At 32.9% G+C, this 50,722-nt stretch overlaps 5 protein-coding genes across 10 annotated transcripts; 4 read left to right on the forward strand and 1 right to left on the reverse strand.

Moving 5' to 3' along the window:
- The first annotated feature begins 1,163 nt into the window (after nt 1–1,163).
- LOC137836188 (eugenol synthase 1-like) lies at nt 1,164–5,629 on the forward strand. Its single transcript, XM_068645040.1, has 5 exons — nt 1,164–1,367; nt 2,013–2,144; nt 2,687–2,915; nt 3,712–3,915; nt 5,280–5,629. The coding sequence occupies exons 1-5, from the start codon at nt 1,179–1,181 to the stop codon at nt 5,477–5,479; spliced, it is 954 nt and encodes a 317-aa protein (XP_068501141.1). The 5' UTR covers nt 1,164–1,178; the 3' UTR covers nt 5,480–5,629.
- Nucleotides 5,630–7,147: 1,518 nt separating this feature from the next.
- LOC137834656 (E3 ubiquitin protein ligase RIN2) lies at nt 7,148–13,358 on the forward strand. 4 transcript variants are annotated; one of them, XM_068642761.1, is made up of 13 exons: nt 7,148–7,267; nt 7,865–8,310; nt 8,847–8,924; nt 9,470–9,556; nt 9,668–9,789; nt 10,211–10,307; nt 10,402–10,507; nt 10,753–10,910; nt 11,014–11,151; nt 11,242–11,309; nt 11,394–11,624; nt 12,151–12,529; nt 12,898–13,358. In XM_068642761.1, the coding sequence occupies exons 2-13, from the start codon at nt 8,071–8,073 to the stop codon at nt 12,952–12,954; spliced, it is 1,761 nt and encodes a 586-aa protein (XP_068498862.1). In that variant the 5' UTR covers nt 7,148–7,267; nt 7,865–8,070; the 3' UTR covers nt 12,955–13,358. The 4 variants fall into 4 exon arrangements, with proteins under 4 accessions (XP_068498862.1, XP_068498861.1, XP_068498864.1 ...); XM_068642760.1 differs by having other exon boundaries at nt 7,162–7,322; XM_068642763.1 differs by having other exon boundaries at nt 7,168–7,317.
- Nucleotides 13,359–14,193: 835 nt separating this feature from the next.
- LOC137834658 (probable cellulose synthase A catalytic subunit 3 [UDP-forming]) lies at nt 14,194–22,544 on the reverse strand. 2 transcript variants are annotated; one of them, XM_068642767.1, is made up of 13 exons: nt 22,332–22,544; nt 20,956–21,151; nt 20,780–20,892; nt 19,810–20,063; nt 18,784–19,050; nt 18,227–18,572; nt 17,936–18,073; nt 17,600–17,725; nt 17,271–17,474; nt 16,934–17,183; nt 16,468–16,664; nt 15,575–15,925; nt 14,194–15,017 (listed from the first exon to the last, which is right to left on the reverse strand). In XM_068642767.1, exons 1-13 carry the CDS (start codon nt 22,404–22,406, stop codon nt 14,433–14,435), a joined length of 3,102 nt encoding a protein of 1,033 aa, XP_068498868.1. In that variant the 5' UTR covers nt 22,407–22,544; the 3' UTR covers nt 14,194–14,432. The 2 variants fall into 2 exon arrangements, with proteins under 2 accessions (XP_068498868.1, XP_068498867.1); XM_068642766.1 differs by having other exon boundaries at nt 19,810–20,069.
- A 1,386-nt stretch (nt 22,545–23,930) lies between these two features.
- On the forward strand, nt 23,931–29,536 carry LOC137834659 (8-amino-7-oxononanoate synthase). Of its 2 annotated transcripts, none has more exons than XM_068642768.1 (11): nt 23,931–24,336; nt 25,160–25,302; nt 25,439–25,546; nt 25,765–26,003; nt 26,100–26,141; nt 26,943–27,030; nt 27,319–27,452; nt 27,567–27,655; nt 28,396–28,546; nt 28,792–28,860; nt 29,173–29,536. In XM_068642768.1, exons 1-11 carry the CDS (start codon nt 24,093–24,095, stop codon nt 29,297–29,299), a joined length of 1,434 nt encoding a protein of 477 aa, XP_068498869.1. In that variant the 5' UTR covers nt 23,931–24,092; the 3' UTR covers nt 29,300–29,536. The 2 variants fall into 2 exon arrangements, with proteins under 2 accessions (XP_068498869.1, XP_068498870.1); XM_068642769.1 differs by having other exon boundaries at nt 24,045–24,336; nt 25,443–25,546.
- A 2,051-nt stretch (nt 29,537–31,587) lies between these two features.
- LOC137836189 (protein GAMETE EXPRESSED 3) lies at nt 31,588–37,422 on the forward strand. The gene is made up of 9 exons (XM_068645041.1): nt 31,588–31,927; nt 32,558–32,887; nt 33,702–33,948; nt 34,929–35,213; nt 35,313–35,399; nt 35,756–35,791; nt 36,066–36,125; nt 36,206–36,348; nt 36,891–37,422. Exons 1-9 carry the CDS (start codon nt 31,691–31,693, stop codon nt 37,284–37,286), a joined length of 1,821 nt encoding a protein of 606 aa, XP_068501142.1. The 5' UTR covers nt 31,588–31,690; the 3' UTR covers nt 37,287–37,422.
- Nucleotides 37,423–50,722: the final 13,300 nt, after the last annotated feature.

Here is a 50,722-nt window from a genome sequence, read left to right on the forward strand (position 1 = left end):
CTATTTGACATATCATAAGTTAATGTTGACACATATAAACCGACCTATTTCTATAGCTCTACTAATATGTGATAGCAAAGTAAATCACTTCAATGAAGATTATCTATAAAAATTATTAAAAAGGAAAAAAAAAATTTGTAGACACTCTTAACTTGTACAATTTGGCTAAGGCAACTTGAATTCACAAGAGATGAAGATTGACTTGTTGGAAAAAAGATGATTTGACACATTCATTTCACAATCCCTTATACTAATAAAATAATATTTTAAATTAATAAATAAAATAAATATATTTTAAATATTAATTTATTGAATTGTTAAATGAGATATTTATTTTTTGTATAATCAACACTTGTTGAAATTACTATGGTGGTGTTGCTTTCATCATTACTTTTGGTAGCAACCAAAACTTACTAACTATTTATCATAAATGTACAGTACCAATTTTGTCAAAAATCACCGCTACTTTCTTTGAATAAATAAAAAAATTATTAAGTAGAAACTAATTTTAAATAAAAAATAAGTATTTATTATATTAATTAAATTAGATACTATTTTAAAAACTTAAAAAAATTATTAGTTTTTAAATTAGTTTCTATTATTAATAAATATTTTTAAAATTAATATATAATTTATTACCAAATTTAAAATTTAAATAATGGTAGTTAAAACTTTGGTAGTTAATTAGATATCAATTTAAAAATTATTTATTACTAATAAAAACTAATTTAAAAATCAATAATTATTTTAATCTTCAGTTAATATAACAACTAATTATTTTTAGTAGTTAGTAGTGAAACACCAATTAATCTCGTGAATCAAGATTTTAATTAATCTTAACTGATTGATAAATATTTTAATTTATTAAACTAAAAAGTTAAATTCTAATCACATATATACCTTTTAAAAAAATACTTATTAACTATAATTATATATAACTGTTGAGCCCCACACTTACAAATTCAAAGTTTTAAGTCCCATTTTTTTATGTATATATATTATAATTTAATAACTTTTTAAGAAAAGAATTCAAATTTGAATTGTGGTTGCATTAACTGAATATTTTGTTGCAAGTTGTGTGAAAATGATAGTGTGGTTTTGACAGGTTTTGAAGTTGGAAAGAAGCTATAAAAGAGGGTGTGTGATGGTGGATTCTCATAGTAAGCATTTGCTTAAAAATGGAGGGAAGAAAGAGTAAGATTGTTATATTTGGAGGAAGTGGTTACATTGGGAAGTACTTGGTTAAGGCAAGTGTGTCATTAGGTCATCCAACTTTTGTTTATACTCGTTCTCTTAATGCACAAACTTCTTCTTCTAAGGCACAACTTTGCAAGGAGTTCAATCATATGGGAGTCACACTTGTTCAAGTTAGTATATTATTTTTTTTTCTTTTTTGTTTTGTTTTGGCCTTTTAAAAAATAATAAAATAAATTTTTGTTAGTAAATTAGTTCATCTTTAACTCGATCTAATACTTATATGTTAAGGTTTGCATTCTATTTATGTATTATTATTTTTAGTTAGGGATGATAATGTGGGGCGGTCCGTCAACTTGCAATCTCTCATGAAAAACACGAGAGAGACTCGTTATTTTGGTCTGTTGATCTGTTTAGGTCTGTCTCGCATAACCCATAAACCATGTGAATCAAGTACGGGTGGGGTAGGCTGTATAATAATAAAAATGGTGTTTTTTCATGTACTTCCCCAAATTTCTTCCTCCACCTCATTACTTCTAAAAGTCGAATTCCAAAAATCAAAATAATTGTTCTAGATTCTGAAAGGTAAAATAGTTGTTCCGGAAATATTACTTTGAATTTTTTTATTTTATTTTTATGTTATGGAAATTAAATTTCAAAATTGTTGAGATGCAGGAACAACTTTGATGAGGTGTAGGAAAAAATAACCTGATAAAAAAAATACAAATTTGTCTTCTATATGTGTTGTGAAAGTTATCCAAACTTAGATGTGAAAGAACTTAACTTTTATCTGAATATGAGAGTGGTTGCATGAGCAGGGAGAGTTTGAGCATGAACAGATTTTGGCAGTTATTAAAGAAGTAGACATTGTGATATGTGCACTTCCATACCCTCAAGTGATGGAGCAACTCAAAATCATAGATGCTATCAAAGTTGCTGGTAATATAAAGGTATCAATCAAAATAATTTTCATGCTTATTAACAATATTTTGGTTTTGTTCCAGTTAAAAGTTAAGAAAGTATAAACATTACCATGAAATCTGACATTTCAATGAGACATTAGTTAAAAAGGTATAGACATTATTATGAAATCTGACATCATAATCAGACATCAATTAAGAATGTATAGACATTACTATGAAATCTGACATACTAGACATCAGTTAAGAAGATATAGACATTACTATGAAATCTGATATATTAATCGTACATCGATTAAGAAGATATATAGACATTACTATGAAATATGACATCATAACCAAATATCAGTTAAGAATGTATAAACATTACTATGAAATCTGATATATTAATCCGACATCTTAACCAAACATTTTAGTTAGACTGCAAGGAGATTTTTAAATAGTTATAAATAAGAAAAGATATAGGTTTGTTTACTAAATTTAAGTTTTTTCTTATCATTTATAAAAATTTATATTAGAAAATTATTGATAGATTTTTTTTTTTTTTTTTTTTACATTAACTGGTGTTGCAGAGATTTCTTCCATCAGATTTTGGAGTGGAAGAAGATAGAGTAAAGCCTCTTCCTCCATTCCAAGCTTTTCTTGATAAGAAAAGAAAAATTAGAAGAGAAATTGAAGCATCTGAGATTCCTTATACCTTTATCTCTGCCAACTGCTTTGGTGCATACTTTGTTAATTATCTGGTTCGTCCTTATGACAAAAGCAACCATACTATGGTTTATGGCACTGGTGATGCCAAAGGTACACATTTTATTTATTTATTTATTTAACAATTACTACTGAAAAATTATTAAATAAAAATAATTTTAAATAAATAATTAAATTAGATACTATTAGAAAAAATTATTAATATTTAAATTAGTTTCTATTATTGATAAATAGTTTTTAACTTGATAGTTAACACTACAAGAAAATCATTAAATTGCAACTAATCTTAGAGACCAAAATATTTAGTTACTATTGGACTAAATTAGAGATCATTTTAGAAACTATTTTAGTTTCTATTATTAATAAAAAATTATAAAGTAGTTTTTAACTTGGTATCTAACCATTAACTACCAAGGTTTTAACTACTAATATATTAGATACCAATTTAGAAACCATTTTATAAATTTCTATTAATAATAGAAATTACTCTAGATACAAATAATTTTTTAGTCTTTAAAATAGTATCCAATTTAGTTAATATAATGACTAATTATTTTTTGTCTCTGTTTTGGTTACTATTTAATGGATTTCTTGTAGTGTAATTAACTACTAAGATTCTAGTTATCAATTATTTAAATTTTAAACCCTAAACCCTAAAGTTGATAGTTAAAACATTGATAATTAATTATACACCAATTTCATACCATCTATCAGAAACTAATTTAAATATCAATAATGTTTTTAGTCCATAAAATAATATATAATTTAGTTAATATAAAAATTAATTATTATTTTTTAATTTTTCTTTTGAATTTTCAATTCATTTTCTCTACACATTGCCTTGGGACAATGAAGAAAAATCTCATGTAAAAATTGCATTATTCATCAGCTGTGCTAAACTATGAAGAAGACATTGCCATGTACTCCATTAAAGCAGCAAATGATCCAAGAACATGCAATCGTGTTGTTATTTATCGACCCTCAAAGAACATTATATCACAAAATGATTTGATTTCATTGTGGGAACAAAAAAGTGGCAAGAATTTTCTCAAGGATTTTGTTTCAGAGGAAGAGATTATCAAACTATCACAGAGTAAGACATTTTATTAACTTCTTTTCCTTCATATCAACTCTATAATTAGGTTTAATTGCTCATCTTATATTTCAATAATTAGTTATTCTGTAAATTAAATCATTTCACTACATAATTATGTTGTAGTTAAGCATATTACATAATTATGTTGTAATTAAGTCATCTTAGCATAGTAACAAATCAACATGTCATTGTTTAGTTACACTTAAATAAAATTCAATAAATAATTAAAATGAAAAACAAATTTATAATTAAAACATTATTTAAACAACTTTTCTTCATGTTCATAAGAAACTTAAATTGATTAAATATATCTCATTTTTAATCCAAACACGAGAACAAATATGACTATATATACATATTCATCACATTTTTCATCTTCATGATGATCCTATCTAAATTATTAGATTATAATAAAATCATTAAATAAAAATTAATTTTAGAGATAAAAAATAATTAGTTATTATATTGACTAAATTAGATATTATTTTAGAGACTAAAAAAATTATTGGTATATAAAGTGATTTATTTTATTAATAGAAATTATAAACTAGTTTCTAAATTAGTATTTAATTAGTTACAAAAGTTAAGAACCAATGTAATGTTAAAACACTCTTGATTTATTTAATATTTTATTTGAAAATTTATATATAATTATAATTATTTTTCATTATTATTTGAATTTAAGAGGGTTAAATACATGTCATTTTAATATTGAATTTGCCAAAAATCTCACTTAATTAGAAATAAAATAAAATTATATGAGTTAAACTTGAAATACATTTTCTTAATATATTACCTTTATACACTTAACCATGAAAAATCAACATTATGCAATTAAGATACACCTAAAAAGAATTAAAAGTGCAATACAACATTGTGTAAATGCAAAAACTTTGCATTTTCGGTTGGAAATCACATATCAACTACAAATTAAGACATTTCATAGTATATAAGTGGGTACAAATCTCACCTTACCGGTTTTATGAGATTGAATTAAACTTAAAGTTCACTTCTTAATATGGTATTAGAGTCATTTTGAGACTATCATAGAGATTGTTTGTTGGACTTATCAGACCATCCGCTATCGGACTGTTATCAGACCACCCATAATATACTCTCCCACATGAGTTGGTAGCCTCAACGTGAGGAGGTGTGTTGGAAATCACACATCGACTAGAGATTATGACATTTCATAGTATATTAATGAATGCAAACCTTATTTTATAAGTCTATTTTTATGAGATTGAGTTAGGTTTAAAGTCTACTTCTTAATATTTTTATTACAATTAAATTTTATTTTCTTGATGGTTTATGTTAAAATTAAAAATGAATTATGTTAAAGTTGTTTAATGTTGTTGCAGCTTTACCTTCTCCACAGAATATTCCAGTTTCCATTCTCCACAGTGTATTTGTTAGAGGAGACCTAATGAACTTTGAGTTAGGAGAAGATGACCTTGAAGCTTCACAACTATATCCAGATTATGAATATACCTCCATTGATCAACTTCTTAATATCTTTCTTCTTCATCCTTTGCCTCCTGCATCTGCTGCTTTTGAATGAACATCTGCAATGTATTTTTTTATTTTTTATTTTTAATAATATTATTTTTCATCAGTCACCATTCATCTGTCGACAAATGATTGTTGATGACAGATGATTGTTATCATTTGAAGTGTGAATCTATTAAGATATCAAGTTTAATATTGATGACATTTTTCATAATAACTCTTTCAAATTTCAGCATAAAGTGTTAGTGTTTTTTTTACTGTGAAAATTTCACATATAACTCAATTATAATATATACAATAAATTTACAATTGTTTATTTTAATCTATGCTGTGTTTAAACACTTTAGGATTGAATTAATATGGTGAAAATGTTGGTATAAAATAAAAAATGATTAATTTTACCTGTAAATAACACCTTCAAAGTAATTAATAAGCCAAAAAATACTGGTATAAAACAAGAGAATTCTCAATTTCCAAATAAACATTTATACATGAAAAAAATGACAAATGCAAAATTCAAAGAAATGCAACATTAAAAATACACTACCAAATGAAATAATCTATATATACCTCTATACCTATCTTTTTAAGTATATATAATTTTTTTCTTATATTAATATTTCATTTTAATTATTCTATTATTTTATAATTAATTGAGTAGTTATCCGCCTTAACAGTTTTTTTGATTTAAATAAAATAATTAAAAAAAGTAGTTAATACGTAATTATCAAACAGTTTTTTAAAATTTAAATAAAATAATTAATATAGTAGTTATCAGTTTTTTTCATTTAAATAAAATAAGTATAAAAAAAATTAATAGAGTAGTTACTGAACACTTTTTCTGATTTAAATAAAATAATTAAAAAACAGTTAATAAGTAGTTATCAAACAACTTTTTTAAATTTAAATAAAATAATTACAGAGTAGTTGAAAGATAAAACAATTTTTTATATTTTATAACCACTTTTTTTTACACAATTATTTTTTATTTTATCTTTATATTAATAATATTTTATTTTATTATTTTATTAAGAATATTTTCATTACTATTTTAAGTTATTAAATACATGAAAGTGTAGTATGTATTTCTGCTAGTAAATAATAACTTTTAATTACATAAAAATACATTACCAAATGAAATAATAATAGAACGTTTATATGGTTACTATAATTTAATTAACTCTATAAATATTTAAAAAGAAGTTTAAACTATCAACTATTTTTGTATATAAAAACAATCTCTATTCTTCTATTTATTGTTAAAAATAATTACTAAAACGTAAATTATATGTTTATTTCTCTCTTAATATGATTTATCTAATATTTAATTCATATAAGTTAGTATAGAGTATCGTAACTATAAAAATTAAAATGACTAATCAATTAAACCAAATATTATTGTATTACATTTTAAAATTATATATTTTATTAAATTACATTTTTTAAAGTCAATTTTATTAAGTTATAAATTTAAAACAAACTTGGAACCGATCAATAAATAAATATAATCTAATTTCGTATTTTTGGTTTGTGATTTTTTTTTCTCAAACAAATTTCATCATTTTTTTAAACTTTGTTCTAATCACTTGAGTTATATAATTTTATTTAAGTGAATTTAATAATACAACTTTTATAAAGAAATATTCTACTACTAGAATAAATATTTTATTGTAACAATTTTTCGTTTAATTTTAACAAGTAATTAAATTAAAAATTCCCCAAAATTATTGACACTTTTTTTTTCTTTTTCTTTTTCTATCTCTTTGTCTTTCTCTTTCTCTTTCCACCTAAATTCTCTCTCTCTCTCTCTCGTGTCTTTGTCTTGATTCCGATGCGAATGGTAATTGCAGAAACCCTAACGCTCCCTTCCTCTCCATTCTCCTAGATCGAGTCAGGTTCTTTGCGTGTTTCGTTTTCATTCCTTTTTTTTTCCCAATTTTGTTTTTGCATTTATCCATTTTTCAGACACAATTAAATTGTTTTCTTTATTAACTTTCGCATCAATTACCATTTGAATTTTATGATTGATTTGGGTTTGTTGCAAGTTCTGCATCATCTGCGAACCATGATTCTAGGGTTTTCAACGATTTTGAGCTTGATTGGTAGATTTTTTTCGTTGATCGGTGGGAGGATTTTGTGATTGATAGAAATGGGATTCTATTAATTTCCGTCATGTTTTGTGGGTGTTGAATTTGAAATGGAAGGGAAACGCTTTTGAAGTTTGGGTATTGATAGCTCCCCAGGAAAAATTCGAAATTCGCACGTTTTTTTGTCCAAATTGCAACTCATTTAGTGCTTGAAATTGCAAATTTGAATATTACCTTTTTTCCTTTTGGCTGTGTAAATTCCCTAGCTGGCAAATGGGTTGTTATGCATCCTTTTTTACTTGTTTTTGGTGCATTTTAACTGATGACTTTGTTAATTCTTTCTCTTTCAGGGTATCCTATTTTATCTGGAGACCTGACATGATAAAAGCTGTAGCAGAATGATGGTGTTCTTTTAAGCTGATTTATTGACTTTGCCCTCTGGTTCCATTTGATTTTGAACCATTTTTATGATGGGCAAAGGATGGCTATAATTTTTAATGTCAGATGAAAATTCAGCTAATTTTTGTGGGCAAAGAGGCTGAAGTTATTATTACTAATGGCTTTGAGGGTTATAGCAGTTTCGGCGGTTTCTACATTTTTGAGCTTTGTGGGTCTTCAGTTTTGCACAGACCTGTCTTTGGAGAAACTTAGATCAGATGGACTAATAGGCTGGAATTTAATTCACTTGGACGATGCCAGCCAAGAGATTGAGTTGCCTTCGGGTTTGTACACCACCATAGGGCTACTGCTGAATTGCATGATCAATTTATTTGTCCTTCTCAATCTTTGTATCAAGGTGAGTTTGTTGTATTGAGTATTGGTTACTAAGAATTCAAGTATTATGCTAATGTATGATGTTGATTTGTGGGGGCCTGTATGTTCAGCCTGGGCTGAGATTGTGTATAATAATATCATTCAATATAGCTGCGTGCTTAACTATATATCATGAGTCTCACCTGCCTCGTTACAAACTAAGATAGAGGGAGATATAAGTAGCTCTGAAGTAGAATGGCCACGTGCATTGGTGTAATTTGTTTGTGGTGTTTTTCGTATTTTGCGCTAGTGAGTTGTTTCATGAATAAGATAATCTAATCTAATACAGTTTCTGGAAAAAAAATGACATATTCAATTATCATTAATTTGTTTACTGCCAGAGATTTGGACATACTTTCTTCATTACAGAAGGGTAACAGTTTACACATTGTTCCGTTTATGCTGCTTTTTCTTTCTTTTTTTCTTTCTAAGCAATCTTTCAGGCTAAGGTGCCCATGCTTATATCAGTTAATATACTTATTAAGTTATTACTGTTAATGAACCTCTTATCACTTGCAGGCTGTGTTTTTCTCAGAGTTATATGCTTCTGAGACTCGTAAACTGATTGAGCGTCTTGTTAATTATGTCATTTACAAGGTTAGTGCTTTTTTGTTTCACTGGTTTATCAAACATGTCACTGTGACTTTATTCTGATTATTATTGACAATGTATATTACTAAATTATGTTTTTTTTAAAACCATTTAATAGTTTTATTTTGTTGAATACAATACAGAACTTATTCTTGATGTTTGGTCTGGTGTTTAGAAGTTGCTCCTAAGACTCTTGTTTAAGCAAGAGTTGATTATCTAATTCACATGATCATTTCCCGTGTTTCTTAGATATGTAAATTGTGGAGTTTCTGGATAAACAAATAATCTGTGCATATCTAACCACGAGTGACAGTGAATAGGTGCTATGATGTCTTTCTTTTACTAGCCAGTTTGATTTGCTGGGATGCCTAGGAAAACATCTTTATCATCATCATTATTATTTGAATTATCCACTTCATTTTTTATTTTACTTTTGAAAACATTGTGTAACGGAGTAGTTTATGGACATTAAGAACTGTGTGATGTTTATCAGTCATAAATTGACAATACATAATTGTTATTTATATTTAAATTTAATGGTGGATGGACAGGGGACATTTCTTCCACTGATTGTGCCACCAACAATTTATCAAGCTGGTCTTTGGTCAACTTGGTTGACTGTGCTTTGCTCTCTGAAGGTAGATATTACCCTAAAAAGAACAAATGGAGATAATTCTTTTGAGATTTGGTATATACAAACAAAGACAGTGTTTAGTAACTTGTTCTGATATGCTCAACATATTGCATAGATGTTTCAAGCTTTAGCTAGAGATCGTTTGGAACGGCTGAATGCATCTCCATCTGCTACACCCTGGACGTATCTTCGTGTATATTCAGCATTATTATTTGTTTTCATGGCTGATGTTTTCTGGTACTAAATTCTCTGTTTTTCTATAGCAATATTATTGTTCATATTGCCATTGCAATTACCATTATTATGATACTTGATATTCTTCTATTCCCTGCTTGGGCATAGCTTTTGTCCTGGACACAATGCTTCCAATGGGATTCATATCCTGCTCTGTATGTAACCAATATGGAGCTCAGTTTGATAGATGAACCACTTAGTTATCAATAGTGGCAATGCCATGACTATCACCAGTTGTAGTCTCAAGTGTTCTTTTGGGGAGCTAAGGGTGTAGAATTTATGCTTTTCCCTTTTGATTTTATAGTATGATCAATCCACTTTGAAGATTATATTTAATTTCATGACGGCTGAAACAATCCTTGTTATTATTGTAATTTGATAGCTTTAGCATGCTTCTGATGCATAACTATTTTTATGCTCGTAGGATAAGGCTTTGTCTGACAATATATAGAACACACGGGTCCTCCATGTATCTGCTATTGTTCTTTGAGCCTTTCAGTATTGCTTTTGAGACCCTACAGGTATTTAGACTGCTGAGATACATTTTTATCACCTGTTCAGGTTCCAGTGGGGAAGTGATGCCTGGTTTAATCTTTTGTGTCATATGAATTGTAGGCCATTTTGGTACATGGATTTCAGCTACTTGACATATGGCTGCATCATTCAGCTTGCAATAGCAGTGATTTCCGAACACCTAAACTGCTTAACACATTAACTGCAGGTAGTTTGGCTAAAAGTTTGTTTTTTAAACATTTAATAACTCAATAATATGATTGGATATTATGAACAACTTTTTCCTTTGGATGTTCTCTTTACATTGTTGGTTTCCAATACTAATAATTTTGTTTTTATCTTTTTGAAATATAAGTCTGTTGTTTTGAAATAAAAAATCACTAAAAATATTTACTGTTTGTTTGTTTGGAGGAACTTAATTCTAGCTTTCCTGATTAAGTGGTGTGGCTGCAGGTTCATTGTTGGAATGGAAGGGAATTCTTATTCGGAACTTGGGGTTTTTCCTAGACATGGCTACATTTTTTATGGCACTTGGCCATTACTTGTATATATGGAGGCTTCATGGAATGGCTTTCCATCTTGTAGATGCAGTGCTATTTCTAAATATACGTGTAGTTACTTCATTCTCAATTCTTTGTGAATTTTACCATCCACGGAAATTTAGCTGACATTTATTTATTAACTACTTGTAATCATTGGTGTTGTTTTGAACAGGCATTGCTTAGTGCAATAGTAAATCGCATAAAAGGCTTTATCAAGCTAAGGATAGCTCTAGGAACACTTCATGCAGCTCTTCCTGATGCAACAACTGAGGAGCTAAGAGCGTATGATGATGAATGTGCTATTTGTAGAGTATGCTAGTTCTGCCCTCTGTCTTTCTGATTGATCTTGGTATTGGTTAGATGTATTTTTTGAACAATATAATGAATGTGTTTATGACAGGAACCAATGGCTAAGGCTAAAAAGCTAAACTGCAATCATCTCTTCCATCTTGCATGTTTGAGATCTTGGTATGGTTATGTTTTGGACATCTGTATCTTTTACTCTTTGGGTTAATTTTTGTACGATGCTATTGGTTACTTTACTGATTTCAGGTTGGATCAAGGCCTGACTGATATATATACTTGTCCAACTTGTCGAAAGCCACTTTTTGAGGGTGTGCCTCAAAATGAAGCAAGCTCTGACGCAGGAACTATATCTAGTGATGAACAGCTTGCACGCCAAATTAGTGCTGGATTGGATCGGCCAAACCCTACTAGACATACCATGCCTACCGGATTATATCCAAATCAGACACTAAACACTCCTGAAGGTGTTACTTGGAGGTTCAATCTTCATACTCAATGCTACATGACCTTCTGTCTCTCTTTTGAATTTAACTGTTATCTATCTGTTAAATTTTTTTATTTTGAAACGTTATTAATCACAACTGAGGTGATATAAAATCTACCAAGCATAACTGCCTGTTAGCTCTCCAAAGGATGTTTTTTCTACGTATAGTAGCTTCCCTGTTATTTTTTATTAAGAAATCGAATCCATCTATTGGAATCTGTGAACAAACTATGATCAAGAATTGAAAGAAAAGATACCCACTCTACATTAATTTATCTCAAGAACTGTTGTAAGGAAATATTACCTAACTTCCTCATATTTGATTTATTGCAAGAAAAGAATTGTTGATTAGTCCTTTTTTCTCTACAATTTATTGACAAATTTAGTAGTTATCTGCTGCAGTCGAAATATATAGATTTGTTATATTGCATGTTTTACCTAACTGTTGTAAGGAAATATTACCTAACCTCATCATATCTGATGCATTATTTTTTACTGATTTTACTTTTTCTTATCTAGGGGTGCAGGGCTGGACTCAGGTTGGTTACATTCTTGGCCAAATCAAGGTGTTGACGGGGCCGGTCCTTCTACTGCTATCAGAACAGTTGGATTGGGAAGAGTTCAAATGATGATGAGGCATCTTGCATCTGTTGGAGAAACCTATGCTCAGACTGCCTTTGAAGATTCTTCTTGGAACCTTTGGCCCATTAATCCCTCTCAGGCTTCTGCAAGTGCTTCAACCATCCCACCCCCCAGTGGAAGATCACCGGCACGAACTGATAGTTTACATTTAAGGACTGCCTCACAGTCTTCAAATGATAATGTCGCTAATATACTAGCCATGGCTGAGACTGTTCGGGAGGTTCTACCTCATATTCCAGATGACATGATATTCCAGGTGTGTTTGGGATTATCTGTAGCATGATATGTGCCATGATATTTATAATTAATTCAATTTGTTCAGACTACTTTTGTCTGAGCTTTTAATAATAAGCATGCATGATGGTTGATGACCGATGAAAGCAGTTTATAATGTAACTGTCTACTTTAAGATGCTGTAATAACACCTCAGATAGAATGCTCTGTTATTCTTGATTTCTTCACTTCGTGTTTATTCAATGTCACCACAGTATGCTATTTGAAAATGATTGATTTGATAAAGCAGTCTAGTCTATTATTGATAATACAGTGTCATTTGCATTTTATGACTTGCGCAATACTTGGATAACAATGTACTGATGGGTTAATCAAACTTTGATATTGCAGGATTTGCAAAGAACAAATTCAGTTATGGTTACTGTGAATAATCTTCTCCAAATGTGACTTATTAAGCTATTATTTTACTCTTCAAGGAATATTATGAAGAATGAAGGATGTAGAGCCACTACATTTTATGTCCTTGGAAAAGGCATAGGCTTCATTTTATGTATATAGAGTCAGCACATTGAATCTGTTGTACTGAAGAAAGATAGCAGAAAATATATAGCCATTTTCTTTCTCTTTCTCTCTCTTCTACTTGAATCAGTAGTAAAATAAATGTGGGGTATGTTCCCGAAGTTGGGCAAGTTCCTATCTGTCATTGTTTCGTTTGAATTGTAATTTTGAATATGCTGCTACCTCAAAAATTATCATGTAATTTTCTTTCCACTCCCCACTCCATTTTGTGGGGTTGGCAGAGAGAGACAGGGATAATATACATATCAATTATCTTCAACTCACTCAATTAATACTGGATAATATTCTCTCCTTTCTACTTTACATGCTGTTCTACAAAATTTATTCTAAATTAGTTTTTGGTTTTCAAAACTAATAATGCATTAAATATTGTATTTTCTATGGCTTCTTTAAAAATACTCTATACATTAGACTTAGAGGGAGTAACATGAATGAAAAAATTTATTTATTTATTTCTTTTTTTCAGTGTTTATGTTATCCAAACAGATGCTAAATTTAATACATATATATTTCAATATTTTTAGAAAAGTTGTATTATTCATTGAAAAATCTTTTGAGAAATAGTAGCCAACAATAATTTGAAAACAATTTATTTTATGAGAATTGTAAAATAGAAAAAAAGTTTCATCTTAGAAAAGACTGCAACCCAGAAACAAATTATGGTAATCTTATATTTAATTTGCTTTTGTGATATTTACATAATTCTCGTGGATTTAACTTTGCACTTGAGACTAAAAATGTTGTGAAATTCACAACTGCAAGAACAAAGGCGTTACAAGAAAATAAAGAGAACATTAAAATGAGATAGGAAGATAAAATATATGTTCATAGAATTTTATTTGTCAATTACATATACAGTGTTTGTAAATTCTATCCAGTAGTAAGATTAATAAATAACCCTTAATTATCAAATCAATATATTATTAACATTATAAAAGAAAATCTATCAGAAAGACATACAAAATACAATTATCTATAAAAGAATATAAATTTTGTTGAAAGGTAGAATTAATTATTCACACACATATTATATATATATATATATATATATATATATATATATATATATATATATATATATATATATATTCGTCTCTGGTTGTGCTATGCATAAATGTTTCATAAACATAAAATTACAGTACAAGATTACAATCATGTGGGCACTTATCTTGTGTCCCAAAAATTCTTTCAACTAATTATGTCCCTAAACTAGAGTCAATATTTGAATAAAACATAGAAATGATTACAAGTTAAAAGTGGCAACAAGCCAAACAATTTGTAGTGTATTAGAAAAATTATAATCCATGCATCATGCATGGTAGCATTTTGGTTGGAAAAAATTGTAGCTAAGTGCAATCCAATCCACATTCCTCTAGAATTGGCCCACTTGACTTGGGTAAAAATGGATCAATTTTGACCCACAAGACAGAAAAGAAAGTGGCAAGAAGGATTGCCCAAACAACAACAATGGTAGGAGTCCTGTTATGCCTACCTACCATGCCTTTGAGGAATGGATACAAATGAAGAATCACCCACAAAGAAAACAAGAGTTTACCAAGCAGAGGTCCCCAAGCCTCAAAGCCAATGTTTATTGCATTTGAGATTCCAGCAACCACAGCAATTATGTTCAGTATCAGCAATGTTGTTGGTATGATCAGCAAAGTGGTCCAATTCAATGCAAACATGTCAGAATGCTGCTTCTCATCATCTTCCCTTGATGTCACTATGAAGTTTGTATTTACACCTGCTAAGACCTTGAACATCCCCAAGAACACTGCAAGAAAATGTGCTGACACACCTCCAATCACCCAAAACTGCTCATTTCTCCACCATTCATCAACTGTGACACCACTCCATCTCATCTCCAACACACTTGTGGTGAAAATGCAGAAGAAAAGAGACACAAACCACATTCCAGCTGTATTGCTGAGCTGCAATGCCAACAACAATATTGATAATAAGCTAGCACATTGATTTTATTTTGCAATATTATGACTATTATAAATAAAGAACTGAGATAAAACAAAGGAGAAAAAAAAAAGGAAGGAAAAGGATATGAGAATGAATATTTCTTCTATTACTGTTTATTGGACTTATCAGGCACCCGCTATTGGACCATTATCAGACCACTCATAATATATAGTCTCACGCACGAGTTGGTAGTCTCAACGTGCGGAGGTGTGCTGGAGATCCCATATTGATTAGAGATTATAACATTGTATAGTATATAAGTGAGTGCATACCTCACATTATAAGTCGGTTTTACGAGATTGAGTTAGACTTAAATAAACTGGTGTCTTTATGTTGTGCGGTAGTCAAAGTAACATTTTTCTAAAAAATATTATCAAATAGATTTACACATGTTCCTTTTTCTGGAGTTTATTGCACCAACCATGTGTAATTAACTAACTAATCATGTCCTTTATTTCAATTATAAGATGAAATTAGAAAATTGAGCAGGTCTTTTGGCTAGTAAGAAGCTTCATACCTCAGGAATGATAAATTTGCCAGTGAGCAAGCAAACAGCAGGTAGGGTACAATATACCACCAAAGGTATTGATGTCCATGGATATACAATGACATTTATATAAGAAATGCGTTGTAACCACTTTAGTCCTCCTCCATATCCATACCAAAGAGGGCAATGTTTACTCATGAATATTTCCATTGATCCAAGGGCCCATTGAAACACTTGTTGCAATCCATTAGAAAGGTTTCTTGGGGAAGATACTTTAAATCCTGGTCTTTCAGGAATACTATATATAGATCTCCATCCATGACAGTGCATTTTAAAACCTGTCAATATATCTTCTGTAACTGAACCATAGATCCACCCAACCTGAGAAATTCAAAAAATGGCTACAAGTTACAACTTCAATAACAATTTTTTTATAAGCACTTCGAAAGAAAAATTAGACTTAACTTCTTCATAAGCTAAAATTAGCATATTCATTAAGAGAAACTCTAATAGGCTTCCATCTAGTCTGTTCTTAGAATTCTTTATGAATAGGTATAGTCTACTTATGTATCGTTTTTGTTAACATATATGTTTTGGTCTAGTCCTCCCATATTTTTTTGTATTTTTTTAATAATACTTTTTTCATGTGTGATGGCATATGATTGTTGTTACTTGAGGTGTCATCCTAGCTAAAATGTCAAGTTGCATAGTGATGCCTAACATGAAAACTTTTATAATTAGGAGAAGCTCTCTCATTACCTTCTCTTAACTTTTTATTTTTTACTCTACATAAGTTAATTTTGCTTTATGGAGAAGTTCATTTCTTCTTCTTTTTTTGCCTTGTTTTCTTTCCAAAAGTGCTTATGCAGAAGTTGGTCCAAACATAACCTTAGAAGATCACAGTAATGAAATGGTTTCCTTACCTCTTTTCCCCATTCTGTTTTCTCTTCATAGCCACAACTAATGACATGTATTGCTTCTGTAAGTTGAGAAGCAAGGTTTCCATGTTTGAGTGTCTCACCTTCCACCAGTTGAGTAGATGCAATAAAGATAGGAGATTGTCCAAATTTCTTGGCAAACTTTGGATTTGAAATGTGAGCCAATGTTTCATCTTCTGTGCCTACATTCAAGGTTTTACTTGTTTATATTAGACAATGATTTACAAAATCATTTGGTTCCTATTTCATAAGCTTCTTCACTGAACCTTATATTTTCTTCCAAAGAACAATTGAAAAGTAAAGTGTTCCTAATCAGATTTGCATCTTGGCATAACCATTATCATGATGATTTGTATGACAAGGCTTATAAGAGAATTAAATATAATATTATGGCAAATACTAAATGTGCAATGTTTATCTTCAGTACTATGTTCAATATATTTCAGAGCACCTTCAACTATTGATGCTTCAGAATGTACTTTACTGTGACTGTTTTCCATTATCTCAAACTTTGGTTTCTTTAACTTCTTCTTCTTCTTCTTCCCCATACAACAACACCACTTTGGCCAACAATTGCATGTCTTGGTTGGAGGCTTCTTTTTTCTTGGAGAATCAAAACCATAAAGTGCTTTCCTTCTAAAGACACATCCTGTTCCAACATATGTAGGTCCTTGTATACCATCCAAGCCTTTCATGTTAATCTAAAAGAGAAGAGAGATAGTATATTACAAGTCCATTTATAAGGGAAGTTCAAAGAAACAATTCAGTTTTTCTTAGAGCATTCATACATCAAAGAATCCATTTGTTTGATTGGCATGTTGCTCAATACCATCAAATCTCTGTGAGAACTGCACATAGGAGACCCTTTTTCCTACTACTGGGTCCATCATGAAGCACATTGCCTCTCTTACAACCTTGCTATTGTTGATGTAATGATCATAGTCCAAGTTCAACACAAAAGGTGCATTGGAAAGCACTGCAGACACTCTAACCTGTTTGATGGAATCACCAAAATAGAAATATATTAGATTTTCATTGATGTCAACTGAATAATTGCATAACATTGTAGAGCTTTATCAAGCTTCTTTTCTCCTTCATTATTTTTTGTGCTGCTTACCAATGCATTCAATGCTCCTGCTTTTTTCTGGTGATTGAATTTTGGCCTCTTTTCTCTAGAAACATATATCAAGCGAGGTAATTCCTTGCCATCCATGTCATATCCTCCATTTTCTCCAAGAAAAACCTGAGAAAGAATTGGCATTGACAATCCCAAAGTTAATTACTCAAAAGTGAACATAAACACATAAGATATGCAGTGTGTGTTAGTGTTAAAAAGTTTATATTGACCAATCTGAAACTGTTGGGATCTTGGTAAGAAAATAGATGGAAGATTCAGTACCAAATAAGCCATAAATAAACTCACATAAGAATCTGTTCTTAATTTATTACTAACCTGTATCATTCCTGGATGATCACCAACATTATTTCCTGGCCATGGAGTTCCATCTTGCATTGTCCACCCTTCTTCTGGGACCTTCCTAGACTTTGCAACTAGAGAGTTAATTCCAACTCTGAACTCTTCATATTCTCTCTGTAATATAATGAACATAGCTACTTATCATTTTTTTATCAACAAGAAAAAATAAAAATGAACCTGAACCAACCCTTATACATTTCATAACTACTTATCATATAACTTCAAGATTCATTGAATAAAGTATCTAAGACATGCTGAGATTTTTACCTTCATTGCTCTTCTCTCTTTGACAAATGATGGGTGCACCTTGTCATTTAGGTAGTTTATCTTCTCAGCAAAGTACCATTCAGGAGCTCTTGGCTCAATGCTAAACTTCTTACAAAAAGGAACCCATTTCTTTGCAAATTCACAAGTTTCAGATAAAGCCTCAAATGTTAACATTGCTGCCCCATCATCAGATACATAACATGACACCTTTTCAGCAGGGTAATCCATGGCTAGAATGGAAAGAACTGTGTTTGCAGTCACAAGAGGAGGCTCTTTTAGTGGATCCACTGTGATCACAAATATATCAATTGGAGAAAGTTGAGAAGGTTTCCCTTCCTTTTCATACCTATATGTACAACAAGTACATAAACATTTGTTAATAAACTTGCAAAGAAACATCACATAAAATTATATACCAATGATTAATCATTTATGGCATAGACTTTGTTTGGAGAAAATTTGAAGTGTTAGTAAAAGCTACAAACATTACAGACGTATACTTGTAGAACTTTTTTATACATAAATTAATTTGTAAATATATTTTGTAGATTACTTGCCTCAAGGAAAGCCTGTCCAGATAAGTTTGTCTGATGACTGGAAGCCACTTTGGGAACTGGTCTAGAATCCATGAAAGAGTGAACCAAATTTCACAAATTATTGAGACTAGCCACAAAGCATAGGCATGTTCTACAGGGTGCACAATTCGGTAATGGAAGAAGAATCCAAGAACAACTAGCCTCATTAGTATGACCATTCGGTAAGGGTTAATTTTACTTGATGGAACAGATAACTTTCTTGATAATGGCTGTCTTCCTTCATCCATTCTGATCAAAATAAGAAACATATAATCTCATTATAAAGTAATCATATATATGTATATATAATATATCATTTTGTGTGTGTATAAGTTTTTTTTTACCATTATGGAGCAATTTTTTGTCCTGTTTTTCAAAATATTATAAAGTTGGAAAGTCGTATCAAAGTAACACGGTAAAAAAGTCGTATATAATACGATTTTGTCATGTGAAAGCGACACAATTTTAGTTCAAAATGATTATAAAAAAATCGTATTACTTTGACATAACTTTTTCTTTCTTACAATAATATCTTGTTATGTTTACACGATTTTTAGAACCTTGTAAAAATAACTCCATTTTCTTAAAAAGGAAAAATAATGATCTCATGCTGGTAAAAAAACCTGTATCAAAGTTAAAGACTAATCAAGTTAGAGGCAATAAATCATCAAAATCTTAGATCTTAGATAGAACACTTTAATGTACTAATATAATAAGCCTGTTATCTGTTGAGGGTTCTATCACTTTAGTTCTTGAAAGTAATAAAATTATAAAAATGTCTCTGGAAAGTGCAACCTAGTTGAAAATTCAAAACATTCTATGACTTTAAGTGAAAACAGTAACATGATTTTAAGAATAGTTAAATTGAAGGACTAAACTGATACATAATGTATAGACTTGTTTTTTATTTTTTTTACTTCTAAATACTACAGTGTCTTATTCTTAGAGGAATGAAAAAAACGGTTTAATCTTATTTTAATGCTGAAGGAATTCTAGAAAAACACTTACATAAGGAATTCAGTGTCATCATCTACAAGGTTGTTTGGATCTTCCTCGTCATTTTGTTTTCTGACATTACCAAGTTCCATTTGTCTTTGCTTCCATATCTTCATTCTTTCCTTCCATGCAACACTTCCATAGCCATAAGCAGCCAGGTCCTTGGAAGGATCCATGGATCTTGCTTGCAATGGAACCATCTCTTTGCTCAATGTGGTTGAACTTGAAGGAACCAAAGCATCATGTTCTTCACAAGTTTCTTCATCCTGTTCCTTAATAAGCACGTTGCATGCATGCAAAAGATGTCAAAGTAAGAATTTAGAGCAAATGATGTCTTAATTGCTTATATTTTTATTTTATCTAACTGTTAGTATAGCTAAGGTATACACATTAACCATAAAATGTTTCATACTAATATTTTACATTTATTGATTTTATATTAAATACTTTAAAAGACGCACATAGTCAATATTTTTTTTATCTGAATATACACAATAACAACTAATTTAAATATTAAAATAATTAGTTATTATTTAATTAGATTGCTATTTTATAAATTAAAAAAAATTATTAATAGTTAGAATAGTTTCTATTATTAATAAAATTTATAAAATGATTTTTAAATTGATATTCAACCATTAGTTATTAAGATTTTAGCATTTTTTACTTTATATTTTAAATTAATTTCTATTAATTTTTTTAGAGACTAATTTAGAATTTAAAATATTAGTAGCTAAAATTTAGATAGCTAGTTTATATACAAATTTAGAAACTATTTTATAAGTTTTTATGACTAAATTAATATCTAATTTAATTAATATAGTGACTAATTTAATATAGGGAACCGATTTAATTTAATAGTTTATTTTCGATAAAAAAAATATAGTGACTAATTATTTTTATTATTTAAATTTAATTATTGTTTAATGATTTTTTTTATAGTAATCTCATGTAAATGTTTGAACAAAACCAACACCATTACCTCATGAGACATGGTTGTGTTAAAATCTTGTTTATTTCCTCCATCAATATCTTCTGCATTCTCCAACTCATCAATATCATCGTCTTCTTCATCCCCCTCAACTCTAGCACAGCCTGCAACACTGACATCAGTGGAGAACATGGTCTAAAGATGCCCTAAATGATCACAGTTATTACCTTTGAGACGCTTGAATCTTGTTTTGCATTGAGGGCAGACATGGTTTCCCTCCCTCCGTTCATACTCATAACAGCTTTTACAAACAGGAAAGCCACACTCGTTGCAGGCCACAAACACCTCACCCTCTGCATTAACCCCTATATCATCTCCACACAGTTCACACCTTCTTCCATCTATTTCTTTCAACCTTCTTTGCTGCACCACACCATCATAGTTAAGTTCATATGCAGAACCAAATGTTACAACATCAATGCAACTTTTCTTCACAAAACACACATGTCTTACAGTACTAAAGAAAAGTTGTAATCAGTCAGTATTTCCAAAGTTCAGAAAAGGTGACTTCTAAGTGATTTCGCATTTTTTTTTTTTTTTTATCAGCAATGAATGAATTAAATTAAGAGGGATACTTTAGGGGTATCCCAACCCGTTTACAAACCACAAATTGGTTATACCACTGAGAAACCATAAAGCGGCTATACCTGCAGCGATAGATACAAAGATAAACCCTGCAAAACAGAATCATAGCAGCAGGATTGAGCTTACAAACCCACTAGCCCATCCTCCATGCAACCATGAGGAGGGTGCTCTTAGCTTATGATCCAACCCTTAAATGAGATCCTAAGGATACCTCATTAACAGTGAAAAAAACAGCAAGTACCCCGTAGTAGCTTGCCTTACAAAAAACCATCCTAGCTTGCCTTACAAAACAGCAAGTGATTTCGCTTATAAGTTGAGGTTTGCACTATTTGTTATTATGGAAGGTTCTAATCTCACAGTTAGTGCTTGTAACAGTATATTTATAAATAGTCCGATAGTAATCCGATAACGGATGGTCTGATAAATCAAAGAAACTCTTCTTAGGATAAATTTTAAATGACTTTGATAATAATATACTAAGAAATGAACTTTAAGCTTAACTCAACTTTAAAAAACCGACAACGAATGGTCTGAAAAGTCCAACAAACTTTTGTTATAATAGACTTCAAATAACTCTGATATCATATTAAGAAGGAAACTTTAAGTCTAACTCAACTTTATAAAACCAACTTATAAAATAAAGTTTGTTGAGTCGATATTAGTCAATATGACACAACTTTCAAAGCAAATTTCTGATTTTTTTTAAAATAAAAGCTTTCATGGTGGGTATCACTATACAACTTAAGATCTCAGCTAGGCTGACATCTCAAATTACAACAATCATTTACCATCACATGAAAAAAATATTATTGAACAAAAGAAAAAAGCAAATTTCTGATTCTATATAACAAAACTTTATATAAATATGATGAAATTATAATATATAACAACTGAATTTCAAATTTTATGTCATAAGTGGATTTTCTGTATCTGATGAGTTGAGCATAAAGCTACTTACCACTCCATCCTGAGGTATGATAATGAATTCATTGCTGTTGTGAGAGCCTGCAACCAACCCCAAATTGGTTTCCATTTAGTGACAGATGATGCAGACACTATATATCTATAACTCTCTCTTTCTCTACCTTACCATATCTGTGATCACACTATAGCACAGTGAAATTTCTTCTATTGATCACCATTTATGTTCTGATTAACCCCTTTGCCTTTCAACTCAAGGAAGACACAAAATCCACTTTACTTGATCAAGAGAGAAGCACCCTTTGGTTATTCCTTTTCAGCCAAAACAGACAAAAAAGATAACAAAACATTATTCTTTTCTTCTCTTTTGATCTCACTCTCTTTTTCTCCGCCATCACTTGTTTTTTTCATCTATAATTCCGCCAGCAAAGCTTTTGCGTCATCATCTGACAAATAGAAAAACAAAATGAAAGGGTCTTTCCACATGTCTCCTTGAAGAGCTAGCCACCTTCATCAACGTGTCATTTTCTCTGTGTACAACAATTCCAATCCATACACAAAAACAACACAGTCCATGCATTTGCTTGTAACGTGAAGACATGTTCATAACAAAAAGAGGTTTCATTCAACATGTGTTATTGGTCTTGTTGATTTTGTTGATCACCAAGTAAAATTTGGAGTTTTTATTTTTATGTATTAAATAAAAATTAATTTTAACAACTCAAATAATTAGTTATTAATTTTTTTTTATCACTATGTAACATGACATCTCAGTTACAGTTAGATTGACACCTTAATTAACACCAATCATCTGTCACATAAAAAAATATTATTAAAAAAATAATACAAAAAAAATGGAAAAACTAGACCAAAAATTTATATATTAAAAAATAATTTATAAATTGGTATCTAACTATTAGTTAACATTTAATTCCTAACTATTTTATATTTCAAATTAGTTTCTATTAGTTTTTTAAAGAATGATTTAAAATATAAGATATTAATGAAATTAAAATCTTCAAATATCAATTTAAAAATTATTTTATAATTTTTTATTAATAATATAAATCACTATTCATATATTAATAATTTTTTAGTTTCTAAAATATTATTTAATTTAGACAATTTTTTTTTCTATAGATTTGACTGTTATTTATATTTTTTTCCTAGAATTTTTAATAGATATTCAGTTAAAAGTACCTAAAAGTTTACAAAAGACTTAAAAATAAATTATATCATTTTTTATTTTTTATGTGAAAATATATAAGTAATAACTATGCAAGATAAGGTTGTCAACTTGGAAAATCAAATGGAAATGACTCACTTGAAAAATCAAATGGAAATGACTCACTTGAAAAATCAAATGGAAATGACTCACTTGAAAAATATAAAAAAATTAGACTAAAATAATTTTATAATAAAAATCCAATTAAAAATATCCAAATTTAAATGTATAAACAAAAGTATAAATTTATATTTTATTTAATTTCACACTATATATTTATTTATTGATATTATTTGTTAAAATAGTTTGATTGATATTAGAATATTATTTTTTTAATTGAGTGGGTAAAAAGAAAGAAGTAAGATTCCTTAGGTAAGTTCTTAAGATGAAAGGTACATGTTAGTTATTTTTGTGAAATTTAAGAAAAAGAATAGTGAAGGTTGAAAGGTGCATTTGGAAGTTAGTAGAATGTGTTTGAGAGATGATGCAGCATAACACCACCACGTGACTCAAACTCAACAACCCAACCAACCAACCCAATTCTCTTCTCTGTTTCTCACACCAATCACCACCATGGCGGAGAATCCAACTGCATGGTGGGACTCATGGGTTGAAGAGGCTATCAACACCCTTCACTCCCTCAAAGTCCTCCGATCTCTCAGACCCATTTGCCTCCGCAACAGCTCTCTCCAATTTGGCCTCCATCATCAAGCATTCCAGGTGTTTGATGAAATGCAGCACTGGGACCGCTCCTCTGTTGAAGTGGAAATTGCGGAGTCCACGTTCAGTAGATGGATGCATGACACCCCAAGTGCTGGTACACTTCAATCTTCGCCCATTTGTTAGAAAGCAGAAGAAAAATGTGTTTTTATTAAATACCTCAACCTTTTGTGAAACTTGGTTTTGATCCTTCCATTTCCTAATCAATGAACAAGTCCTTATTTTGTGAAACTTGAAGTTCAAAAACGACCAAGTCCACATATTTTCTTGAGTTTGCAAATTAATTCATGGATTTAAAAGCATAAGAACCAAAACCAAGTTTGTCTAAAAGTTCATGCACAAAAAAACACATTTTGCTAATCTATTTTTTTATGGTTTGACTCGTTCGTGAAGGTAGAATTGAAGTTACACCCTCAATTTATTTCTTAAAAATTAATTAATATAAATTTTAAGCTCCTCCTGAGATTATTAAACGGTTGTCGTTTTACTGGTAAAATTGCGGAAAAAAAAGACTAAAAGGTTATTTTTTTTTTTAAATTTAAACATTTACAATTAAAATGAAACATAGGATGTAGTAATTTAAGGGGAAACAGAAAGAAAGTAGAGTAAATATTGTATGCATGCACAGAATAAAGAGTTTTTACAGTATTATTATATTACATCACAGAACATTCGTGTACTTTTATAATAAGTATTTTAAAAATCCTTTCAACTATGGTTCCTATTGGTTGACCACTATATTTTACATCAATAAATTCATGGAAATCGAACTCAAAAAAATATTTCTTCAATTAAAGGAGCTTTAGATTCCACTAAATTTTGCTCTTCTGCATAACTGCAGTTTCACTAATGTCATCGAGTATATTGAGCATGTGTTTAGTTCCAATTGCTGACAGTACTACTGAAATTCTCTTGGGTAGGTAATGAGATTGTTTGTAGTGCGGCTGGTGGTGATGACGAAGCAGGGGCATCTTATGAGAAGTTTAAAAAATTAATTTTGTTTTCTGGAAATGATTATCTAGGCCTGAGTTCCCATCCGACTATTGGAGAGGCTGTTGCAAAGGTGTGCTTGTGAATTTTGAATGAGTTTTAGTGGTCTTGTTTCTTCTTTCTGAGTTATGGTCTATGAGTCTTTGTTTCTTTTGTTTTCTTAGCCTTAGCTTGAATTCGTTGCCATAGTGTTCCTTCTTGTGAATCAGGCAGCCCAGGAACATGGTATGGGACCAAGGGGTTCTGCTCTTATTTGTGGCTATACCAATTATCATAGGCTACTTGAGTCGAGCCTGGCAGACTTGAAGAAGAAAGAGGTAATGACTGCCTTGCAAGAACTACTTAAACTGTTCTGGTTTTGTTACTTGCTCTGTTTTGTATCCTAAAGAACAATTAATTGTTTGCTATGATCAAATTTTCTGGCCTCTCAGACCCTCCTATTGTCTAATGAATTGAAGAAAGGACCCAAATGATGATAATAAGTCTGGATTATATGAAATGCTGACTCAATTTTGGTTTAAAATCTATGCTATAGGATTGCCTTCTTTGTCCCACAGGGTTTGCTGCCAATATGGCCGTGATGACGGCAATAGGAAGTATTGGTACTCTCTTAGCTGGGAATAGCATACCTTCAGAGGATGAAAAGATCGCTGTCTTTTCTGATGCATTAAATCATGCATCAATAATTGATGGCATCCGTCTTGTTGAGCGACAAAAAAGTGTAAAGGTTTATGTATACAGACACTGTGACATGTCCCACCTCAATATGCTACTGTAGGTTTTACCTTTACTGAAATTTTCATACTCGCCTCTTTTTTCCCTTCTGGTAGTCACTCAATGTGTTGACATCGTCATTGATGATTTTAACAGATCTAATTGCAGAATGAGGAAGAAAGTTGTGGTGACTGACAGGTTAGTCTTCGTGCTACTAGGAAAATAGAAAAATTTCAAGGTTAAACATTCACACTGTTATATTCATAGATTTTCTCAAACAGCCTATACAATATTTGCATGTCCTGGAATTGACTTAATAAATTTGTCCTTCTTATGCAGTCTTTGGTGTTGGCAAATTTATAAAAGTGTATTTAATGAATAATTTTTTTTTATGGTTTGTATGATTGAATTTTCTCCAAATTTGCTTTATATGCTTGTTGTTGACAGCGGTTAGTTGTTAATGATTAATGTTGATTAATTTTTCTTGAAAATATCTTTGATTAGGAGGGTACCTTTATATTATATGATGAGAGTTTCGTAAGAAGTCGTTTGGTGTTGGTCCCTGATAATTCTTCAGGGTAACTTTCAATATTGAGGAAGTAAAGCATGGAATTTTATTTTGTTCATCTCTCTGTCTTAGACTCACACATAGTTCATATCACTATATTTATTTCTACCTAAACAATATAGTGAAGCAACCATTCAAGTGCTTTATTGGAAAATTATAATGTCATTGTGATTAAAGAATGCATATTTGTTTTTTCTTGAGCATTTCATCCTTCACCATAATTTACATCCTCTTCCTTGTTAAAGAGAGGCATAATTGTTCATTTGGAAATAATTTCAATTTCTAGACCTGAGAATTACTTGTGGATGTTGATTGAGATGCTATGCTATCCGATTTCTAGTTGTTTATTTATATTTCTGATGACAATGAACTTTGGCAATACTCTGCAAATAATTTTCCATATGCATTATAGTTCATCCCATTTTTTGCAGCTTGTTTAGCATGGATGGAGACTATGCACCTATGATTGAGCTTGCCGACCTTCGCAAGAAACATGGCTTTTTGTTAGTCATCGATGATGTAAAACCTCTTGATATGTTTCAGCAAATGTCTTTTTGTTTATGAAGACTATTTATTATAGGCTATTATGTACATGGTTCTGAATTTGATCATTGGATTAAGACTTATTGGGAGGTTAGAATAATAATCACAATACAGTTATGGCATTACATTATCTGTTGTAGAAAGCAATCACCCACTCTCATATGTTGTTTTCCTGATTGAATATTTATGTGATGCAAGTGGCTTCTCCTTGCTACAAACAAAGTCTTAATTATGAACTCAAAATAAAAATATGTGTATGTCCAGGCTCATGGAACATTTGTTTGTGGCAAAAATGGTGGCGGTGTTGCCGAGGAGTTCAACTGTGAGAAGGATGTGGACATATGCATTGGTACACTAAGTAAAGCTGCTGGCTGCCATGGAGGATTTATAGCATGCAGGTTACTATTTTAGTTCACTTGCTCGTGAAATTAGTTTCTGCACAACACTGGCACAAAACATATGTTTCGTCAATAGTTCACCAATGACCTTTTCCATTCTATGAATTCTTATAGCAAAAAGTGGAAACTGTTAATACAGTCAAGGGGTCGTTCATTTATATTTTCAACATCTGCGCCAGTCCCGGTTGCTGCCGCTGCTTATGGTATGCTCCAGTGTTCTACATAAATTGATAAACTCAGGTTGCACTTTGTGCTTTTGTTATTAGTTCCTATTTCTATATGTCTTTACTTCTTGCTCTCATCATTCATATTTATCAAGTTGATAAGTGCTAGCAACACATTTTGTTAGACAACTTTTTAATACGCTCTTTATTTGTTAATTAAAAGTGTTTTAAAACTATAAGGAATGAGACTCAACTTTGTGATTCACAATGATTTTTTTATCGATAATAAAAAAATGTGTTTATAATAGTCTATTAGAGACTAAATTTCTGGCTTTTCTTTTGTCAAGTTATATCCTTATATGGTGTAGTCCTGTGATACAATTCTTATCTATCATTTTCACTTCTAACATCATCCAATAATTTACTGTTTTTCTTAAAAGCCAAAAAAGGTCATGTTGTTCATAGCGTTAGCGCCATTTGTTTGAATATTGCACTTACAACAATGCTCTGCTATAGATTGTTAAATTCTAATAAAAAGTGTTAAATTAGGACTTCAGATGGAGCAATCAATACAGTTGTGCATATTTGTTAACACGAGTAATTTAAACTAGAATTTCGATGCTCAGGAAGAATTGTTTGCTATATCCATGGTTAAATTGGTCTTCTACCTTTCTTGGAATATTTGCTTTAGAGATTAAAAATGTTGTCACTTCTTTTGCTTTGCTCTCCATGTCTTGTGGAAATTATTTATTTGTTAAAAGCATGATGCAATTTTCCAGCTGCGGTTAAAGTGGCAAAACTTGAGACATGGCGTAGAGAGGCTATTTGGAACCGGGTGAAAGACTTCCATTTACTTACAGGAATCCCGGTTACAAGTCACATTATATCCCTAATAGTAGGAAGTGAAGACAAAGCACTTCAAGCAAGCCGGTAGATTTCCTTCCATTAGTAAACCCTTTTATAAGCATTATTCTTTCTATGCATTCAAACGATTTATAATTTAATATTGCATCACTGAACCTCTTCCAGCATGTTTGGAAAAAATTAATTATGAGATTTTTTGTTTTGTTTTTTAATAGCTGACAGATTATTTTTCTTCTGCAAACTGAAACTCGGCTTCACAAGCTGATCATGAAGACATTGTAATACTAAGCATTTTCAGTCTTTCTGGACAGGTATTTATTGCAATCTGGATTCCACGTGACTGCTATCAGACCACCTACGGTGCCTCCAAATTCATGCAGGTTTGTACCTTTTTATTTGATTATGAGTAAACCTCCAGATTTGTCATCCACATTGTTTGGGTTGGATGTTTAGTCCCTAAGATTTTAAAAATCTTAGCTTAGCCCCTAACTTTACAAAAAGTCCTTCATTTTAGTCATTTTCTTTACCTTAGTATCATTCTGCACTAAGAATTATTATTAAAGTGAAAAGTGTTTTGCAAAGTTTTAAAATCTCAAGGACTCAAATGCCTGACATGATATTATTTCAAGGATTAACATGGTATATTTACATTAATTACAATCTCAAAAACTGATTATGTTATTTATTTTTAGGCTGCGAGTGGCCCTAAGTGCAGTCCACACAAGGCAAGATCTGGAAAACCTCGCAGGTGCACTCTCACGTTGCATCAATTTTCAAGACACCCGCATATATGGTTGCAATGGCTATGCAAGATTATAACTATCTTTTGATTCTTTGTGGATGAATTTCATGGTCATTGATTGTGACTATATTAGAAACAAGTACACCCCTGGTGTCTCCCTTAGCAGTTCAATTTAATTACATTTCTTTTTGGAGTGGTAGTTCATCTCCTCATGTTATGTCAAAATGACAAGCTATTTTTATCAACATCTAGATGAATATTGTTAAATAATGCTGATATTTGGATGTAATTAATTTGGATCAACGTTTAGTGTAGGATCTCTCTTTTCAATACAATCATATAGTCATGCATAATCACATCATTATTAAATGAGTTTATCATGAATAGAGTGGTATTTGAAGAGTATCTTTTTATTGCATGATTCCACGATAGCCTCAAGAACAATACAACACTAGCCTGTTTCGGGGAGTTTTCCAGTTCTCTGAAAGAGGATTTGGATCCTCTCCTGCCATTTCTTTCTAGGCAGTTTCTTCCTGCACCCCTACATTTTTCTTCCTGCACCCCCACAATGTTATGCAAAGACCAAATTGTCCCTATTATTTTTTAAAAACCTTAAAATGCACTTAAAACTGTATTTATTTTTTTACATTATGGATTATGGAATCCGGGAAAATTTTGGATTGGCACTTCCGGTAAAATTTTGGATCCACCAATCCATAATTCAAAATATACATTTCACATTCAAAAATCCATCATTCAAAAAAAGCATTCCGGATCCACCAATCCGTAACAAAAATATGCATTCCAGATTCAGAAATCCGTAATTAAAAAAAGACATTCTGGATCCATGAATCCGTAACAAAATTAGGCTTCCGGATTCGGTAATCCGAAAATCAATAATTTATGCAAAAATTGCTTCCAAAACACCCCCTCATCCGGAAAAAAAATACTCAGTTCCGGATTGATGAATCCATAACACATTCCCATATCCCTATTTTCGGTAATCATGGTGTCCTTTTTCAAATTAAAGATTTTGGGATTTAGAAAATTGTGGGGGTGCAAGAAGAAAAATGTAGGGGTGCAGGAAGAAGAAGCCTTCTTTCTATACCTCTTTCTTACCATTTCTAAATCCTTGAATTTGAATTTGGTCTAATATAATTGTATTACTACCAAATAAAAATTGGATGACACATTAATGAAATGATCAGCCTAATACAACTTTTCTTTTCTTTTCCTTGTTGCAAGAGCTTCTTATTAGAATTGGAAGTGACTCTATCTTGTTCCAAGTGTTAAAAAAGTTATTGAATAATTAAACTGGAAGAGAGTTTTTGTTCAACCACAACTATTACATTTGTCATGCAAATGGTTTTTTCGCCTAAATTCACTGAGAATATAAATATATAAAGGAATCCATTTTAAATCCTAATGTTTGACCAAGATGAAAACAAAATTCCTTAGAAATGCATGAATTTCCACAACTGTTTACATAGGGATTAATTATAGAATTCCCATATATTGACAATTGCAAAGTTCATGTGCCAATTTATAACTGCTGATGTGGATTAAAAGAATTATTATTTTATTAGAATGTGGGCCCTACTTGTGGAGCAGGAAAATTTTGAAAATTGCACAAAACAACCACAGTCAACACCACAACAACCACCACCCCCACTATCACAACAACACCAACCACTTTATAGCATAAAAGTGTGGATCTACAACAAACCTTTAAAAAGAAAAATAAACAAAATTTAGAAAGGAAAAAGGTAAACATGAAATATGTATACCAAACAAGGACACCAAGCAAGACACACACACCCCTCCAAAAAAATGGAGGATAAGAAGAAAAGGTGTAAAAAATTATCGTGTCAAAAATAGGCTAATATTCATTTTAGTAGGGATACGAGAGAAAGGGTACCCTTTAAGCTAACGAAATAACTAGAAAAACTTCTTAAAAAATCCAAGTTCTATTTTCTTTGCTTGACAACTGAAAAGTCATAATGAAGTCATTGAATAACACAATCACATGCTAAAGGAAAATGCTTAGTTAGAAAGAAAAATTTGAATGGCACGAGAGGGAAAATAAATAAACAAGATATTCCCAATTAATAACTTTTTAATATAACAAATTAACAGAAACAATATAGCCTTATCCCACTAAGGCAAACAAGAAATTCTCAGACAATTTTTGAAACATGAATGTACAAAATTTCAAAGGACATTGTAATTGTGAAAGAGATTGGTTACGTATAAAACTGAAATGTCTACTTTTATATTTCTACAAATGTTAAGGATATATGCTGTCAAAACAGTTTAACATCCAAATTCTCATCTTTTATTTCTTTGGATTCATAAAACGAATCGGTAAAAAAAAAACAGAAATTCAAAGCGAAAAAAAAAATGGTAACTGTCATGAAGCAATAACGGTTACGACAACAACAGTAACTTGCGTGGTTCTGCAATGTGCAATGACCCTTTTGCTTTTCTTCCTCGTATTGGTTTTGCTTGGTACCATCTCTTCTCTTTCTGTCTCTTCATATCACTGGCTTTCCAAACCTCTTCTTGGAGACGATGATGGAAGGATCTATGCTTGTTCTCGTACCAACTTTTTCGCATTTGAAAGCAACGGAACCATTGCATGGACCTTGCATTTGGACTACAAATGCAACCTTGGTACTGCCCCAGTTCGTGGAGGTCATGGCAAGGTGATCTAAAACCACTTTTATTTCATGTTGCATTGCTTTGAATTTACAGTTATCATTTTTTTCATGTATAAATGTCTATTGCCAAGTTGAGGTTTTTCTTGTTTTCTGCACTACTGGGGTATTTCTTGTTGGCTAGGATTAAGAAATGTGTGTGCTGAGACTAAAGGAGATATCTTTTAATACAAGAACTCAAAGAGAAACTTTTTGTGACTACAGACATGTAATGAATAATTAAATTTAATTTCTTTTATCATGGTTGAATCATGCACTCACGATAATAGCAACACCAACTTAAAAGGGAAATCAACAAAATAGTGTGAAGAAATGGGCGAGAAATAATTTTCCTTGCTTTAATGTTTGTATACACCCAAACAATACAAAAATCATAGATTATTATGGTGTAACTTTTAAGTATAGTGTAAAGCTCAATGAACTTTCTATACATGACAATTTGTCACTCAATAAAAGTGAAGGGATAAAGTCTTTTACATCGCTAGTATACATACACTTTTTACTCACTCAAGGGGCTTTTATTGACCAATGTAATCCTTCATGCTTGATGGGAGAAAGGGGAGGCTTTTGCTTGTGGTGGGGTGATGGTGGTTGCTGATTTTTGCAAGGCAATTGCAGATATACTTGGTAGCTGATAACAGAATATTGGTGATTAAATATGGAAGCATTGGAGCTTCTGAGCCAGAAGCAAAAGTTTTCTTTGGTCCAGGACCAGGGCAACCAGCAGAGGCTGAAATTATTGGGCTCTCAGTGAGCACATCAGGCTCAACTCTTTACATCAATGTCAATAATAGAGGACTCTTTGCATATCACTCACATGGACATTTGCTTTGGAGTGTGGGACCTGTGCTTTACCAATTTGGCTACCGTCAAGGATGCAGGAAAAATATTACAGATTGTTACTTTAATTCAGCTCCTGTGCTTGATCAATGTGAGGCTAGTATATATGTAAGGTTTACTCATCCTTGGTTTACTGTCATACATATTTATTCTCTACTTTGAGTTTAGCACTGATATTGGATTAAGTCAAAAGTAGATCCATTTTTCACATTCGAACTGAAGCTATATGTAGGCTCAGGCAATGTGGAAAGGGTGTAAGTTATAGTTCCTTAATAGTAATTAAAAAGGGTTTAAAAAATATTCACTAAAAGCATATACATATCTTTTTAACCAATCATAAATCATCTGTGATTTTAAAGAAGTTGTTGTAGAAGTCAACTAACTTAGCATATGTAACGATTTATGATTAGATGATGTAAATTTTTTATTGCATTGTTAGTTCACACACTATTTGCTCAATTAAAAATGTACTTGATACCAACAATCTCACGAAATGGATTTTGGTGGTAATTTAGGGTGTGTTTGTTTCTTAGTTATTGAAAATTGTCGTGTAAAACAGTTTTTAAAAACTAAGTTTTAGACAATCTGAGTGAGAAAAGAAGATAGTCAAGGAAGAATTTGAATAACAGAAAACTAGAAGTAGAAAATCAAAACAGCTTGAAAGATATCTATTTTCATTTTATTTTAAAAAGTGAAAAATAGGTACTACTTTTGACAACATTTTTTTGAAAACTAGTTATATCAAACGACTATTTTTTTTTTCATTTCTAAAAACTGATGAGTTTCCAAAAGTTGAAACAAACAAGCCCTTTAGTGCTGTCTTAGTGTGTGTGTGTTGTATACTTTCATCATGCTGAGAAATGTTCATTTCCCTGGATTAATATGACTTCTTTGAAAGTACATTTGTTTTTTGCCTTTGCAGATCTCAAACACAGAAGGTGAACTCTATTGTTTGTCGATTCGAAGCCGTTACTTTAGATGGATTCAGGATTTCAGTTCACTAAGCAAAAATTTCACTATCTCTCCTGGAAACAATGGTCATCTGTATGTAACAGTTCCAACCATGGCTCTTGTTCTGGCTCTGGATGTCTTTTCAGGTAATGTTTTGTGGCAGAGAAGTATAGGGCCATTAAGCAAAGTTGACTCTGCACCTGTAGTGGACTCTAATGGTAAGTCCTTTGCTGTTGGATTATTTTAAGCCTTACCCTACAAAATCAAACTTCATTGATTTAAACCTGTATATGGGGTCTCCCAATTAGTCAATGTATGATCAATGTTATAATATATGTATTGCAATTAAACTGATGTTAGAGAGAACTTAACATTCCTTTATGATAAAAATGGTTATACAAAGTGTAAAACTGTTTTAAGAGTTTTAAGACTACAGCCTATACTGGATTTATAGTTGGTTGGAGGTGTTGGTGGGTTTGTCACGGCCTGCAGCTGGTGCAAGATGGAAAGGACATATGTGCTTGTATGCCAGGGAGTCAAAAGGAATGTTAAGGACATGATGGAGGATTCTGTTTTGATGTGTCTTATAACAGACCAATAGAGGCAGGGTGTATTTGATGGTTTTGTAGCTGCAGTTTGCAGTGCTTATAGCATTCCAATATGAGCACGATGTTAGCTGGAATAGGATGTCTAGCTTATACAACAAACATTATCTATCTATTGTTTCTGGGGTGTTTGTTCATCTCTTTATTCTTGGAGATTCTTAATGTGTTTTGGTTTATGTAAAAGGGTTGGGATACTCCTTTTGTATCCCTCTTAATTTAATTTCATTCTTTGCTGATAAAAAAAAAATTATTGTAGAAGTTAATAAATTTTACCATACATAGTGGTTTAGTGGTTTCTTTTAAGTGTGTATCATGTATATTCTGCATTGATCTGAAATATCACTACAACCAAGAGAAATGCTATCAACTGATTCAGAAATATACTCTTTTAAATACATTATTTATTATTAGTTGGAATTTATTGAAAAATACTCCAATTGTGAGTCCACTTCATGTTTAATGAGTCCCACCTCACTCCTAAATTTGGTAATTAAAAAAAATCAGTAATAGAGTGTTGCTAGCATTCCTTACAAGTACAACCATTTGTTTGTGGTATATGAACTTACTTTACTGGAGTACACTTGGTGTAACAGGATGGATATCTATTGGTTCATTGGATGGATTCCTATACTCATTTTCTCCAAATGGGGTTCTTAAGAAATTCTCAAGAATGAATGCAAAGAACTCTATGATTCAAGTTGGACCATTTCTTGATTGCTCTGGATTTGCAGTGTACAGTTCACAGATAGAGATGGAAGGGAAAGTTAGCCACACAGTTGGTGAATACACTCTTGTTTCAGCAATTCGACCAAAAGGGGCATTATTCACTATGTTGGTTCCTGCTACAGGATCAATCTATTGGTCTGAAAGATATCCTGGTACATATTTCTCACTTCTCATTCCTCATCATACACTGAAAATGAAGTTTCCTTAGCAGCAACAAACTAACTATTTTTCTGCGTGGTTGATTCAATCAGGTCATGTTTCTACCTTATTTTCTGAGAGTGATCTAAGTCATTTTGTCATGAATGAGGAGACACTTCTTGCTTTCCTTGCTGCCTCAAGTATGAGTGTACTCTCTTAACTAATCATTCTTTTTTCTTTTGGTATTATTCAATAAATGATAGCCAAGGTAAAACTCATCAATATCATGGATCAATCATGACAAATTTGTTAGTATTCTTGATGAGATTGAATAAGGGTACTAAATAACTTTTTCCACTTCATTAAGGTTGCTCCTATTAAATCAACAGATAAGAAATTGAACACTTGGTGACCTTTCTGCAGAATGTTGATCATTCATTTGATTACAAACTGGAAAGCAAAAAATTCCATGGAATATTTACCTTTGGGAATTATTTTTTTATATGAAGTTGTTTGTTTGAATGAACTAATAATGGATTGATCCTAATCTTCACAGCAGAGATTGGCACCCCATTGCAATGCCGTACTACAGGTTCTGATCTTTTCTATCTTTTCTTCACCTACCTTCAGATAAATGTAAATTAGTTTCCATTTTTTAAATCTGTAGAAAGTAATCACTGAATTATTTTTTTTCATCAACTTTTTTTATTTGTGACGTAAAGAGTGTTTTAGTTGAGTGTTTCTAAACACACAAAACTACAGTGTCTTGGTTTTAGTTTAGTGTGTAAAAAAGTACAACTTCAAATTTCTTTCTATAAAAGGTGATAACAATTTCTGTTCATGCAATTTCTCTCATCACTTCACAGGTCAGAAGCTTGCATCAAGCTGCTCTCAAGAAAGAACCAAGCTTGTCAGCATATACACAGGTAATGTGCAACTTTGTAAATTAAGAGAATGTGGCATCATATTAAGAAGTGAGCTTAGTATTAAGTGTTTTTTTTTGCAGGCAACGAAAGGTCCATAGTATTGTTTCTGTTCTTTGAGTCTGCTCTCATGTTGGTACTAGTTGGAGTTGTAAGATTCTGCTGCACATTTTGGGCAAAAGAGAAGCTCAAAGATCAAGGCCTTGGAAGCTTCCTTGACAAGAGAGTTAGTCTGAAATTGTGTTGTTTGATCTTGTTTTTCTTCCTTTCCCCTCTTCTTCTGCCTCATGCAATAGCTTTTTTTTAAAAAAAACAAGTACCCTGGTTTGATTTGTCTAACTAGCTTGTTGGAGATCTCATATCGACTAAAGATTAAAACATTTCATAGTATATAAGTGGATGCAAACCTTACTTTACAAGCCGGTTTGATTTGTCTAACTAGTCCAAAACCCATGTAGAAAACATTTTGAATTATTCTTTTATAATTTATATTATTTTATTACTTAAGATATAAGTTTGAATGCTTCTTATTCAACCATGGTTTAATTACTGTTACACCAATAAATAGTGAACTAGTAAGGATGAGAAATAATTTTAAACCAAACAACTTTAATTTTCTCCTTATTTCTCTTCTTTCCACTTTACTTATTTTTTTATTTCTCTCTACCAAACATGTTCTTAAGGACAGTCATATTACTTTCACCAAAGATGAATGGTACCTTCCTTATATCATAATTCACTTATTGTTATTCTTTGGGTATCTTTTAGTGCTCTCTTCAGCTGAAAAAGAAAGCTTTGGACAGGACAATCACAGAGCTTGAGCAAAAAGCTGCAGAGGAAACAATGGACAGTGAAATTTTTGAAAAGTTGGGTGATATAGCAAGAGAAAGGGAGTGTATAGAGAGGAAGCTCTCAACCACCTATAGTTTGGGAAGGGACAAGACTGGCTCACAACCAAAACCTATGCTTCCTTTACATCATGTGGGAAGAACAAAAAGCTACTCATTTCAAGATGCAACTCAAAAAAAAGTGACAATATTGCACACGCTGAGTGATACAGCTTCTAGTGAAAGCAGCAATGAAGGAGAGACTTGCATGCTTGAAGACATGGATGCCAAGGCAAAGACACCTAGGGTGGATTTGGATACTTCAAGCAGTGAATAGTGTCATTGGAGAGGCTTTAGAAAAGGAACACTAGCACTTGTCTTGTGTTGTAGTAATATTTGTTCTTAAACTGTGATCAAAACAACTAGTATGTAACCAGAGAAAACAATCATTCAAATATAAACTATTTTACACCATTGTTGTTTTTATTGTGTAAAATAATCTGCTCTTTCTAAAATAATAAAGCATCTTTAAAATGTTGATACGTCTTAAACAAGATGTTAAGAAGAACAAGATGTTAAGAAGAAGTAAAATTTTATTCTCATCATCAAGCTTCCTTGAAGTTGAAATCCGCTAGTTGCTCCACCATTGTTCTTGACTTAATCATCCAGAACGAATAAAGTTGTTACTTCAAATAAAGTTTGTATGGCAAAGACTAAGTCATTATCAAGTTTCTCCTAGATCGACCAACAATTTTTTCTTTAGCAACTTTCCTTAGTGCCTTACTGATGGAGGAGGGCCCAAGCTCAACACACGATGAAAGCCAAGCCTCCAAGACTAGACGGTCTAGCCTATGATGAGGAGCGTCTAGACTAAAAAAGGAGCGTCTAGCCCATGAAGAGGAGCGTCTAGCCCATGATGAGGATTCCTTCTAGACCGTCTAGCTTCACATACACATGGGTCAAAGCTACGGTTTTGGGAAGAGAAGACCTTTGTAATTGTTACATAAAGGCCCATTAGGGGTGCTTAGTAATTAGAGTAGTGTAGAAAGCATATTTGTGTGAACATTCTAGAAAGCCCATGGAGGGGGTGAGCATAAAAACTAGCACACCCCTCCCCATGTGCTCATTGTGCACCCATGAGCCATGTGCACCCATGTGCTTCACATTTACATTTCATTTGGCTAGCATTAGGGTTGCATTATGGTCCTCCTTAGCCTATAAAAGGAGGAGCCTACACCTTGTATTTTCAAGTTTATTGTGAGTAAAGTTATGCTGCCATTTTTGTGCACAAGCTTTACTTCTCCTAGAAATCTAGGCTCTAAACTTCAATCATTTCACCTTCTCCCTTGAGCTGGCCGAACCACTCAAACACCATACTCATCATGCACCTACAAGGCCAACACAACTCCTAGGAGGGTCTTGATCATCTCACCCGTTGCTTCCGCACCTTATTTTCTACTTTGATTCAAGAAGAACACATGAAAATGCCATCATTTGGTATCAGAGCCAGGTTCTTCAAGATGAGTAGCTCCTTGTCTTTTAAATTTTAGTTCTTCTTTATTTCATATTGTCATTTACTTTCCTTACTTGTCTTGCTGTTTTTACATTTTAATTTGTTCTTGGTGTGCTTTGTGGAAGATCCAACCGAAGCACTCTTGTTCATTTGATCTTGAACAAGTTCTTGTGCAATTTGTGATAGGATTCCATACACCTTTGTGTTGCTATTTTGTTTTAGGCTTTGAGTCTTTATTGCTTTCATTATTTTGGTTCATATTATGCTTTGAGTCTTTAATTTTCTGAATCTATACATGTTTTGTCAAGTCATGTTCATCCATATTGTCAACAATTCATAGTAGTCCTTTTATTTGGCTTAATTGTTTCTTGATTTTGGGTCTCTTTATTTGCTTGAATCTGCTGTTCTTTGCTCCTTTGGTGCCTTTTAATTTTTAGTTTGAGTTCATATTGTGTTTAGATCATACACAATTCTATTTCACAAATTTCCATTGTGTCTAAACTTTGGTATCTTGCTGTTTTTGTTTCCAGTTTTCAGATTCCCCTGTTTTCACCTTCTCTGTTTTGGCTGTTTTAACCCAGAAAAATATTTCCACCCATAGGAAAATTTTGATTCTCTGGAAAATGCAAGTTTAAAGTGTTATAGAAAGGACAAAAAAAGAATTAGGTCAAAAGAAGCAACAGAAAAAAAATGATAAATCTTTTAAGATCAGAGTGCAAATCTGAAGCGCTCCAGCTGGCATAACCGAACACCAATTTTGTAAAATTTATTAAAAAAAAATGGTGCATCCGTTTTGAGTGAATCCAAAGCCAGATTTTAGATAAGATCCTGAATATCTTTCATAACAAATTTCAGAGCCAAATTCCAAAAATACAGATCAGCATAAATCGGGGAACAAACACGTTTTCTGGCCCACAACATTTTCCAGTGGTGCTGTTTTTTTTATTTGGTCATCTAATCTAGTGCTTTTCTTTAGGAATTCTTTTTGTGTGCCAACCTTTAATTGAGTACCTTTAATTGTTTGCTTTAATTTCTTGAATCTCTTTCTAAGTTGTCATATTATAAATCCTTTTGGTGGTACTGTTTTCTTTCAATTAAATTTGTTTCTTGCTTTTGTTCCTTGACCTCTCTTTTTGGGTGCTGGAATTTAATTTCTCCCTTGGTGCTTATGTGCATGGAATTTGACTTGGTTTAAGGTTTAGCCCTTGTGAATAGGTGCTGGAAATTGGAGAATTAAAGCCAACATTCTGAGGAGGAGACAAAGCCAAAGCCGAAACAAGCTTTCTTGAAACAAACACTACAAACACTTAGGAGATCAACAATCAAGACAACAAAGAAGTGCACTAACCAAAAGGAGGAACATCAAAGGGAGTTTTCTCTTATTTCCTTTGCAACTTGGTTTATTGTTAATTACCTTGTTAATTACGTTTAGACGGTGAGTGTGTCTTCAAGGGCTCAAAGTGTCCAAGAAGCCTCACCTAGGGCCGAATAGTATAGCATTCTTGATTAGTAATTGTTACTTGTTTGTAATTGCTTTTCTTTTGCTTTCATAGCTACGTTTTGCATGTTTAGTTTTGTTTAAATTTGTGTTAAAACCGTCTAGCTTTGTTGATTAGTAGCTTGCATTGTTTTCTTTCATTGAAAATTTGATTTCTCAACTTAATTGTGTTCTAAGTGGTTTACTAAAAGAAAGTTTTGTGTGAAGACATTGAGGGATAGTTTTTGGCTAAGGTAAAGGCTTGGTATTTAAGTAGTCCTTTGTGACTCACCTCCCTTACCTGGAAAACTACCTTCTTTGACTTTCCTAAGTTTTCTCAAGGTAAAATACTTGTATACACAAAGCTTTAGCCATGTCTTCTTCTTCTCATTCTACAAAGTCTATTGGAAGTGAAATAAAATCTTTAAAAACTCTTTTGAAAGAAGTTTCACAAACTGTGCAATCAATTGCTTATAGACAATTGGAGAGTGAGACTAAACTTAATGTTTTGACTAAAGCAAAAAAATGAGAAGTCTCAATTTTCAAAAAAATTACATTCTCATGCATCTAGCTCTAAACATCATGATTATCTTGGGGAAGAAAGTCTTCGGAAAAATGAATATCATCAACAATTCCCTAGGAGAGATAGGAAAGAGAGACAAGAAAACCTAACCAAGCATATCTCTCACACTCCAGCTAGAGAAATTCCATGTTTAGAATACCTTGGCAATGATCAATTAGCATCTCAATGTTTCAATGAAAGATCTATGATCTTAAGGGACAAAGATGAGAATAGTAGCCAAGAAAAAGAAGCTAGTGAGAGTGAAGAAAATGTAAAAATAGAAAAGCAAGAGAAAAACCTTGGGAAACAAAAGGCGTGGGAGAAGAGTGTTCCTTCCCACAAGGTCATTCAACAAGAAGGAAAAGTTGAAAATACATTTGAAAATATACCTCTTGTTGAACAACCTAGCCTTACCTTTTGTAAAGGAACACTTACAAGCCTAGAAAAAAAAGAAGAATTCTTAAAAAAGGTTTGCATAGATAAAAATATAGTAGATTATTTTACATACATGCCAAGATATCACCAAGTGAAGGTCAAGTCATCTATAGGCATCTACAAAGACAATTTTTTATGTGAAGTAGTGCCTAAAGAAACTTGTCATGTCTTATTGAGACAACCTTTGCAAAGAATTGAAATTTCCATGAACAAAGGTTGTATCAACGAGACTACCTTCACACATAAAAGAGAAATTCTTCATGAAGGAGAACTCATGGGTCAAATTAGAGTTGATAAAACTCTAGAGCTTTTAAGAGGAAAACTTTTGTCACCCATGAGAAAAGAAGTTCAAAGACATTACTTTAGGTATAACTCTTGTTTTCAAACTACACCTAAGGCAACGTCCCAAGAACTCTATACTCCTTCACCTTTTGTAAAAGATCCATGGGAAGACACACATTTCAAATTAGAGCTTCCTAGGACGAAAAAAGGTCTTGATTCTTTCTTCATGGAAGTGGATCAACTCTTCTTAAGAAAAGTGACAAGCCTCCATGATTTATTTTCAAAAATAAGGGATAGAGCTCCAAAATTTGAAAACATAGCTCTCCCTTCTATGCTTCACGAAATCATGAGGGACACCCACAATTCTTGGGATAAGAATCCTTTTCCTTTTATGCATGCATACAATGGAGTAGTCCACAAGATTACTCATATCTCTCCATTTGAAGTTGTATGTGAACATAGTCCTCTTGCCTTTTTAAAGTTGTCACCATTTCCTAAAGGGATTATGCCTAAGGAAAAAGTAACTACTTTTGGAAATTTTAGAAAACATAAGAGGATTAGAAGGCACCTACAACCATCAAAAGGGAAGCATTGTGAGAAGTTGACCAAAACAAGAGAAAAACAAAGATGGCAACTTCACACAATTAATTGTTCTCCAAATACTCACTCTAACTCCTTTGCTTTGTTTCAAGATTCTCATAGGTTGACATTTGATCCGGGAGGACACACCTTGACGAAGCAAGAGGCTGCTATCCGAGATCAAGTTAGCAAATCTGAGGATAGATCTTTTCCCGAAGGAGGAGATGATGGACACCATCCAGCCACAACAAGCCCCCTCAAAAGCAAAAGCTTTGGATTTGAGGACAAATCCTTTTCAAGAGGGAGGGGATGATGGAGGAGGGCCCAAGCTCAACACACGATGAAAGCCAAGCCTCCAAGACTAGACGGTCTAGCCTATGATGAGGAGCGTCTAGACTAAAAAAGGAGCGTCTAGCCCATGAAGAGGAGCGTCTAGCCCATGATGAGGATTCCTTCTAGACCGTCTAGCTTCACATACACATGGGTCAAAGCTACGGTTTTGGGAAGAGAAGACCTTTGTAATTGTTACATAAAGGCCCATTAGGGGTGCTTAGTAATTAGAGTAGTGTAGAAAGCATATTTGTGTGAACATTCTAGAAAGCCCATGGAGGGGGTGAGCATAAAAACTAGACACACCCCTCCCCATGTGCTCATTGTGCACCCATGTGCCATGTGCACCCATGTGCTTCACATTTACATTTCATTTGGCTAGCATTAGGGTTGCATTATGGTCCTCCTTAGCCTATAAAAGGAGGAGCCTACACCTTGTATTTTCAAGTTTATTGTGAGTAAAGTTATGCTGCCATTTTTGTGCACAAGCTTTACTTCTCCTAGAAATCTAGGCTCTAAACTTCAATCCTTTCACCTTCTCCCTTGAGCTGGCCGAACCACTCAAACACCATACTCATCATGCACCTACAAGGCCAACACAACTCCTAGGAGGGTCTTGATCATCTCACCCATTGCTTCCGCATCTTATTTTCTACTTTGATTCAAGAAGAACACATGAAAATGCCATCACTTACCACCAAAACATAGAATTATGGCACTCCTAGCTTTTTTGATCATGTCACCTTTTCCTTTCATGACATAGATGGTGGCATATTCGCCTCACCCATTAAAGTATCAACACAATCTTGTTATACCAAGATGATTTCTATCTTGATTCTTCACAATCCAAAGTTATTCTTCCCGAAAAACTTTTTGATGTCAAACTTAGTTGTCATGTTTTTAACTTCTTGACTTTCTTTTTTCTTATCTCTATAGGCGATGGCAATTGTTAGATTTGTCACAATAATAAATAAGAAAAAAGTAGAGAAAAATTGAAAGAAAATAAAATTTTAAAGTCAAAGGGGTCTATTTTCGCCCTATTTTCATAGGATATATCCTCTACCAAAACTTGTGAAATTTCGCCCTATTTTCTGCAATTTTATTCTAGGTCCAAATTGCATTGAAAAAAATTCACAAAGTACTTTCATATGTTGTTTGCACTCAGGTAAGGAGGCACGTCCATAAACAAATCACAAAACGAAGATACAGGGAAGAAAAACCAAAACGTTTTGTTTTCGGAAAGCCATTTTTGTTCACTCTCGGTCTGGGACTTACTACGCCTTACTCCTTGCGTGTTTTGGTGTGAAATTTTTACCAGACATTCCTCATTGTGTCTGTGGAGTTTTGACTGAGATTTGAGCCCCAAATTCGTCCCACAGGATTTACAATAAATTTTTTATTCATCACCTCCAAGGCTGAAAGGAAGGTTCCTTTGTGTGTGAAACTGTTTGATTTCTTTCTTAGGTAAATACTCATCCATTTGACTTGAAATTTTTCGCATTTTGTCCCATATTTAGTTGAGATTCTTACGTGAAAGTTCAGGAAAAACTATTTTGGGATAATTTTTAAGAAATTTTATTGAAAACCAAGGTTATCCTCTACCGAAACTTGTGGAATTTCGCCCTACTTTCTGCAATTTTATTCTGGGTCGGTATTGCGTTGAAAAAATTCACACAAGTACTTTCATATTTTGTTTGCACCTAAGTAAGGATGCATGTCCATAAATAAATCACAAAAAGAAGATACAGGGAAAAAAAGTCAGGACGTTATGTTTTCAGAAAACCAGTTTTGTTCACTCTCGGACTGGGACCTACTACGCCTTACTCCTTGGGTATTTTGGTATGAATTTTTTACTAGACATTTGTCATTGTGTCTATTGAGTTTTGGCAGAGATTTGAGCCTCAAATTCGTCCCATAGGATTTGCAATAATTTTTTTATTCATCATTGTCAGGGCTTAAAGGAATGTTCCTTTGTATGTGAAACTGTTTGATTTCTTACCTAGGTGAATACTCATCTGATTGACCTGAAATTTGTCGCGTTTTGTTCGAAATTCAGTCAAGATTCTTACGTGGATTTTCAGGAAAAACTATTTCTGGAGAATTTTTCAGAAATTTTATTGAAAACAAAGCTATCCTTTACCGAAACTTGTTAAATTTTGCCATACTTTCTGCAATTTTAATCTGGGTGCGTATTGCGTTGAAAAACTTCACACAAGAACTTTCATATGTTGTTTGCACCCAGGTAAGGAGGCACATCTATAAAAAAAAATAACAAAATGAAGATACAAGGAAGAAAAGGCAGGACATTTTGTTTTCAGAAAACCATGTTTGTTTACTCTCGGTCTGGTTTTACTACGCCGTACTCCTTCAGTGTTTTGGGAAATTTGTAGGAGACGTTCGTCACTGTCTCTATTGAGTTTTGGCTGAGATTTAAGGCCCATATTCCTCCCACAAGATTGGAAATAATTTATTTATTGATATTGCAGGGCTGAAAGGAAGGTTCGTTCTTGTGTGAAACTGTTTCATTTTTTCGTGGGTGAATACTCATCCGTTTGACCTGAAATTTGTTGCGTTTTGTCCCGAATTCAGTGGAGATTCTTACGTGGAATTTCAGGAAAAAAATTATTTCGGAAGATTTTTTCAGAAATTTTCGCTCTAACAATGGTTATCCTATACAAAAACTTGTGAAATTTCACCATAATTTCTGCAATTTTTATTCTGCGTCCGTATTGCGCTGAAAAATTTCACACCAGTACTTTCATATGTTGTTTGCACCCAGGTAAGGAGCCACGTCCATAAACGAATCAAAAAAAGAAGATACAGGGAAGAAAAACCAAAACGTTTAGTTTTCGGAAAGCCATTTTTGTTCACTCTTGGTCTGGACTTACTACATCTTACTCCTAGGGTGTTTTGGTGTGAAATTTTTAACAGACGTTCGTCACTGTGTCTATAGAGTGTTGACTTAGATTTGAGCCCCAAATTCGTCCCACAAGATTGGCAAGAAATTCTTTATTGATAATTGACAGGGCTAAAAGGAATGTTTGTTCGTGTGTGAAACTGCTTGACTTTTGCCGTGAGTCAACACTCATCCGTTAGACCTGAAATTTGTCGCGTTTTGTCCCGAATTCAGTGGAGATTCTTACGTGGAATTTCAGGAACAAACTATTTCGGAAGAATTTTTCAGAAATTTTCCGTCAAACCAAGGCTATCCTCTACCAAAACTCGTGAAATTTCGCCATTTCTGCAATTTTTATTCTGCCTCCGTATTGTGCTGAAAAAAATCACACAAACACTTTCATATGTTGTTTTCCCCAGGTAAGGAAGCACGTCCATAAACGAATCACAAAAAGAAGATACGGGGAAGAAAAGCCAGGACGTTTTGTTTTCAGAAAACCAGTTTTGTTCACTCTCGGTCTGGGACTTACTACGCCTTACTCCTTGGGTGTTTTGGTCTGAAATTTTTACCAGACGTTCGTCACTGTGTCTATTCAGTTTTGGCTGAGATTTGAGCCCCATATTTTTACAAGATTGGAAATAAATTTTTTATTGATCAGTGCCAGGGCTGAAAGGAAGGTTCGTTCATGTGTGAAATTGTTTGATTTTTTCCGTGGGTCAACACTCATCCGTTTGACCTGAAATTTGTCGTGTTTTGTCCCAAATTCCGTGGAGATTCTTACGTTGAATTTCAGGAAGAAACTATTTCGGAAACTTTTTTCAGAAATTTTCCTTCAAACCAAGGCTATCCTCTACCAAAACTCGCGAAATTTCGCCCTACTTTTTGCAATTTTTATTCTACATCCGTATTGCGCTGAAAAAATTCAAACAAGTACTTTCATATGTTGTTTGCACCCAGGTAAGGAGGCACGTCCATAAACGAATCACAAGAAGAAGATACGGGGAAGAAAAGCCAGGACGTTTTGTTTTCGGAAAACCAGTTTTGTTCACTCTCGGTCTAGGACTTACTACTCCTTACTCCTTGGGTGTTTTGGTCTGAAATTTTTACCAGACGTTGGTCACTGTGTCTATTGAGTTTTGACTGAGATTTGAGCCCCATATTCGAACCACAAGATTTGCAATAAATTTTTTTATGGAACACTGCCAGAGCTGAAAGGAAGGTTCGTTTTGTGTGAAACTGTTTGATTTTTTCCGTGGGTCAACACTCATCCGTTTGACCTGAAATTTAACGTGTTTGGTCCCGAATTCAGTGGAGATTCTTACGTGGAATTTTAGGAAAAAACTATTTCGGAAGAATTTTTCAGAAATTTTCCCTCAAACCAAGGCTATCCTCTACCAAAACTCGTGAAATTTCGCGCTACTTTCTGCAATTTTTATTCTGCATCCGTATTGCGTTGAAAAAAATTCACACAAGTACTTTCATATGTTGTTTCCACCCAGGGAAGGAGGCACGTCCATAAACGAATCAAAAAAAGAAGATACGGGGAAGAAAAGCCAGGACGTTTTGTTTTTGGAAAACCAGTTTTGTTCGCCCTCGGACTGGGACTTACTACGCCTTACTCCTTGGGTGTTTTGGTCTGAAATTTTTACCAGACGTTCGTCACTGTGTCTATTGAGTTTTGGCTGAGATTTGAGCCCTAGATTCGTCCCACAAGATTGGCAATAAAATTTTTTATTGATCACTGCCAAGGCTGAAAGGAAGGTTCGTTCGTGTGTGAAACTGTTTGATTTTTTCCGTGGGTCAACACTCATCCGTTTGACCTGAAATTTGTCGTGTTTTGTCCCAAATTCCGTGGATATTCTTACGTGGAATTTCAAGAAAAAGCTATTTCGGAAGAATTTTTCAGAAATTTTCCCTCAAACCAAGGCTATATCCTCTACCAAAACTCGTGAAATTTCGCACTACTTTCTGCAATTTTTATTCTGCGTCCATATTGCGCTGAAAAAATTCACACAAGTACTTTCTTATGTTCTTTGCACCCAGGTAAGGAGGCACGTCCATAAACGAATCACAAAGAGAAGATACGGGGAAGAAAAGCCAAAACGTTTTGTTTTCGGAAAATCAGTTTTGTTCGCTCTCGGTCTAGGTCTTACTACTGCTTACTCCTTGGGTGTTTTGGTCTGAAATTTTTACCAGACGTTCGTCACTGTGTCTATTGAGTTTTGCCTGAGATTTGAGCCCTAAATTCGTCCCACAAGATTGGGAATAAATTTTTTATTGATCACTGCCAGGGCTGAAATGAAGGTTCGTTCGTGTGTGAAACTGTTTGATTTTTTCCGTGGGTCAACACTCATCCGTTTGACCTGAAATTTGTCGTGTTTTGTTCGAAATTCCGTGTAGATTCTTACGTTGAATTTCAGGAAGAAACTATTTCTGAAGAATTTTTCAGAAATTTTCCCTCAAACCAAGGCTATCCTCTACCAAAACTCGTGAAATTTCGCCATACTTTTTGCAATTTTTATTCTGCAGCCGTATTGCGTTGAAAAAATTCACACAAGTACTTTCATATGTTGTTTGCACCCAGGGAAGGAGGCACGTCCATAAACGAATCACAAAAAGAAGATACGGGGCAGAAAAGCCAGGATGTTTTGTTTTTAGAAAACCAATTTTGTTCGCCCTCGGTTTGGGACTTACTGCGCCTTACTCCTTGGGTGTTTTGGTCTGAAATTTTTACCAGACGTTCGTCACTGTGTCTATTGAGTTTTGGCTGAGATTTGAGCCCCAGATTCGTCCCACAAGATTGACAATAAAATTTTTTACTGATCACTGCCAAGGCTGAAAGGAAGGTTCGTTCGTGTGTGAAACTGTTTGATTTTTTCCGTGGGTCAACACTCATCCGTTTGACCTGAAATTTGTCGTGTTTTGTCCCAAATTCCGTGAGGATTCTTACATGGAATTTCAAGAAAAAACTATTTCGGAAGAATTTTTCAGAAATTTTCCCTCAAACCAAGGCTATATCCTCTACCTAAACTCGTTAAATTTCGCACTACTTTCTGCAATTTTTATTCTGCGTCCATATTGTGCTGAAAAAATTCACAAAAGTACTTTCTTATGTTGTTTGCACCCAGGTAAGGAGGCACGTCCATAAACGAAACACAAAGAGAAGATACGGCGAAGAAAAGCCAAGACATTTTGTTTACGGAAAATCAGTTTTGTTCGCTCTCGGTCTGGGTCTTACTACTGCTTACTCCTTGGGTGTTTTGGTCTGAAATTTTTACCAGACGTTCGTCACTGTGTCTATTGAGTTTTGGCTGAGATTTGAGCCCCAGATTCGTCCCACAAGATTGGCAATAAAATTTTTTATTGATCACTGCCAAGGCTGAAAGGAAGGTTCGTTCGTGTGTGAAACTGTTTGATTTTTTCCGTGGGTCAACACTCATCTGTTTGACCTGAAATTTGTCGTGTTTTGTCCCAAATTCCGTGGAGATTCTTACGTGGAATTTCAAGAAAAAACTATTTCGGAAGAATTTTTCAGAAATTTTCCCTCAAACTAAGGCTATATATCCTCTACCAAAACTCGTGAAATTTCGCACTACTTTCTGCAATTTTTATTCTGCGTCCATATTGCGCTGAAAAAATTCACACAAGTACTTTCTTATGTTCTTTGCACCCAGGTAAGGAGGCACGTCCATAAACGAATCACAAAGCGAAGATACGGGGAAGAAATGCCAGGACGTTTTGTTTTCGGAAAACCAGTTTTGTTCACTCTCGGTCTAGGACTTACTACTCCTTACTCCTTGGGTGTTTTGGTCTGAAATGTTTACCAGACGTTCGTCACTCTGTCTATTGAGTTTTGACTGAGATTTGAGCCCCATATTCGAACCACAAGATTTGCAATAAATTTTTTTATGGATCACTGCCAGAGCTAAAAGGAAGGTTCGTTTTGTGTGAAACTGTTTGATTTTTTCCGTGGGTCAACACTCATCCGTTTGACCGGAAATTTAACGTGTTTGGTCCCGAATTCAGTGGAGATTCTTACGTGGAATTTCAGGAAAAAACTATTTCGAAAGAATTTTTCACAAATTTTCCCTCAAACCAAGGCTATCCTCTACCAAAACTCGTGAAATTTCGCCATACTTTCTGCAATTTTTATTCTGCGCCCATATTGCGCTGAAAAAATTAACACCAGTACTTTCATATGTTGTTTGCACCCAGGTAAGGAGGCACGTCCATAAACGAATCACAAAAAGAAGATACGGGGAAGAAAAGACATGACGTTTTGTTTTCAGAAAACCAGTTTTGTTCGCTCTCGGTCTGGGACTTACTACGCCTTACTCCTTGGGTGTTTTGGTCTGAAATTTTTACCAGACGTTGGTCACTGTGTCTATTGAGTTTTGGCTGAGATTTGAGCCCCATATTCGTCCCACAAGATTGGCAATAAATTTTTTATTGATCACTGCCAGGGCTGAAAGGAAGGTTCGTTCGTGTGTGAAACTGTTTGATTTTTTCCGTGGGTCAACACTCATCCGTTATACCTGAAATTTGTCGCGTTTTGTCCCGAATTCAGTGGAGATTCTTACGTGGAATTTCAGGAAAAAAATATATCGGAAGAATTTTTCAGAAATTTTCCATCAAACCAAGGGTATCATTCTCTACAAAAACTCGTGAAATTTCGCTCTACTTTCTGCAATTTTTATTTTGCATTCGTATTGCGTTGAAAAAATTCACAAAAGTACTTTCTTATGTTGTTTGCACCCAGGTAAGGAGGCACGTCCATAAACGAAACACAAAGAGAAGATACGGCGAAGAAAAGCCAAGACATTTTGTTTACGGAAAATCAGTTTTGTTCGCTCTCGGTCTGGGTCTTACTACTGCTTACTCCTTGGGTGTTTTGGTCTGAAATTTTTACCAGACGTTCGTCACTGTGTCTATTGAGTTTTGGCTGAGATTTGAGCCCCAGATTCGTCCCACAAGATTTGGAATAAATTTTTTATTGATCACTGCCATGGCTGAAAGGAAGGTTCGTTCGTGTGTAAAACTGTTTGATTTTTTTCGTGGGTCAACACTCATCCGTTTGACCTGAAATTTGTTGCGTGTTGTCCCAAATTCAGTGGAGATTCTTACGTGGAATTTCAGGAAAAAACTATTTCGGAACAATTTTTCAGAAATTTTCCCTCAAACCAAGGTTATCTCCCTACCAAAACTCGTGAAATTTCGCCCTACTTTCTGCAATTTTTATTCTGCCTCCGTACTGCGCTAAAAAAATTCACACAAGTACTTTCATGTGTTGTTTGCACCCAGGTAAGGAGGCACGTCCATAAACGAATCACAAAAAGAAGATACGGGGAAGAAAAGCCTGGACGTTTTGTTTTCAGAAAACCAGTTTTGTTCACTCTCGGTCTAAAACTAAATACACCTTACCCCTTGGGTATTTTGGTCTGAAATTTTTACCAGACATTCCTCATTGATTCTATTGAGTTTTGGCTAACATTTGTGCCCCAAATTCGTCCCACATGATTTGCAATATATATTTTATTCATCACTGTTATGTATGAAAGAAAGGTGTCAAACTGTTGTATTTGTTTTCTAGGTGAATACCTATCTGTTTGACCTGAAATTTGTCGCGTTTTGTCCTAAATTCAATCGATATTCATACGTAGAATTTTAAGAAAAAACTATTTTGGGAGAATTTTTCAGAA

This window comes from Phaseolus vulgaris, chromosome 5 (genome assembly GCF_000499845.2).
Source record: "Phaseolus vulgaris cultivar G19833 chromosome 5, P. vulgaris v2.0, whole genome shotgun sequence".
In the NCBI taxonomy this organism is placed as follows: domain Eukaryota; kingdom Viridiplantae; phylum Streptophyta; class Magnoliopsida; order Fabales; family Fabaceae; genus Phaseolus; species Phaseolus vulgaris.

Coding starts and splice junctions, on each gene's coding strand:
- LOC137834656 (XM_068642761.1), top strand. CDS start 8,071: ATGGCTTTGAGGGTTATAGCAGTTTCGGCGGTTTCTACATTTTTGAGC. Junction 10,508..10,752: donor GCTTAACACATTAACTGCAG/GTAGTTTGGCTA, acceptor GTGTGGCTGCAG/GTTCATTGTTGGAATGGAAG. Junction 11,152..11,241: donor ATGAATGTGCTATTTGTAGA/GTATGCTAGTTC, acceptor TGTTTATGACAG/GAACCAATGGCTAAGGCTAA.
- LOC137836189 (XM_068645041.1), top strand. CDS start 31,691: ATGACCCTTTTGCTTTTCTTCCTCGTATTGGTTTTGCTTGGTACCATC. Junction 32,888..33,701: donor AATGTGAGGCTAGTATATAT/GTAAGGTTTACT, acceptor TTGCCTTTGCAG/ATCTCAAACACAGAAGGTGA. Junction 35,792..36,065: donor ATTGCAATGCCGTACTACAG/GTTCTGATCTTT, acceptor ATCACTTCACAG/GTCAGAAGCTTGCATCAAGC.
- LOC137834659 (XM_068642768.1), top strand. CDS start 24,093: ATGGCGGAGAATCCAACTGCATGGTGGGACTCATGGGTTGAAGAGGCT. Junction 26,142..26,942: donor AAAGTTGTGGTGACTGACAG/GTTAGTCTTCGT, acceptor CATTTTTTGCAG/CTTGTTTAGCATGGATGGAG. Junction 28,547..28,791: donor AAAGCACTTCAAGCAAGCCG/GTAGATTTCCTT, acceptor CTTTCTGGACAG/GTATTTATTGCAATCTGGAT.
- LOC137834658 (XM_068642766.1), bottom strand. CDS start 22,406: ATGGAAACCAATTTGGGGTTGGTTGCAGGCTCTCACAACAGCAATGAA. Junction 20,893..20,955: donor AAGATTCAAGCGTCTCAAAG/GTAATAACTGTG, acceptor TCAGTGTTGCAG/GCTGTGCTAGAGTTGAGGGG. Junction 17,184..17,270: donor AAACAAATGGATTCTTTGAT/GTATGAATGCTC, acceptor CTTCTCTTTTAG/ATTAACATGAAAGGCTTGGA.
- LOC137836188 (XM_068645040.1), top strand. CDS start 1,179: ATGGAGGGAAGAAAGAGTAAGATTGTTATATTTGGAGGAAGTGGTTAC. Junction 2,145..2,686: donor AAGTTGCTGGTAATATAAAG/GTATCAATCAAA, acceptor CTGGTGTTGCAG/AGATTTCTTCCATCAGATTT. Junction 2,916..3,711: donor TGGCACTGGTGATGCCAAAG/GTACACATTTTA, acceptor ATTATTCATCAG/CTGTGCTAAACTATGAAGAA.